Source organism: Salvelinus fontinalis, chromosome 36 (genome assembly GCF_029448725.1).
Source record: "Salvelinus fontinalis isolate EN_2023a chromosome 36, ASM2944872v1, whole genome shotgun sequence".
NCBI lineage: Eukaryota > Metazoa > Chordata > Actinopteri > Salmoniformes > Salmonidae > Salvelinus > Salvelinus fontinalis.
Window position 1 is genome coordinate 20,613,305 of NC_074700.1, and position 58,407 is coordinate 20,671,711.

Below are 58,407 nucleotides of genomic sequence, written 5' to 3' on the forward strand. Positions count from 1 at the left end.
ATTGTAAATCAAAGATACATTTTTTTGCTAAAAGTAATTTTAGATTATTGATTGATTGACTATGGAGTTGTTTTGTGTATCAGTTCATAAATCATGTGCCACGGAATCAGTACGTAGAAAATCTATTCCCAACTATTTTGCAATCTATATGGCACAGTTGTAACTTTTGTAGTCGTTAAAGGTTCTTCACAGAACCCCTCAACTAACCGAATGTGCAAATGTGAACTATTTACTAGCAGTAAATCAGGAGGAGAATGCCTGTAGAAAATTCAGTGACAACATTTACAAGATCGCATTTATTGACCAGATAGGTATGTACATGTTGAAATTATTATCTAATACAGCACTTGGGTAAAACTAAGACAAGTAGCCTATATGTTAAAATGTTTTCCTGTCATCTGAAGCTGCACGTTTCACTTTCACATAATTTACATGCATGCACACACATACACTCAAGGCCATTGGCCTAGCTGATTGTTGAGTTGCGGCAGTCAGTGAAAAGCATATAAAATGTAGATATCGAAATTCTTACCTCCCAAAATGGGGAGAACAGTAGGCCTAGCCTAGGCCTATATTTACACAAGCAGAGAGCTTCGTACATATTCTCGGCGAGTGCTCTTTCACAGTCTTTATCATTGGGTGAGTCAGCGCCACTGGAAAATAGATTTTTCCTCCTCCAGGCCAGATTGACATATTGTACAGTAGGTGTCTCCCCTTTTCATAGGCCTAGACTAGATTGTTGCATTCAGATGAGGTCGTTTCTATTGGTATTTGTCAGTGTCAGCAGAGGATTATTTGTGTGATGTTGAAGTAACTTTCCATTGAAAACTCACTTTTAAAAGTTAATATAACTAACCCAAAGCCAAATAATGTTGTTGACTCATCCTATACTCATGTGGCATGCGTCAACAGGATGTGATTGCCTCCAGATGTGTCTCATTGTTGGGGGGTGGGGTTTGCCTTTTAAAATGACAATGTTTCCGTGTGCCAGCAGATATATTTAGACGTGTACAGGTTGGCGTACCTGGGGGGGATGAGACTGGTGGATGTGTCTTCAGTCCAAATTCCAGTGTGGCAACCTGGTTGCCTAATCTTAAGTATGTGCTGTTCAGCTGATCGGCTCTCCTTCTACCTACGACACACCTCCCGCAACAATGCACTTTGTTAGTATGCTCTTGTTATATAAAGCTAATAATGACTCTGCTAGTGACAGAGCTGAAGATTGTGTTATATTTATATGCAGACCATACAATTCTATTGAATCTACGAACTGAAACTATGCTTCTGCAGTTAAAAAGGGTGTTTATTTACAACTTTCTTCTCTATTTCCTATTTTACACTTTCTACCCCTTTTGGTAAAGAACCTGTGATATTATAAATTGTTGATATAGTGTTTGGTATGTATTAGAGGACCTCACCTCTATAAAACCGTTAGTATAGATCGGCTACTTACTCAGTGCTACACTCGTATTTTGTGGCCAAAGCATAAATTAGAGAAAAACACATCGAACTCCACCACATACTTGTATCGTGAACAGACCGTTCTATAGTATATTAACAATCTGAAATAAGGAAACATGTAGATTTAATATATTTAAAAATTAATTAACCACTTTACAGTTGTACATAGTTTACTTTATATATTACTACCACTCCACTGGCCTCTCTATGCCTGCAACCTTTCCAGTCCAGGAGAGGGTAGTTCAGAACCACAATCATGTATTTCTCTGAGAGGCAGCCTGGATTCTCCACCACAACAACCTCCACAGTCAGCAGTGAGCCCAGAATACACAGACACAACTTTACATTTAGCTCTTGTCCAGAGCAACTAGGGTTTAACTGCCTTGCTCAAAAGCACATTCACAGACTGATCACCTAGTCGGCTCAGGGATTCAAACACGTTACTGGCCCAATGCGCTTAACCACTAAGATACCTGCCGCTATTGTGAATTTTTCAGTAGATATGTGGCAATTATTTATTTCAGAAGGAGCCAGAAAAACTAGTGTATGTGTATGTGCTCTTGGTAATTAGACACCATTAGACATGCACGTGGTTATTCTTGTAACTGTTATGGCCAACTATGGTTAGACCTCTTGGGGTTTTTCCAGAACAGGGGTTCCCCTTTCAGTGGAGCCAGCAGGATGACATGTATTGGTTATTCCTGTAGAGTGCCAAGGTCTGTTGCTATGGTCCTACATGCATGAAACTACTTCTGTGACTCTACAGGTTGCATGTCCTAATATGAAGGCAATATGATAATGGTGGCTAAAAGCCAGAGGTGATGAGTCATTAAGAGGAGTTACTATGACGTAAGGAGGACAAATATATAAGTAGTCTGTGCCAAGACTGGAAGGAAGTTGTATTCATGATCCAGCTCGGCTTTTATTATGAAGTAATAAATAGTCTATTTGAACTCACATGTTCCTGTATTTGTGAAATATGATTGATCAAATATTTCCACGACACCGCCTATAAACTATCCTGAACAAAAATATAAACACAACATGCGACAATTTCAACGATTTTGCTGAGTTGCAGTTCATATAAGAATATCAGTCAACAGGGATGTAGACACATTTCTGCACAAAACTTGAGATAACAAGCTTTTTGTGCGTATCGAAACTTCTCTGGGATCTTTATTTCAGCTCATGAAACATGGGATCAACACTTTACATGTTGCGTTTATATTTTTGTTTCGTGTACATGCTGAGTCACAGTTCATGCAGTACATGCTGAGTCACATAACCTGTTAGATAAGACATTTATTTTCCATAACATGAGGTCTAATTGTTGATGATCAGTTACTTGAGAATGAGACCAAGTCAAGACGCTGGACCAGGGTGGACTTAGATTTAGTAAAGGCAGTTTATTCAGAGTTAAAGATATCTTGCAAAGCGTCCACGGGCTCGTTCATTTGGGTCAGAGGGAACCAGCAGAAGAGACCCCTAAACATAGTGTGCATTACATTTTATACATTGAATGACGTAGGTTGATTCTTGTGGTTCTGTTCTCCTGACTGGTCCTGAAGAGTTGGAGGCGGGTCTGCTCTGGCCAGAACAGGGGCCCCATTGGTGCACAGCAGAGTCCTCAAACGCATCCATCCAGGAGAGAGGGGAGAAAATGTGTGTGTGTGTTTGGGTTTATGCGATGTAACTCTTTGTGTGTCCAGAAGTCATGAGATGGGCTAGGGGGTTTCCTGAGTTGTAGGGATGTGAGCAATTGCTTAAGTCAGGCGGTTTAGTTTGGCGCTTCATAACTGTTCAGTGCGGTCAGCAGTTTTGTGACAATGGGGTATCCTGTTCGGTGCCTCAGCAGTCTTGTGTTTTTAGTCATGGGGTGTGTTGTACAAGTTTTTAATCCTATGGTCACACACAGTCTCTAGCGCAGCCAGATGACACTAAAACAGGAGTTATCTAAAGGTTAACTAGTCTGACCATTGAGTTAGCTAACCCAATGGTACTGTATGCACAAGCTATATGTATGTTCATTTATATGTAGATATGGTTATGTATGTATGCATAAGCTAGATGTATATTTATTATATATAACAAATCCCCCTCTTCACGTCTAAAAGACGTGACAATGATAAAATAAAAGACGTGACAATGATGAGGACATCAATTTGCCGGGAGGCAAATTTTGATCCCCCCTCTTCACGTCTCATAAGAGACGTGACAAATATAAGCAGTTCAATATAAGCAGTTCATAGACATACATACATACATTTGCTACAAGGCAAATTTTAATTCCCCCTCTTCACGACTCACAGGAGACGTGACAAATGTAAAAGCTAAAATTCATCAAAAAGAAGATCTGGATCTGGTTCGTCTGCCGCAAGCAAAGAAAAAATAAGGATAATGAAAACAAGAAGCCCCCTTAAGTATGCAATGAAGCAATGAGCAAGGACAAAAAGGAGACTACTCCAAGTGCTACACCTGGAATGGCCAATCACACATTAGTATCCAAAAAACGAGAAAATGTTAAACCCTCAGGTCCATCCCTCTATACAACCTGTACCAGGTGGGCTCGTCTCCACCCGGGAACTTCAAACCTTCATAACAGGGAGGACAAACATCACTTTTTATTCATTCGACAACATCAACTACAGCAAACCAAGGGTCCTCCTCTGTCAGGCACACTTTCCTGCGAAAGCTTGATTCCGTGTCAGCCTCTCCAACTGGAGCATCAAGCAACGGTATCATACCAGAGGCCCTTGCCACATCTGTAACAGACTTCTTCAAACAAGGTATGATACAGGCAGCACAGCACATGAGCATACGAAAAACAACAACAACTAGGGTCAGAAATCCAGTAGTCATCATTGCAGTGTACTTACCAAACCAACCACCCATCCATGGGAACAGTCCACTCTCCTCCACACCTGCAAGACAAAATAGACTAGCACTGGACATGATTCTGGCCAACCAGGGAGGTGTATGTAAAATGTTTGGAGAACAGTGTTGGACGTTTGTCCCTAACAATACTAGTCCGGATGGGAGCATTTCAAAAGCTCTGAGTGGGTTGGCCACTCAGAGCTTTTGAAATGCTCCCATCCGGACTAGTATTGTTAGGGACAAACGTCCAACACTGTTCTCCAAACATTTTACATACACCTCCCTGGTTGGCCAGAATCATGTCCAGTGCTAGTCTATTTTGTCTACTGGTTTGAGAGGTAGCATCCAATTGTTCAGCCATCCCCGTAAGTGCTGTGTGGGTGTAGTTAACAAATCGCTGTTAATTATAATAAATATAATTGATCCAGGCATTTTGTTTAGCATCAACAATAGCTGGGCCAATGATGGGCATCAGATGCCACAGACCATCTCTCCTGTTTAATGTCTGGAATTCGTGGGGGACCCCTATTGGGACCCCCAACAGGTTGGTGTGGATGTTATCTGTACCCTCGGACCAAGGAGCGTCACGTTTCTGCCGTCTACTGGGTTGGTCCCAAGCCTCTGTGTCATGTGCAGCTCCCAGAAGTTGGTTAGCTGTAACCTCAATAATAGGCAATGGTGTTTATCAGACTGGCCAAAGCACATGTGCCCTGACAATCTCCTTTCAAAATTGGGTCAACTGCCTGGCAGGTCCACACATCCACCATGCATCAGCAACACCTCTAGTTAATAGTGACATTAGTGATGCAGGCAGTAGTAGGGAGCCTCCCATAGTCTATACCTCTACCTGTACCAGTGATACAGCTGTAATATCCCCCATATGCCTTAACTCCCCACGGTACCATCTGGGGAGGGACTTCTGGGAACACAAGACTCAGAGTTTTACACAGGGTTGAATTTGGCTTAAACTTTCCAATATGCACATCCAACCTTCCCCATTACTTAGGGCAAATGGGTGAGCAGCCAGAATAGGTCTGGCATGTCCACAAACGACTCAGTCCTTTCTATTAAGTGTTTTGGCTGTGTATCTCATATAGGCCAACCACATATTCTCCCTTCCCTCATAACCAGTTTCAGTCCCCAATTGGTCACTATCTGAGATGTCTTTTACATTTATTACCTGTACCAGAATGGAGAGCTTAGGTGATGGCGTGGGACTTGGTCTTGAAGTGGTGGAGGAGGCCGGCTGAACCCTGGTCCGTTGGAACTGGTGGTGGTTCTGGCAGTACTGTGATGGTAACATCCCCATCGTATCCTAATCAGACAGCTCAGGACTACAAACAGTCCTGTAAAGCCCCATCCTCTCCCAGAGAACACATCATCAGCCAGAGATCAAGCAACACTTTCACTTCTATGAACGTACACAGTGATGAAAGGTCGGGGTCAGGGATTTCTTCATTAAGGAGTTGATCCCCGAACTCTATTAGCAACGGTTCTTCTCCTTAACTCTGTGATCATTCGGCAGTGTCAGTGTGTCTCACCCTCCAAGTGCGATATGCCCCCAGGTCGAGTGAATCACCTTCTCCTTTAATTCACCTGCAATGCATAAAATCCTGGACATACAGGTTTGGTTAACAAACAGTTTCTCATTTGTTCTATCTGATTATATATTTAACTTCTATGCCTATTTGTTAGCTAGAAATTTTTAATTTTTAATTAGTTTATTATCCAATAGGCCCCATCCTATCCTAGACCACAATGTACCCCTCCCCCGTTTGATACCTGGCTCTGGCCAGGTATCAACCTTACCTACTCTAAATAATGACTTAGGTAAGATTAGTAAAATATTCTGATGTTCTACATTATAATATAGGAACGCACCTTTCATTTTCCACATGTCCAATTCTCCCTTGGGCTTGGGCGTCCATTCATATCTATCTTTTATCAATTATCTGTCAAGTGACTTATCTACTTTAAAATGTATCTGTGCTGCTTATATATGTTAAACCCTTTCTCTCCTATCTTATTTCACAGCCTACCTTGCTCATTTCCTGGTCCACCCTCCCCATTCAGCTCTCAAACCTTCAAGGTCTCAACAGTGCGGGGTAGACCCCTCTGTCTGCCTTTTTCTAATAATAGTCAATAACAACTATGTGTTCCTTTGCAATATTAACTAAGTGTCTCACTGTTTTGACTTAATCTAAAATCATGGATTTAAAAATAACAACATGTCTTATAGTGTCAATCTCTAAAGTCCTTACATAACCTTAATAAACCTATCTCTATCCTATCTGTTATACTACCAAATCAATAACAGCCCATTCAAAACCGTCATAGCCAATGTTTAAAAAACAGAATCCCGACTCCTCTGTGGTTAAAACTACAATTATGGTCAATTTATTTATTTACCAGGTAAGTTGACTGAGAACACGTTCTTATTTGCAGCAACGACCTGGGGAATAGTTACAGGGGAGAGGAGGGGGATGAATGAACCAATTGTAAACTGGGGATTATTAGGTGACCATGATGGTTTGAGGGCCAGATTGGGAATTTAGCCAGGACACCGGGGTTAACACCCCTACTCTTACGATAAGTGCCATGGGATCTTTAATGACCTCAGAGAGTCAGGACACCCGTTTAACGTCCCATCCGAAAGACGGCACCCTACACAGGGCAGTGTCCCCAATCACTGCCCTGGGGCATTGGGATATTTTTTAGACCAGAGGAAAGAGTGCCTCCTACTGGCCCTCCAACACCACTTCCAGCAGCATCTGGTCTCCCATCCAGGGACTGACCAGGACCAACCCTGCTTAGCTTCAGAAGCAAGCCAGTAGTGGTATGCAGGGTGGTATGCTGCTGGCTAGAGTCAAGAGTTATAAACTCTATTATAATCAATTTACCTCAAAACTAGTATCCCAAATGACCACAAATTCATTATCCTCACTACATTCCCCCGTGGGTGATCAATCCACAGGAAAAATGCAATGAAAATAGGTCAAAAGGTTACACCACCCTTTTACCCTCGTGTTCCATACCATGTCTAGACATACCAAAAGAACCCTTTATCTTAAAAACAAATCCCTTGTCTAAATAAAACTCAGAAAATAATCCTCCTAATATATATTGTCTCTCGGAACACGGAAAACCCCTTAACCCAAACGTTTACTACAAAAACAAAACCTAATAATTATGATAATACCCTCCAATCATTCGTTTTAAATTTCCCCGATGTTTCATGTACTAATCATACAACTGTGATAAACGTGTACTGTCCCTTTAAAAACTCCCAGGCCGCCATACCAGGTTGCGAGTCGTTCATTGTTCCCCATAATGAAAACAGATCACGTTTAGAATACGTTTACTTATTGTTCGAATTCTCTGGTGTTACCTAAACAAAAACCAATAACTTTTAGCAACTTTTGAAAAGTAACTCAAATCTATAATGCACACATTTTCCCTCTATATGACACAACCAATTTTCTCTAGCATAATTTAATACGGCCACACCCGGTTGGGAAAGTACAAATTGTATCCCGTTTCTCCTATAATACCCAATGCTAAATTCAAAGTTGTGGTTAAATATATGGATTTGCCAATCATTATCAAATGTTAAATATACTGGTTAAGTAATTTTATCAAATAGATTAGTATAATTCAAATAAAGATATGCGTTTACTAGCGCTCAACCTGGATTCAGAACGCAGCAACTAGCCAATACAATACCAAAAATAACTGTCCTATTTATGCATCTAGGCAAAACATCTAGTTACTCCAACTGAGTTTAGCAGCAAAACTATCGTATAAGTAAAATCAACTTCTCAACTTTCTCCACTCCAAAGTGTAAACTTGCCATATACTTCGCTAAATTTATATAGTATGTCAGCCAATCCATAACAATAATAAAATTAGTCTTTAAATTTAACCTAAATAAGTTATTAACTGTATTCTCTCTACTCCGAATTGGTTTTAAGTTTTCTGTTATGTGACCAGCATTCAATCTGGCTCCCCGTCGGCTGGGAGACCGTTGAGTGCTGCAATACTGCCATCTTCTGTCCATTCTCTGCACAGCTCTCCTCTATCTCCCATGTCCCTATCTTTAGCTCTGCCTCAGCTCTCTCTCGATGTTTAGTTCCCTCTTTCTTAATAAGTGCATCTTGTTCTTCTCCGTCTCGCTCTCTGTTGCCTCTTTTACCGCTTCCTCTAATTCTTTCTGCATAGACTGGAGTTGTCCCTTAGATGGGGGACCTCCGCTAAGGTAACCTGCCTGTGTCCATTTAAGTCTTACTCCCTCCCATACTTTCTTTACTGTTTTATACTGTTCTTTCCCCCCCCGCTCTATCTTGCATTCTTTGGTCTAAAAATTCATTAAACTTAAGTTTGGGCATTGTGATTGTGGCCATCCTGCCCCTCTCGGTCTTATAAATTACGTACTATGTGTGTGTAATTATCCACTATCTTTGTATACTTAGCCCGTCCCTGGTCATAAACCTGGGATGTATTCACGGTGCTGACACAGACTTAACTCTTGTGTTTTCACCCTTGTATGCAAAGAATTTGAGAGAGTGAGATACTAACAAAGGCAGGGAAATGAGTCAGCACGGCGGCCAATCAATTTATCAAGCAACAAACACAATGGTTTGCAGAATTTTGCTCTCGACTCGGCGGTCGCTTATTTTATGGTTTCAACTTAGACCATCAGTGAATGGTTGTAATTGGTCTCGTGGGACGTCCAACATTTGGCTACAATTACACCCGGATCTTAACGAAACACTCTAATAAAACCAGACTTTGTTGGTGCACAGACCTTGAAAAACAAACAACACTTGAGTTCCTTAAAACAGACAGATTTTACTGACGCACTTAATTACGAACAAACTACCACCCATCAAGCCCAGATTTACTGAATGCACTTAATTAAAACTAACATTTAATTAAGCCCAGTTTTTCCGAATGCACTTGATTCAAGACCAGATTTACTGAATGCACTCAATATAGGATTGAGCCCAGTTTTTCTGAATGCACTTGATTAACAAACTAGTACTTATCAAGCCCGGACTTACTGAATGCACTTAATTAGAACTAAAAATGTGTGTGTGTGTTTGGGTTTATGCCATGTAACTCTTTGTGTGTCCAGAAGTCATGAGATGGGCTAGGGGGTTTCCATAATACACAGACATCAATGCACTGTTGTTGTAGTTACATCCCAGTAAACATAAAGCTTAGTCATATATCATGGCTCTGTCTGTCAGGTAATAACTTTATTATCCCTTCAAATGACGTCAAAATATTCAGATTTTATTGTATGTTTAATTTTAAGTGATAATGTAATAAGTATCCTAACATAAAAATGTACTATATGAGGAATGACAAGAACAGAAATTCTAATTAAAAACAGCTGTACTGAAGAAAATAGACAAATGCTAAATGCCAGGTAGCCTAGTGGTTAGAGCGTTGGGCCAATAACTGAAAGGTTGCTGGATCGAATCCCCGAGCTGACAAGGTGAGCATCTGTTGTTCTGCCCCTGAACAAGGCAGTTAACCCACTGTTCACAGGCTGTCATTGTAAATAAGACTTTGTTCTTAACTGACTTGCCTAGTTAAATAAAGGTCAATAAAAATACTAGATTTTTTCAGATAATCCAGACGCAGCTATATGGTCGACCTGCAATAATAAACGTAGATAAGGTGTTTTCTAGTGACATTTGTTTGGACTCATCCATATGGAGCTGATGAGGCGCGATTTCGCCTGTCATAGAAAATGTGCTCTCTCATCAGGACATGGTTGTTCAGAGGAGCTAGCCAACAACACAGCTAACACAATCACTTCAAACTGAAGCTGGAAAGACTGCTAACTAGCTGCACTTAGTTTCGTTTTACCTTTTTTTCAATTTACATTTCTTTGTATATATCCATAAAAATGATACCAGCCAATGCATGACTTCAACTGGCTGAGACACACTGCATGCCTGTCTCATCCCGACTCCCGACATATTCACTACTATTGGACAGCTGGAGATCGAATTTGAATATTGAAACAATGTTACAAATGTCGGAGATACAGACAGCATCAGGGAGGTTTTCCAATGCTTCGCAAAGATGGGTACCTATAGGTACAGTGAGGGAAAAAAGTATTTGATCCCCTGCTGGTTTTGTACGTTTGCCCACTGACAAAGAAATGATCAGTCTATAATTTTAATGGTAGATTTATTTGAACAGTGAGAGACAGAATAACAACAAAATATCCAGAAAAACGCATGTCAAAAATGTTATAAATTGATTTGCATTTTAATGAGGGAAATAAGTATTTGACCCCCTCTAAATCAGAAAGATTTCTGGCTCCCAGGTGTCTTTCATACAGGTAACGAGCTGAGATTAGGAGCACACTCTTAAAGGGAGTGCTCCTAATCTCAGTTTGTTACCTGTATAAAAGACACCTGTCCACAGAAGCAATCAATCAATCAGATTCCAAACTCTCCACCAAGGCCAAGACCAAAGAGCTCTCCAAGGATGTCAGGGACAAGATTGTAGATCTACACAAGGCTGGAATGGGCTACAAGACCATTGCCAAGCAGCTTGGTGAGAAGGTGACAACAGTTGGTGCGATTATTTGCAAATGGAAGAAACACAAAAGAACTGTCAAACTCCCTCGGCCTGGGACTCCATGCAAGATCTCACCTCGTGGAGTTGCAATGATCATGAGAACGGTGAGGAATAAGCCCAGAACTACACAGGAGGATCTTGTCAATGATCTCAAGGCAGCTGGGACCATAGTCACCAAGAAAATAATTGGTAATACACTACGCCGTGAAGGACTGAAATCCTGCAGCGTCCGCAAGGTCCCCCTGCTCAAGAAAGCACATATACATGCCCGTCTGAAGTTTGCCAATGAACATCTGAATGATTCAGAGGACAACTGGGTGAACGTGTTGTGGTCAGATGAGACCAAAATGGAGCTCTTTGGCATCAACTCAACTTGCCGTGTTTGGAGGAGGAGGAATGCTGCATATTACCCCAAGAAACCATCCCCACCGTCAAACATGGAGGTGGAAACATTATGCTTTGGGAGTGTTTTTCTGCTAAGGGGACAGGACAACACCGCATCAAAGGGACGATGGACTGGGCCATGTACCGTCAAATCTTGGGTGAGAACCTCCTTCCCTCAGCCAGGGCATTGAAAATGGGTCGTGGATGGGTATTCCAGCATGACAATGACCCAAAACACACGGCCAAGGCAACAAAGGAGTGGCTCAAGAAAAAGCACATTAAGGTCCTGGAGTGGCCTAGCCAGTCTCCAGACCTTAATCCCATAGAAAATCTGTGGAGGGAGCTGAAGGTTCGAGTTGCCAAACGTCAGCCTCGAAACCTTAATAACTTGAAGAAGATCTGCAAAGAGGAGTGGGACAAAATCCCTCCTGAGATGTTTGCAAACCTGGTGGCCAACTACAAGAAACATCTGACCTCTGTAATTGCCAACAAGGGTTTTGCCACCAAGTACTAAGTCATGTTTTGCAGAGGGGTCAAATACTTATTTTCCTCATTAAAATGCAAATCAGGGATTTCATCATGAGGCTAATGGGGACTTTAAAACAGTTACAGAATTTAATGGCTGTGATATGAGGCAACTGAGAATGGATCAACAACGTTGTAGTTACTCCACAACATTAACATAAATGACAGAGTGAAAAGAAGGATGCCTGTACAGAATACAAATATGCATCCTGCTTGCTATAAGGCACTGAAGTAATACTGCAAAAATTTTGGCAAAGCAATCAACTTTTTGTCCTGAATAGAAATTGTTATGTTTGGGGCAAATCCAATTCAACATAAATTATTACTGAGTACCACTCTCCATATTTTCATGTATAGTGGTGGCTGCATCATGTTATGGGCATGGATGCAATTGAAATGGACTGGGGAGTTTTTCAGGATAAAAAATAAATAGGAATGGAGCCAAGCACATGCAAAATCCTAAAGGAAAACCTGGTTCAGTTTGCTTTCCACCAGACACTGGGAGATGAATTAACCTTTCAGCAGGACAATAACTTAAAACACACGACCACATTTTCCCTGGAGTTGCTTGCCAAGAAGAAAGTGAATGTTCCTGAGTGGCTGAGTTACAGTTTTTACTTAAATCTTATTGAAAATCTATTTCAAGACCAGAAAATTGTTGTCTAGCAATGATCAACAAACAATTTGACAGAGTTTTAAGAATTTTTCAAATAATAATGGGCAAATGATGCACAATCTGCATGTGAAAAGCTCTTAGAGACTTACCCAGAAAGACTCACAGCTGTAATCGCAGCAAAAGGTGCTTCTGCAAAGTATTGACTCCGGGATGTGAATACTTATGTAAATGAGATATTTCTGTATTGAATTTTCAATAAATTTGCAAACATTTCTAAAAACATGTAATTATGTGGTATTGTGTGTAGATGGGTGAATAAAAACATATATTTAATAAATTTTGAATTCAGGCAGTAACAACAAAATGTGGAATAAGTCAAGGGGTATGAATACTTTCTGAAGGCACTGTATATGACATCTTCTAGCACTGAACTTGACTTTAAAGTTATTTTTTTTTAAATGTATACCTTTATTTCAACAAAGAACGCAGACTGAGACCAAGGTCTCTTTTACAGCTTGCCCTGCGTATACATGTTTACACATACAGTTAGGTTCAATGAATTGACGCTTGGGCCGACATCACAGGGTTTAGCATGGATGTGATCTCCATGAATGTCAGGGAAATTGTGTTAAAAGCTGCATTGACGACAGTGCAGTGTGGTTGTAGCTCATACACCTTTGATTGAATTCCAGCCATATACACTTTATTCAGAGTTTTGCAGACAATGTGGTGCTTCACAGAGTTAGTATCATAATGGACATGGCTATTTGAATAGTCATGGCTGTTATGTTGATCCAAGATATCACTGCCTTCAATCAGGACCGTATCAGAATCATTTATTGTGTTACCTCTAAACCATTGAACCTTTTCATTTGGAAAAAGCACTTGATATGATAATACATGCATATTACAGAGATCATATTATAGAGATCATACGTTTCCTGATCATACGTTTCCTGTAGTTTTTGACCAGGTTTGCACACACTGCAGCAGGGATTTTGTCCCACTCCTCCATGCAGACCTTCTCCAGATCCTTCAGGTTTCGGGGCTGTCGCTGGGCAATACGGACTTTCAGCTCCCTCCAAAGATTTTCTATTGGGTTCAGGTCTGGAGACTGGCTAGGCCACTCCAGGACCTTGAGATGCTTCTTACGGAGCCACTCCTTAGTTGCCCTGGCTGTGTGTTTCGGGTCGTTGTCATGCTGGAAGACCCAGCCACGACCCATCTTCAATGCTCTTACTGAGGGAAGGAGGTTGTTGGCAGAGATCTCGCGATACATGGCCCCATCCATCCTCCCCTCAATACGGTGCAGTCGTCCTGTCCCCTTTGCAAAAAAGCATCCCCAAAGAATGATCACCTCCATGCTTCACGGTTGGGATGGTGTTTTTGGGGTTGCACTCATACTTCTTCTTCCAAACACGGCGAGTGGAGTTTAGACCAAAAAGCTCTATTTTTCTCTCATCAGACCACATGACCTTCTCACATTCCTCCTCTGGATCATCCAGATGGTCATTGGCAAACTTCAGACGGGCCTGGACATGCGCTGGCTTGAGCGTGCGCTGCAGGATTTTAATCCATGACGACGTAGTGTGTTACTAATGGTTTTCTTTGAGAATGTGGTCCCAGCTCTCTTCAGGTCATTGACCAGGTCCTGCCGTGTAGTTCTGGGCTGATCCCTCACCTTCCTCATGATCATTGATGCCCCACGAGGTGAGATCTTGCATGGAGCCCCAGATCGAGGGTGATTGACCGTCATCTTGAACTTCTTCCATTTTCTAATAATTGCTCCAACAGTTGTTGCCTTCTCACCAAGCTGCTTGCCTATTGTCCTGTAGCCCATCCCAGCCTTGTGCAGCTCTACAATTTTATCCCTGATGTCCTTACACAGCTCTCTGGTCTTGGCCATTGTGGAGAGGTTGGAGTCTGTTTGATTGTTGTGTGTGGACAGGTGTCTTTTATACAGGTAACGAGTTCAAACAGGTGCAGTTAATACAGGTAATGAGTGGAGAACAGGAGGGCTTCTTAAAGAAAAACTAACAGGTCTGTGAGAGTTGGAATTCTTACTGGTTGGTAGGTGATCAAATACTTATGTCATGCAATAAAATGCAAATGAATTACTTAAAAATCATACAATGTGATTTTCTAGATTTTTGTTTTAGATTCCGTCTCTCACAGTTGAAGTGTACCTATGATACAAATTACAGACCTCTACATGCTTTGTAAGTAGGAAAACCTGCAAAATCGGCAGTGTTTCAAATACTTGTTCTCCCCACTGTATGTACATATAACTAAGAATAACGAGACTAAACAGTAGCAGCAGAGTCAAAGTAGCAAAAAAGGGTCGCTGCAGATAGTAGCTATTTGGTTAACCATTTAACTAACTATTGATCAGTCTTATGGCTTGGGGGGGTAGAAGGTGTTCAGGGTCCTGTTGGTTCCAGACTTGGTGCATCTGTACCCCTTGCGGTAGCAGAGAGAACAGTCTATGACTTTCTGTAGTGACTGTAGTGACTGGAATTTAAATGGAATTGTTTACAATGACAACCAATGTTGCTTTCCTTTCCTTTCTCATATCCCCCACACTCCACCACAACATTCAGAGAACAACTGATCTTTGTGGTTGAATTTGTTTGAAATTCACTTCTCGACTGAGGGACCTTACAGATAAACGTATATGTGGGGTACAGAGGTGAGGTAGTCATTCAAAAATAATGTTAAACAATATTATTGCACACAGAGTGAGACCATGCAACTTATTATGTGACTTGTTAAGCAACATTTTTACTGCTGAACTTATTTAGGTTTTCCTTTCGGGGCTGTTGGTAGCCTAGTGGCCAGTAACTGAAAGGTTGTTAGATCAAATCCCTGTGCTGACATTTTTATTAATGATAAAAAAAGACAAAAAAATATACCTGGACTTTGAGATTGTGGGGTATTGTGTGTAGTCCAGTGAAAATAAATCTCAATTTAATACATTTTCAATTCAGGCTGTTACAACAAAATCTGGAATAAGTGAACCGGTGTGATTACTTTCTGAAAGTATTCAAAATGTGTATCTAAATGTACGCTTCTCAACAAATGTGCCGTTGATGAAGTCTCGACCTATGTAATAAGATGTCATATACAGTGCATTCGGAAAGTATTCAGACCCATTCCACACTTTGTTACATTACCTACTTATTCTAAAATGTATTAAAGCAAAAATGTCCTCATCAATCTACACACAATACCCATCATGAAAAAGCAGAAACAGGTTTTTAGAAATGTTTGCTAATTATTAAAAAAAATAAAACAGAAATACCTTATTTACATAAGTATTCAGACCCTTTGCTATGAGACTCAAAATTGAGCAGAGATGCATCCTGTTTCTATTGATCATCTTTGAGATGTTTCTACAACTTGATTGGAGTCCACCTGTGGTAAGTTAAATTGATTGGACATGATTTGGAAAGGCACACACCTGTCTATATAAGGTCCCACAGTTGACAGTACATGTCATAGCAAAAACCAAGCCATGAGGTCGAAGGAATTATCCGTAGACCTTCGAGACAGGATTGTGTCGAGGCACAGATCTGAAAAAGGGTACCAGAAAATGTCTGCAGCATTGAAGGTCCCTAAGAACACAGTGGCCTCCATCATTCTTAAATGGAAGTTTGGAACCACCAAGACTCTTCCTAGAGCTGGCCGCCCAGCCAAACTGAGCAATTGGGGTAGAAAGGCCTTGGTCAGGGAGGTAACCAAGAACCCAATGGTCACTCTCACAGAGCTCCAGATCCTCTGTGGAGATGGGAGAACCTTCCAGAAGGACAACCATCTCTGCAGCACTCCACCAATCAGGCCTTTATGGTAGAGTGGCCAGACGGAAGCTACTCCTCAGTAAAAGGCACATGAATTCCCGCTTGGAGTTTGCCAAAAGGCACCTAAAGACCATGAAAAACAAGATTATCTGGTCTGATGAAACCAAGATTGAACTCTTTGGACTGAATGCCAAGCATCACGTCTGAAGGAAACCTGGCACCATCCCAACGGTGAAGCATGGTGGTGGCAGTATGCTTTGGGGATGTTTTTCAACGGCATGGACTGGGAGACTAGTCAGGATCGAGGGAAAGATGAACGGAGCAAAGTACAGAGAGATCCTTGATGAAAACCTGCTCCAGAGTGCTCAGGACCTCAGACTGGGGTGAGGGTTCACCTTCCAACAAGACAATGCAGGAGTGGCTTCAGGACAAGTCTCTGAATATCCTTGAGTGGACCAGCCAGAGCCTGGCCTTGAACATGTCAAACATCTCTGGAGAGACCTGCAAGTAGGTGTGCTACGCTGCCCATCCAACCTGACAGAGCTTGAGAGGATCTGCAGAGAACAATGGGAGAAACTCCCCAAATACAGGTGTGCCAACCTTGTAGCCTCATACCCAAGAAGGCTCAAGGCTGTAATTGTTGCCAAAGGTGCTTCAAAAAAGTACTGAGTAAAGGGTCTGAATACTTATGTAAAGGTGATATTTCAGTTTTGTATTTTGAATAAATGTGCAAACATTTCTAAAAAACAGTTTTTGCTTTGTTATTATGGAGTATTGTGTGTAGATGGATGAGGGGAAAACACTATTTAATCAATTTTAGAATAAGGCTGTAATGTAACAAAATGTGGAAAAAGTCAAGGGGTCTGAATACTTTACGGAGGCACTGTACATGTGTATCTTAATGTGTGTGATCTGATACACGACACCTCAGTGCAGTGCTTCTCAAACCACCTCCAGATATTTTGTTGTAGCACTGAACTATTGATTTGAAACTGAATTAAATGAAGATTGCATTCCATTTTAAAATTAAATTGCTATTTAATGAAAAACATTCAATATTTATATATTCAACCATCTGTTGTTTACCTATATGCATAAGCCCGCTCCCCATGCCTTACCAGAGACTGCTGTTCTATCCTGCTGATACAGTGTATAACCCGCCAGCTGTATGTTGTAAAAGGTTGCGTCAATCTAATCTGGTATCAGGATAAAATGTGATTCAGAGTCACCGAATATACTTTAATTATTTTTATTTAACAGAAGCGATAAATGGTAAATGCAATTTTCGTATATACGGGTTCACTGTATCACCACGCAGGGTAAAGCAGAGAACTGACTGAAATAGTACAGACACCTTCTTTTATACTGTGACAGATGTAGTTCCAACTTTAGAGTTGGCCTGTCACAGTAGAGGCTGAGCGTGGTTTAAACTTGCTAGCCTATCGGTGGTGCCCAGGCTGGTCCCAGCCTCACAGCAAACAGGATCCAGATATCCGGAAGTGTTTGTTGTGAAGTTTGAGCTGAGTTGTCGGTGGCTACACTGCTCAGTTCCTGTTTTCTTGTTACTCAGCCTTTTTCCATCTTGTCTCAACCTTCTGGTTAGCACAGTCGACACCCTAGATTAACAACAGCTTTTCTGCCGTCACGCTATGTTTTGTGATTAACATGTCCTATTTCTATAAGGCATATATTTTTGTTAAAAAGAGAACAAAACCATCCTTCACAATGTTCTTAATGTCGTCGTTCAGCCACGACTCGGTGAAGCATAAGATATTACAATTTTTAATGTCCCGTTGGTAGGATATGTGTGCTTTCAGTTTGTCCCATTTATTTTCCAGCGATTGAACTAGCAGGACGGAAAGCAAAGGCATATTAGCCACTCGTCGCCTGATCCTCACAAGGTACCCGATCTCTTTACGCAAAACCTATGTTTCCTTCTCCAGCGAAGGACGGGGATCTGGGCCTTGTCGGATGTCTGTGGTATATCCCTTCCGTCCGACTCATTAAAGAAAAACTCTTCGTCTAATCTGAGGTCAGTAATCACAGTTATCATGTCCAGAAGCTCTTTTCGGTCATAAGAGACGGTAGCAGCAACATTATCTTCAAAAGTTCCAAACAACGCAAAAAAACGAACAAAATAGCACAGTTGGTTAGGAGCCGATAAGACAGCAGCCATGAGAACATCTTAGTGACATTCTAACATCATCCTCACCCTTGCAGAAAAAAACACATGAATTTCACATGATCACATGTGATCTGATGTGAAGTTTGTGAAAATATGTGTCAACATGTAAAGCAACATGATAACATGGAAGTACACGTGACAACATTTTAGCATGTAAAAACGTGTTTTTGGAACACTTCACGTGGAATTTCTCATGTGAAAACGTGTTTTTGGAACACTTCACGTGAAATTTGTTCTACCAGTCGTCAGGACATCACAAATGTTTTACCTTTAAACCTTTAAACTCGGACAAAACAGAGAGATACTAGTTCTAGGTCTCAAGAAACAAAGAGATCTTCTGTTGGATCTGACAATTAATCTTGATGGTTGTACAGTCGTCTCAAATAAAACTGTGAAGGACCTCTGCGTTACTTTGGACTCTGATCTCTCTTTTTGACGAACATCTCAAGAATATTTCAAGGACAGCTTTTTTCCATCTTCGTAACATTGCAAAAATCTGAAAACTTTGTCCAAAAATGATGCAGAAAGTTCATCCATGCTTTTGTCACTTCTAGATTAGACTACTGCAATGCTCTACTTTCCGGCTACCCGGATAAAGCACCAAATAAACTTCAGCTGGAGCTAAACACGGCTACTAGAATCTTGCCGAAAACCCAAAAATCTGATCATATTACTCCAGTGCTAGCCTCTCTACACTGGCTTCCTGTTAAGGCTAGGGCTGATTTCAAGATTTTACTGCTAACCTACAAAGCATTACATGGGCTTGCTCTTACCTATCTTTCCGATTTGGTCCTGCCATACATACCTACACGTACGCGATGGTCACAAGACGCAGGGCTCCTTATTGTGCCTAGAATTTCTAAGCAAACAGCTGGAGGCAAGGCTTTCTCCTATAGAGCAACATTTTTATGGAATGGTCTGCCTCTCCATGTGAGAGATGCAGACTCGGTCTCAACCTTTAAGTCTTTATTGAAGACTCATCTCTTGAGTAGCTCTGTAGCTATGATTGTGTGTAATCTGGCCCAGGGGTGGGAAGGTGAACGGAAACGCACTGGAATGACAAACCGCCCTTGCTGTCTCTGCCTGGCCGGCTCCCCTCTCTCCACTGGGTTCTCTGCCTCTAACCCTATTACGGGGGCTGAGTCACTGGCTTACTGGTGCTCTTCCATGCCTTCCTAAGGAGGGGTGTGTCACTTGAGTGGGTTGCGTCCGGGTTGGCGCCCCCCTCGGGTTCGTGCTGTGGGGGAGATCTTCGTGGGCTATACTCAGCCTTCTCAGGGTAGTACATTGGTGGTCTGTTGATATCCCTCTAGTGGTGTGGGGGCTGTGCTTTGGCAAAGTGGGTGGGGTTATATCCTGCCTGGTTGGCCCTGTCCGGGAGTATTGTCGGACGGGGCCACAGTGTCTCCCGACCCTTCCAGTCTCAGCCTCCAGTATTTATGCTGCAATAGTTTATGTGTCAGGAGGCTAGGGTCCGTTTTTTATATCTAGGGTATTTCTACCTGGTCTGGTGACTCCTTGCTGTCCCCAGTCCACCTGGGTTGTTCTTCTTCTCCAGTTTCAACTGTTCTGCCTGCGGCTATGGAACCCTGACCTGTTCACCAGACGTGCTACCTTGTCCCGGACCTGCTGTTTTCAACTATCTATTCAACTATTTCAGCCAACTGACATTTACTCCTGAGGTGCTGACTTGCTACACCCTCGACAACTACTGTGATTATTATTATTTGACCCTGCTCGTAATCTATGAATGTTTTAACATCTTGCCACGTACCTTTATAATCTCCACCCGGAACAGCCAGAAGAAGACTGGCCACCCCTCAGAGCCTGGTTCCTCTCAAGGTTTCTTCCTAGGTTCCTGCCTTTCTAGGGAGTTTGTCCTAGCCACCGTGCTTCTACATCTGCATTGCTTGCTGTTTGGGGTTTTAGGCTTCGAACACACTGACTGCTTCATTGCATCACTGCTGTTTAACAGTTTGCGCAACTAGGCAACTATACTGATGCAGGTATCTTTTGCAAATGGTCGCATGCGGTTGGACACATGGAGGAGAGAATCATTTTCGCAGTATCCTCAAAACCGTGTCTTTTTGACACAACTGCTGACAGCTACAGGGACATAAACACAAAAAATGCTGCTTGGAGACAAGTGTCCACAATAGTAGGATTGCCAGGTCAGTTTAGTAGTGAGCTTGTGCTAGATGTGGCTAGTTAAAGTTAGCTAGCTAACCTAGCCATTGAGGTGTGTGTGTGTGTGTGTGTGTGTGTGTGTGTGTGTGTGTGTGTGTGTGTGTGTGTGTGTGTGTGTGTGTGTGTGTGTGTGTGTGTGTGTGAAAGAAAGTCATATAAATTATGCTAGTTACTACCTCTGATAACTTTCCCAAATAATCATGTTTGAAAGAGTGCGAGTGTGTATGCTAGATAAATAGTAATAGAAATGGTAGATACTACTGTAACCCTGATAATTTGGTCAGATAACCGTGTGTGTGTGTGTGTCTGTGTGGACAGTAGCTGACATGTCCATGATAGCTAGCTAATAACTATAGTTATGCTAGGTAAAGGTTTGGCTTATCATGTTCATGTCTATGTAGAAGAAGACTGTAGGAGGAAGTGGAGAGGACTCAGGAACAGGTATCAGAGCGAGAGAAGGGCAGAGAAAGAGAAGAAGAGTTCTGGGTCAGCAGCTTCAGGCCAGCAGCCTTGGCGCTTCTGCCACATTCTTTCTTTTCTGGATCCATGTATTGTGCCTAGGGCAACGAGTGGCAATTTTACAGCCAGACCCTCTATTACGTCATCCACAAGTGTTGTCGCCACCGGTGCGTCAAGACCCTCAACGTCACCTACAAGTGCGAACATCGCCTCCACCGGTGCATTGAGACCCTCTACAACATCTACATCATCCACAAGTATGACCACCACCGATGCAGCCATGGAAGATGATGAAATGGAGGAAGCACCTCTGGATCTAGGACCACCTGAGATTATTATGAACCTCACGGAAGTGACCACTGAGGACCTCGTTGAACAGGATGTGGACGTGGAGAGAAACAAAGAGGAACAACGCCACACCAGGCGTCATCGGAGGTACCAGCCCCCTGATCCACTCAACTCATTTCAACAGAGGCTCCTCCAAGCTGTCGAGAGGGATGCAGCCCAACCTGATGCTCACAGGAAGGAGGATGACGAGACCCCATTTGCCATGTGCCTCAGCAAAGACAAGCAGCAGTCAAGGTTGAAATGTATCAGCAGCTTTTCGAAGCCGAGTTCAATGGTACATTTTCTTTTCTCCACATCACAGGTAGTGTCATAAGTGTTGCGACAGTGAAGTAAAGTAGGTCATTTTTACAGTATACTCATGTAGGTTAATTGGTATTTCAGATCAAAGTATTAATATGAGGAAAATGTATAGCTTTTGTTTCTGGGTTAGAAAATATCCTAAATCAACAGTTTGCTGTAGAATAATCTGCCTGTCATATTCATCTTTTGATCTGAAATACAAATTCCATGAGTAAACAGCAAGTATTACCAACTTTACCGCACTCTTCCAATATTTATGCCACTAACTACACTATAAGCAGTATTTAGTTAACATAAATCTCACCTTTTATGGTGTCATATTATGTTAAGCTTGTATGTGTTGTTTTTCTCTTCCCTTCCAGAGATGGAGTCAATTTAGCCGAGCAGCTCACAGGAAGGACAGGAAGAGGAGAGGAAGGACAGGAAGGACAGGAAGAGGAGAGGAAGGACAGGAAACCCGGGAAGAGGAGAGGAAGGACAGGAAGAGGAGAGGAAGGACAGGAAGAGGAGAGGAAGGACAGGAAGAGGAGAGGAAGGACAGGAAGGACAGGAAGAGGACAGGAAGGACAGGAAGAGGAGAGGAAGGACAGGAAGAGGACAGGAAAGACAGGAAGAGGACAGGAAGAGGACAGGAAAGACAGGAAGAGGAGAGGAAGGACAGGAAGGACAGGAAGAGGACAGGAAGGACAGGAAGAGGACAGGAAGAGGAGAGGAAGGACAGGAAGAGGAGAGGAAGGACAGGAAGAGGACAGGAAGGACAGGCAGAGGACAGGAAGAGGACAGGAAGGACAGGAAGAGGACAGGAAGAGGAGAGGAAGGACAGGAAGAGGAGAGGAAGGACAGGAAGAGAAGAGGAAGCACAGGAAGAGGACAGGAAGAGGAGAGGAAGGACAGGAAGAGGAGAGGAAGGACAGGAAGAGGAGAGGAAGGACAGGAAGAGGACAGGAAGAGGAGAGGAAGGACAGGAAGAGGAGAGGAAGGGCAGGAAGAGGACAGGAAGAGGACAGGAAAGAGAGGAAGAGGAGAGGAAGGACAGGAAGGACAGGAAAGAGAGGAAGAGGAGAGGAAGGACAGGAAGAGGAGAGGAAGGACAGGAAGAGGACAGGAAAGAGAGGAAGAGGACAGGAAGGACAGGAAGAGGAGAGGAAGGACAGGAAGAGGAGAGGAAGGACAGGAAGAGGAGTTGTCTGGTTGTTGTTTTGGCCTCCCTCATTGTACCTTTCTTTTCACACACGTCAGTTCTGTTTAAATTCAGGCAATTCATAAAGTCATTTGTTTATAAAGTCTTAGGATAGCATTCATTATTAGTGTTACATAGATTTCTGAATTGACAGAATTAAAACTCATACACCGGAGAATTCAGATGCTCTTTTTGGTCTCTTACGAGACTAAATGTGAATATTTATCTTTCATTTAAAACCACTTGAAAACCAGGGTGTTGAAACTTTTTGTGAAGTTGTGTTCCATCGACTGGTCCATGACGTCCAGGGGCCATTTGTTTGTTTAGCTGTGTTATGGCTACACATTATTTAAAAAAATTCAGAGACAGACACACACACACACCTCTCCTCTCTGTACCTCAGATCTCCAGTGCCCTGCCCTCTCTCTCTTAATGGCCATGTCTGAAGATCCCCTACTACGTCTAGGCTTTATGAGTAGTCCCTGTATCTGTCTGCAGTTGTGCCAAAAATACATGCTCTTGTTCTCTTACAGATTACAGGCTACATATAATTGTATTTTTATTTTTACACGCACACACACACCTCTTTCAATAGTTTCATTTTTGTAAAAAAAAAATTAACACACATAGCTGTCATGTTCTTTCCTGTAATTGAATACTTATTCAATTATGTTTTCATAGTCAGTTATTTCAGTTGTTTGTTAATATCTCATTTAGACTTAATCTGCTTATTTCTTCCCTACACCTTTGCTGATCTAAGACAAGATGAAAGTAAAAACACATTCTCTTCCTAATTTGTTTTTTTCCACCTGTATTTTGTCAGGCCAGTGAACATGGTGGTAAACTGTACTATTTGTATGGACCCTAGGTTACCCTTTCCCTTTGTTATCATACTAACTGTATGTCGTATGACCTTAATTAGTGCTCCTGCTCACCTGATGTACCATGCCAGGTGTGTATAATACTGACGTTAATGGGAGAGGGAAGGGGTTAACCACCTCTGGACCCACAGAGACCTGCGTTTTCGGCGGGGCTGGTCCCGGCCCAACAGCGCGATCAAGACCACCTTCCTCAACGTTGGTCGAATTATTGAAAGAGCCGACTCTGCTATCTTGACTATATATTATTGCATTTCGCTCCAAAACTGCATTTTGGGGGGAAATTATATTATGGGCTCTCACAATTAAATATGTGGATGTCATTGAATAATTAAAAAAATAATTCTACAGTCAAACTGTTTTTATTATGTAATCCCCACATTTTTTTTACTGGATTTGTGTGCAACAAATTCAACATTCACATTTTGCTGCTTTCTGTCAAGTCTATGCATACAATTCGATAAAACCAACGTATGCACCACACAGAACGCACTGCAACTGCCTCTGCAAGGCAATGCTGGAAGGCAAACGCAGCGTTCCATCAGAAATGAATGTACTTCTGGTGTGGTTTTCAAAACGAAAACACAGTCGGTGTGTTCGAAGCGTTAGGCTAGGTTTCTACACTTTGTGACATCGGCTGACGTAAAAAGGGCGTTATAAATACATTTGATTGCTTGATTGATGTTCTGAATTCTGTAGCTGTACATTTCAAAAGTGCTGAATTTTTTTTTTTATATTGACTACGTCCGTCCTAGTTCGCTCATTAATGTTTTAATCGAAATTACGGATTGCCTCTTATCCGCCTGTCGTTCCCTTATGCCATAGTTTGTACATCCCAATTGTCAGTAAAAACCACGTTTGTTTAAGCAAGTCAGCCATATCAGCTATGTTCAGCTGATAGCCAGGTGTAGTGTTAGTAAGGATTCACTGTAACGGCGTTCCTCTCTCTCTTCATAAGAAGAGGTGGAGTAGTGATCGAGCCAAGGCGCAGCGGGTTGTGAATACATGATGATTTATTAAATAAACAAAACAGACAAAGACGAAAACGAACTATACTTGATATAACTAACAAAATAACAAAACGATGTAGACAGACCTGAACAAACGAACTTACAAATACACGAAGCACGCTGACACAGGAACAGACTACATAAACGCACGAACAAACCGAAACATTCCCGTATGGTGTAACATCGACACAGACACGGAAGACAATCACCCACAAACAAACAGTGAGAACACCCTACCTAAATATGACTCTTAATTAGAGGAGAACGCAAAACACCTGCCTCTAATTAAGAGCCATACCAGGCAACCAAAACCAACATAGAAACAGATAACATAGACTGCCCACCCAAAACACATGCCCTGACCTAAACACATACAAAAACAACATAAAACAGGTCAGGACCGTTACAGAACCCCCCCCTCAAGGTGCGAACTCCGGGCGCACCAGCACAAAGTCCAGGGGAGGGTCTGGGTGGGCAGTTGACGACGGTGGTGGCTCCGGCTCTGGACGCTGTCCCCACACCACCATAGTCACTCCCCGTTTCTGTCTTCCCCTCCCAATGACCACCCTAAAACTCACATCCCCTAAATAAACGGCCAGCACCAGGAGAAGGGGCAGCACCGGGACAAGGGGCAGCACCGGGACAAGGGGCAGCACCGGGACAAGGGGCAGCACCGGGACAAGGGGCAGCACCGGGACAAGGGGCAGCACCGGGACAAGGGGCAGCACCGGGACAAGGGGCAGCACCGGGACAAGGGGCAGCACCGGGACAAGGGGCAGCACCGGGACAAGGGGCAGCACCGGGACAAGGGGCAGCACCGGGACAAGGGGCAGCACCGGGACAAGGGGCAGGTCCCGGCTGATATACTCTGGCAGATCCCGGCTGTGGGACTCTGGCAGGTCTATGCAGGCTGACGGCTCTCGACGCTCATGGCAGGCTGACGGCTCTCGACGCTCATGGCAGGCTGACGGCTCTCGACGCTCATGGCAGGCTGACGGCTCTCGACGCTCATGGCAGGCTGACGGCTCTCGACGCTCATGGCAGGCTGACGGCTCTCGACGCTCATGGCAGGCTGACGGCTCTCGACGCTCATGGCAGGCTGACGGCTCTCGACGCTCATGGCAGGCTGACGGCTCTGGCTGCTCATGGCTCGCTGGCGGCTCTGGCAGATCCTGTCTGGTTGGCGGCTCTGGCAGATCCTGTCTGGTTGGCGGCTCTGGCAGATCCTGTCTGGTTGGCGGCTCTGGCAGATCCTGTCTGGCTGGCGGCTCTGGCGGATCCTGTCTGGCGGACGGCTCTAGTGGCTCCTGTCTGGCGGACGGCTCTAGCGGCTCCTGTCTGGCGGACGGCTCTGTAGGCTCATGGCAGACGGGCGGCTTTGCAGGCTCATGGCAGACGGGCGGCTTTTCAGGCTCATGGCAGACGGATGACTCAGACGGCGCTGGGGAGACGGATGGCTCAGATGGCGCTGAGGAGACGGATGGCTCAGATGGCGCTGGGGAGACGGATGGCTCAGATGGCGCTGGGGAGACGGATGGCTCAGATGGCGCTGGGGAGACGGATGGCTCTGGCCGGATACGGCGCACTGTAGACCTGGTGCGTGGTGCCGGAACTGGAGGCACCGTGCTAAGGATAAGCACCTTCCTACTAGTGCGGGGAGCAGGGACAGGGCACACTGTACTCTCAAAGCCTACTCTATCCCTGATGCGAGGTACCGGCACTGGTGACACCGGGCTGAGGACAAGCACATCAGGATTAGTAGGGGGAGAAGATACAGTGTGTTCAGGGCTCTGGAGACGCACAGGAGGCTTAGTGCGTGGTGCCGGAACTGGAGGCACCGAACTGGATACACGCACTACAGAGAGAGTGCGTGGAAGAGGAACTGGGCTCAGGAGACGCACTGGTAGCCTAGTGCGTAGTGTAGGCACTGTAGGTACTAGGCTGGGGCGGGGAGGTGGCACCGGAAATACCGGACAGTGGAGGCGTACTGGCACTCTTGAGCATTGAGCCTGCCCAACCTTACCTGGTTGAATGCTCCCGGTCGCCCGACCAGTGCGGGGAGGTGGAATAACCCGCACCGGCCTATGTAGGCGAACCGGGGAAACCATGCGTAAGGCCGGTGCCATGTATGCCGGCCCGAGGAGACGCACTGGAGACCAGACGCGTTGAGCCGACCTCATGACACCTGGCTCAATACCCAATCTAGCCCTATAACCCGCACTGGGCTATGCACTCGTACAGGAGACACCGTGCGCTCTACTGCGTAACACGGCGCCTGCCCGTACTCCCGCTCTCCACGGTAAGCCTGGGAAGTGGGCGCAGGTCTCCTACCTGCCCTTGGCCCACTACCTCCTAGCCCCCCCCCAAGAAATTTTTGGGAATTACTTACGGGCTTTTTGGGCTTCCGTGCCAGGCGCGTTCCCTCATAGCTCCGGTTCCTCTCTCCGGTAGCCTCTGCTCTCCTCAGTGCCTCCAGCTGTTCCCATGGCTTTTCGGGCTTCCAGCCACGTCTCCTTGCTGCCTCCTCAAACCACCGCTCCTGGGCTTTAGCTGCCTCCCTCTCTTCCTGAGAGCGGCGATTCTCTCCTGCCTTAGCCCAGGGACCTTCTCCATTCAATATCTGCTTCCAAGTCCAGGAGTCCTTATTTTCCTGTCCCTTACTCCAATTACTCCGCTGCTTGGCTCTAGCGTGGTGGGTGATTCTGTAACGGCGTTCCTCTCTCTCTTCATAAGAAGAGGTGGAGTAGTGATCGAGCCAAGGCGCAGCGGGTTGTGAATACATGATGATTTATTAAATAAACAAAACAGACAAAGACGAAAACGAACTATACTTGATATAACTAACAAAATAACAAAACGATGTAGACAGACCTGAACAAACGAACTTACAAATACACGAAGCACGCTGACACAGGAACAGACTACATAAACGCACGAACAAACCGAAACATTCCCGTATGGTGTAACATCGACACAGACACGGAAGACAATCACCCACAAACAAACAGTGAGAACACCCTACCTAAATATGACTCTTAATTAGAGGAGAACGCAAAACACCTGCCTCTAATTAAGAGCCATACCAGGCAACCAAAACCAACATAGAAACAGATAACATAGACTGCCCACCCAAAACACATGCCCTGACCTAAACACATACAAAAACAACATAAAACAGGTCAGGACCGTTACAGAACCCCCCCCTCAAGGTGCGAACTCCGGGCGCACCAGCACAAAGTCCAGGGGAGGGTCTGGGTGGGCAGTTGACGACGGTGGTGGCTCCGGCTCTGGACGCTGTCCCCACACCACCATAGTCACTCCCCGTTTCTGTCTTCCCCTCCCAATGACCACCCTAAAACTCACATCCCCTAAATAAACGGCCAGCACCAGGAGAAGGGGCAGCACCGGGACAAGGGGCAGCACCGGGACAAGGGGCAGCACCGGGACAAGGGGCAGCACCGGGACAAGGGGCAGCACCGGGACAAGGGGCAGCACCGGGACAAGGGGCAGCACCGGGACAAGGGGCAGCACCGGGACAAGGGGCAGCACCGGGACAAGGGGCAGGTCCCGGCTGATATACTCTGGCAGATCCCGGCTGTGGGACTCTGGCAGGTCTATGCAGGCTGACGGCTCTCGACGCTCATGGCAGGCTGACGGCTCTCGACGCTCATGGCAGGCTGACGGCTCTCGACGCTCATGGCAGGCTGACGGCTCTCGACGCTCATGGCAGGCTGACGGCTCTCGACGCTCATGGCAGGCTGACGGCTCTCGACGCTCATGGCAGGCTGACGGCTCTCGACGCTCATGGCAGGCTGACGGCTCTCGACGCTCATGGCAGGCTGACGGCTCTGGCTGCTCATGGCTCGCTGGCGGCTCTGGCAGATCCTGTCTGGTTGGCGGCTCTGGCAGATCCTGTCTGGTTGGCGGCTCTGGCAGATCCTGTCTGGTTGGCGGCTCTGGCAGATCCTGTCTGGTTGGCGACTCTGGCAGATCCTGTCTGGCTGGCGGCTCTGGCGGATCCTGTCTGGCGGACGGCTCTAGCGGCTCCTGTCTGGCGGACGGCTCTAGCGGCTCCTGTCTGGCGGACGGCTCTGTAGGCTCATGGCAGACGGGCGGCTTTGCAGGCTCATGGCAGACGGGCGGCTTTTCAGGCTCATGGCAGACGGATGACTCAGACGGCGCTGGGGAGACGGATGGCTCAGATGGCGCTGAGGAGACGGATGGCTCAGATGGCGCTGGGGAGACGGATGGCTCAGATGGCGCTGGGGAGACGGATGGCTCAGATGGCGCTGGGGAGACGGATGGCTCTGGCCGGATACGGCGCACTGTAGACCTGGTGCGTGGTGCCGGAACTGGAGGCACCGTGCTAAGGATAAGCACCTTCCTACTAGTGCGGGGAGCAGGGACAGGGCACACTGTACTCTCAAAGCCTACTCTATCCCTGATGCGAGGTACCGGCACTGGTGACACCGGGCTGAGGACAAGCACATCAGGATTAGTAGGGGGAGAAGATACAGTGTGTTCAGGGCTCTGGAGACGCACAGGAGGCTTAGTGCGTGGTGCCGGAACTGGAGGCACCGAACTGGATACACGCACTACAGAGAGAGTGCGTGGAAGAGGAACTGGGCTCAGGAGACGCACTGGTAGCCTAGTGCGTAGTGTAGGCACTGTAGGTACTAGGCTGGGGCGGGGAGGTGGCACCGGAAATACCGGACAGTGGAGGCGTACTGGCACTCTTGAGCATTGAGCCTGCCCAACCTTACCTGGTTGAATGCTCCCGGTCGCCCGACCAGTGCGGGGAGGTGGAATAACCCGCACCGGCCTATGTAGGCGAACCGGGGAAACCATGCGTAAGGCCGGTGCCATGTATGCCGGCCCGAGGAGACGCACTGGAGACCAGACGCGTTGAGCCGACCTCATGACACCTGGCTCAATACCCAATCTAGCCCTATAACCCGCACTGGGCTATGCACTCGTACAGGAGACACCGTGCGCTCTACTGCGTAACACGGCGCCTGCCCGTACTCCCGCTCTCCACGGTAAGCCTGGGAAGTGGGCGCAGGTCTCCTACCTGCCCTTGGCCCACTACCTCCTAGCCCCCCCCCAAGAAATTTTTGGGAATTACTTACGGGCTTTTTGGGCTTCCGTGCCAGGCGCGTTCCCTCATAGCTCCGGTTCCTCTCTCCGGTAGCCTCTGCTCTCCTCAGTGCCTCCAGCTGTTCCCATGGCTTTTCGGGCTTCCAGCCACGTCTCCTTGCTGCCTCCTCAAACCACCGCTCCTGGGCTTTAGCTGCCTCCCTCTCTTCCTGAGAGCGGCGATTCTCTCCTGCCTTAGCCCAGGGACCTTCTCCATTCAATATCTGCTTCCAAGTCCAGGAGTCCTTATTTTCCTGTCCCTTACTCCAATTACTCCGCTGCTTGGCTCTAGCGTGGTGGGTGATTCTGTAACGGCGTTCCTCTCTCTCTTCATAAGAAGAGGTGGAGTAGTGATCGAGCCAAGGCGCAGCGGGTTGTGAATACATGATGATTTATTAAATAAACAAAACAGACAAAGACGAAAACGAACTATACTTGATATAACTAACAAAATAACAAAACGATGTAGACAGACCTGAACAAACGAACTTACAAATACACGAAGCACGCTGACACAGGAACAGACTACATAAACGCACGAACAAACCAAAACATTCCCGTATGGTGTAACATCGACACAGACACGGAAGACAATCACCCACAAACAAACAGTGAGAACACCCTACCTAAATATGACTCTTAATTAGAGGAGAACGCAAAACACCTGCCTCTAATTAAGAGCCATACCAGGCAACCAAAACCAACATAGAAACAGATAACATAGACTGCCCACCCAAAACACATGCCCTGACCTAAACACATACAAAAACAACATAAAACAGGTCAGGACCGTTACATTCACTCCGTGGTGCTGAAAAGAAAGCTCTGTAGTTGGGACAGCTTTATGTACCCCTCAACAGTTTGTGGGCACCTTTATAGTGCTATGAATGTATTGTTTAGTGTGGTGTTGTGTAGTGGCTTTGCTGACATGCATCTAAACATTTGTTGGTTTGTTTGCCCTACCAAGATTGCCATTCTAAAAACGGCACTGATTTAGAGAACTGAACTTGAAAATGGAATCTAAACGCATCTGTGAAGTTGAATATATTAAACTTTGATTAAATTGAAATGATGGTTTGTAAACTTGATACACAATGAATGCAATAATTACCAGATTGAAACTGAAAATATAAATATTGAACTTGAATGTTCAATTAATTGACATTTTGAACTGAATGACATATTTATTCAATACAGTTTCAAATCATTAAACACAGGTTCAAATTATGATTTCAATTATTCTATTTGTACATTAAACATTAAAAAAATATTCAAATTTAATATTTTAATATTCATTCAGTTTAACCATAACCCTGTCATCTGCTTTTAACAAAAGAGAAAGAAAAAGAAATGGAACAAAAAGCTATTCCACAGTTGAATTTAACTGACTGGTGTCTACATAGTCTGTCAGATGTTGAATCATACATTTCCATCATTTTATCCAATGATTCCAGGTTAATCTGTTACTGTTTTCTTCTTGCACATTCAGAACCTTAGTTTAAAGCCTTCAGTACTGTCTCTGCCTCCTCTGCTGCAGTAACTCCGACTGACCCTCCTCTAACTGCTCCTGTTGTTGTGGACGTCCCAAAGACAAGTCCTGCAGCTATGCCTACCAACACCTGTTAGTGTCCCTGAGAGTTTGATCAGGAGTTTCTTCCTCACTATTTCTTTAGCCTGTTTTCCCATCTCTTTCTCTGACATCTGGCCCGTTGACTCCTTCCTAAGACTCTTTATCTCTGCGTGTATTAATCTCTCTGCCTCTTGGAGCATCTCGTTGGTGTAGAACCCTCCTCCGTTATCTCTCACCATCTTCTCTATGGTGTTGAGTGACAGCGGCCTCCACATTTCTCCACAAGCTTGTTCAGTTCAAAATTATGCTGGTCACCATGAGTGAAGAGGACTGTGGCATATTTGAAGGCCTCTGGTGAAAAATATGTCTCGATTTTCGCTATAGCGTCATTCTTGTGGACTGTGTACCGTTCCACTTTCAGTACGATGAGAAAGGCATGTGGTCCTGGAGCACACTCTGTTATACATTTAACTATTTTAGGTTTCAGCTCTTCTTCAGGGATGTCAGTGTCAAAGAATCCAGGTGTGTCAATCAGGGTGATGTTTCTGCCTTCGATGTTCTTGTTATGAGCTTTACATATTTGTGTTGAGGAGGTGGAGGAACTGTCTGAGAGGAACACATCATCTTGTCCGAAGATGGTGTTTCCAGCACTGCTTTTACCTCCTCCGGTTATACCAAGCAGCACAATCCTGATGTCTATAGGGAGGGTTCATAATTAGAACTTGAAATAAATCAATCATATACTAATAATGTATTTGATTTAAAGGTGGGGGTGAAGTGTTGTAACTCACCTTGCTCTGGTCGAGCGCCATATATGAACCCTCTGAGATGCAAAGCATTCTGGGTAGTTTGAAAAGCTGCAATGTAATTGTTATTATTAAAAAATCTGTCATTGTGGATGTATTACACAGTATTATATTACGACTTCAGATAATCTGCAATGTGATTCGCTTAAACATATTGAAGTTAATGGACATTTTGTTTAACTTCTCTAGGGTAGGGGGCAGCATTCTGAATTTTGGATGAAAAGCATGCCCAAATTAAACTGCCTGCTACTTGGGCCCAGAAGAAAAAAATCTATAACTGGTAGATTTGGATGGAAAACACTCTAAAGTTTCCAAAACTGTTAAAATAGTGTCTGTGAGTATAACAGAACTGATTTGGCAGGCGAACACCTGAGAAAAATCCATTCAGGAAGTTTTTATTTTTTTGGTTTTCTATTCAATGCCATTACAGTATCCATTGACTTAGGACTCAAATTGCAGATCCTATGCCTTCCACTAGATGTCAACAGTCTTTAGAAATTGTTTCAGGCTTGTATTCTGAAAAATTAGGAAGTAAGAGCAGTCGGAATGAGTGGACCCTAAAGTGTCACAGAGCTCTTTCATGCGCACGACCGAGAGAGTACCTTTCTTGTTTACCTTTTATATTTACGACGTTATTGTCCTGTTGAAATATTATCGATTATTTAGGCTAAAAACAATCTGAGGATTGAATATAAACATCGTTTGACATGTTTCTATGAACTTTATGGATACAATTTGGATTTTTTGTCTGCCTGTTTTGACTGCGTTTGAGCCTGTAGATTACTGAAGAAAACGTGCGAACAAAACTGAGGTTTTTGGATATAAAGAGACAATCGAACAAAAGGAACATTTGTTGAGTAAATGAATGTCTGCTGAGTGCAACCATTTGAAGATCATCAAAGGTAAGGGATTCATTTTATCTCTATTTCTGACTTGTGTAACTCTTCTACTTGGCTGGTTACTGTTTGTAATGATTTGTCTGCTGGGCTATGTTCTCAAATAATCGTAAGTTATGCTTTCGCATTTTTTAAATCTGACACCGTGGTTGGATTCACAAGAAGTTCATCTTTAAACCTATGTAAAATTTGTTTTCTTTCTGAATTTTTATAATGAGTATTCTGTATTTGAATTTGGCGCCCTGCAGTTTCACTGGCTGTTGAAGAGGTGGGACGCTACCGTCTCACGTACCCTAGAGAAGTTAATTCTTTGAGACCTTTAAAAGTCTCTGCTCACCTTGGTAGAATCTCTGTCATTGGGATGGACGACAATGCGGACAAGGAAGGGGGTTCTGCTCGCTCGGTTCTGTTCATACCTACGGACCTCTTCTAGCAGAACCTGCGTTGCCACATTGTGAGGGAACTGGAGAACCTCACCAGTTCCAACTACAGGTAACGCAATGGAACAGAAGCCCCGGTTCTCACAAGAGGTCAGAATTTTCCTCACACCTTGCCTCAGAGCCTGAGAGAGGACCAGAGGTCAAGGGTTAATGGAGGTTCAAAGGTCATAACACAAACACACACATACAGATATACACACACACAAGGGGACACACCTGTACAGCTGGTCCTTGGGGGTTGTTGTCCCAGTGTGCACAGCTGAGGAAGAAGACACGGCCAGAGCTGAGACCAGACAGTCCCTCCACCAGAATGTTGTCACCAGGTGCAGTCCGTCCCCCTGATTTCCTCAGAAACACTGTCATCAGCGCCGGTCCAGCTGCCTCCGACAAGACATTACCAATACGGGAGGAGAGAGGGTCACTACCAACCATGGGGGACACCAGGGCATCCACCTTCAGAGAGACAGACACAGACAGATAGAAAAGACAGAGGGACAGACAGACAGACAGACAGACAGAAAGACAGAGGGACAGACAGACAGACAGACAGACAGACGGGGGGGAAATACAAATAAATAAAGTAAAAGGGGAGGAGAAAAAGGAAAAGAAAGTGTAAAAGAGAAAGGGAACATTAGGTCAGTTTGAAGTCAACATAATTCCCAGAATGTTGTTAAATAAAGGCTGTGGCCATGTCAGTGTGTCTCTCTCTCACCTGCTGCTTCTCTATGGTTCCATGGATGACCTCCACCTGGACACAGACCTCTGGAGCCACTGGTCCCCTGGCGGACGCAGCAGTGGTGTCTCTCTGAGGAGCATGTGTAGTGGTAGTGGTGGTGCTGGACACTCCCTCCCACCCAGGAAACTCCCTCTTCCCCTGTAACAGCCTATCACAGGCCTCCTGCATGGCTCTCACTGCCTCTCCACTCACATCAATCAGAGTGACCTTGGTAAGGATGCGCTGTTCCCTCCCAAAGTCCCTCACTGCAGAGACTATGGCCTCAGAACACACCTTCAGAGGAACACCGAATATCCCCGAGCTGATGCAGGGCATGGCCAAGGTCTGGAGTTCCATGGACTCTGCCAGATCCAGGGCTGCCTTTACTGTCTTCTCCAGCAGAGAGCGCTCATTCCCACCTACGCTGCCCCCTACTGGTCTCACTGCATGCAGCAACATCTTACAAGGCAGATTCCCTCCTGTGGTCTCTACCACTGTACCTGTGGGCACTCTCCCTATCTGCCTAACCAGATCCCTGCTGGCCTGCTGTACCTCAGGCCCCCCTGCCCGGCTCAGAGCTGCAGCCACGCCCCCAGCGTGATCCAGATACTCATTGGCTGCGTTCACCAGTGCGTCTGCCCGTTCCTTGGTGATGTCACCCTGACAAACAACTACATGCAGCCCCCCGTGGAGGTGATAGCTGGTGGCTGCGACCGTCTCGTTAGGTCTTGGTCCGGCGCCTGCTTCACCGACTGCGCCACCATGGTTCTGTTGAGGACGTCCCACAACTCTTACACTGGACTGGTCTTTCAAAAAGGCCCCAATTTCCTCCCTCAGCTCCTGAACCTGCTTCAGGTGGCCAAGCAGCTGCACTCTACACCCAGGACCAAACCTGGCTACCACCTGGCATCTGCTCTGGTTCATCTCCTTCACCTTTGTCTCAAGTTTGGACTTCAGTTCAGCCGAGAGAGCACCGTTGGGCATGTCAATCTTCTCCTCCCCAAACTCCACTAGGAGATCCTTCTCAGCTTGGTCCAGTTTCCCAGAGGAGAGGGAGAACAGACGGAGCTCTGTATCCCCCAGCTCTACCTCCACATGGTGTCCCAACCCCAGCAGACTGCTCAGGTTCCGAGGCCTCCCATACTGCTCTCTCAGGAAGGACAGGAGGTGGAGGGACACCTCAGGCACCACCCGCTCCAGCACCAGAGAGATCTTATCTGTAACCAACTTTCTGGCTGTCCAGACTTCACTTGCTGAACCCATCAGCTCCAGCTGGCCGGAGTCACCGCGTGTCACCTTCACCCCTGGAACAACCTCACCTAGATCCTTCTCTATCACTTTCCCTAGAAGACGGAGCTTGGACTGTCCAAGTTGACAGGTGGTGCTGGTCTTCTCCTGCTTCCAGGAGCTCAGACCCTGAGACTGGAAGGCCTCAAGCTCCTTCAGCTTGGCCTGGACCTCGGGCCCCTCCCCAACCACCACCGCAAACCCTTCCCCTGCCTCGCAGTAAACCTTCACATCCTCCAAACCCAGGGTACTTCTTTGCAGCAGAGACTGACGCTTACGTGGATCTACCTCATAGTGGCATTTGTACCGCTCCTGGAGCTGTTTGAACAGTCTCTCTACCTGTGCCTTCCATGGTCCCACCCCATCTCCACATGACCCAGCTTGGCCTGAGCCTCTGACCACTGCCCTCCCTTCCTCTGGGTAGAGGTGGACAGAGCAGCTCAGAGAGGACAGCTGCTGCTGCAGGTCTCTTCCAGCCCCAGGGCTCTCCTTCAGGTATCTCAGGAGGTAGGAGTCTAGATGGAGTTCATGCTCTAGGCCACCAGGTGGCGATGTCTGGACAGGGAGGGAGGGATGGAATGGGAGGGACTTGTGACTCTAGAGTCAGAGAAAAAAGGTGTAAGTCCTGGGCAATTCCACTCTTAATTATTATTATGTCTGTCTCTATCTACGTTTATTATTCATTTATTATTGTAGGTTGACTGTACAGCTGTGTCTGGATTATCTGATAAATCTAGCAACTGGTTTGGTATTGTCCATTTAGTTTAGTACAGATTCGTTTGGCTAAAATGTATGTTCTTGTCATTTGTCATATTGTAAATTAATTTTTTACTCATCATAACATCACATCAATCAAACATGCAATAAAATCAATGCAGACTATTTTGACCTCATTTGAAGGGATAATAAAGTCATTACCTGACAGACAGATCCACAATATGTGTTTACTGGGATGCAATTACAATGTGTGTTTTGACCTCATATAATGTAAGATAAATGTTTTATCTAACAAGTTATGTGACTAAGCATGCACTATATAGGTGCAGATGTACTGTATAGTCTGGCCTCACCTGACTGCTGACTGTGGAGATTGTTGTGTGTGGAGTCTCCAGGCTGTCTCTCAGAGTGAGGGAGAGAGGTCCTCCAGGCATCTCCAACACATGATTAGGTTTCTGAAGTACCCTCTCCTGGACTGGAAGAGTTACACAGTCATAATGAGTTGTTGTTGTCATGTAGTAGTAAAAACAATAACAGCAACAATAATAATAATAATATTTGGTAACTGTATTCATTAAGCCTTTTGAATTCACTCCGGGACTTGAGGAGTTAAATGATAAATAGGCTAGAGGAGTAAATTAATATAGAGTTACAGCATCATAATAAGTTATTGTTATTATAGTAGTAGTAGTGATAATAGAAATAACAACCTTAAAAGTGCCAACATATCTTTATCTTAAAAGCGCCAAATGCGGTCATTTTTTTTTACCACAAATGTGTAATCACTGTAAAGAGACACTGTCAAGCAGTAACATATTTCATTAAACTTTTGTAATTCAAGGAAATTGTTTTATTTCCCCAAAATAAGTATAACATTTTTTCCCCCACACATTTATAGTTAAATTTGATGTTCAAAAATATACGCTTTTGTATGTTTTTCACGTTTTGAACAGTTATTTTGATACATTTCATCCATAGCAACATGAACATTGTTCTATTATTCATATTAAAAAAGTGTGTCTGTGATACTCAACGGGCTGAGAAATTAGCGTTTGAGCTAATTTGATTTACGGGTACAACCTACAGTAAGAACGGCCGGCGATATGGGAAACGGTGCCATCAGACTTTTGGCTCTAACATTGTAATGCTAGGCTATCAACTCAATTCCAATTGAATCTGAAAGATGAGACTCAACTTGGTACAGAGACACTGACTGGAATCTAAATTTATCACAAAGTGCACTACAGAGTCAACATTTTCAGTTTGGCTGCACATTATTATTATTCCAAATAGATAATTTTTTCATGGCTCCACAATAACACAGACATCATAGTAAATAGTTTTTTTTGTTGGTAACTAGTTGCTTGACGAAGCCCCAAAATCTCAAAATGTTCAAAGGGTGAAAAGAATTTACCCTTTAATGAATAATCTTTTTTTCACTTTTGAATGCATTCATTTGTTTTGACAACACATCCTATTATTATTTCCAATAGACCCATGGAAAATGAATTATATACTGTATACAGCATGTGCAAATGAGGTAGGATAAGAGAGGTAAGGCAATAAATAGGCCATGGAGGAAAAGTAATTAGAATAGAGTAATTAAACACTGGAATGGTAGATGTGGAGAAGATGAATGTGCAAGTGGAGATACTGGGGTGCAAAGGAGCAAGATAAATCAATAAATACAGTATGAGGATGAGGTAGATTGGATGGGCTATTTACAGATGAGCTATGTACAGGTGCAGTGATCTGTGAGCTGCTCTGACAGCTGGTGCTTAAAGCTAGTGAGGGAGGTAAGAGTCTCCAGCTTCAGAGATTTTTGCAGTTCGTTCCAGTCATTGGCAGAAGAGAACTGGAAGGAGAGGCGGCCAAAGGAAGAATTATCTCACTGGGGGTGACCAGTGAGATATACCTGCTGGAGCTCGTGCTACGAGTGGGTGCTGCTATGGTTACCAGTGAGCTGAGATAAGGCAGGGCTTTACCTAGCAGAGATTTGTAGATTATCTGGAGCCAGTGGGTTTGGCGTTGAGTATGAAGCGAGGGCCAGCCAATGAGATCATACAGGTCGCAGTGGTGGGTAGTATATGGGGCTTTGTTGACAAAACGGATGGCACTGTGATAGACTGCATCCAATTTGTTGAGTAGAGTGTTGGAGGCTATTTTGTAAATGACATCGGCGAAGTCGAGGATCGGTAGGATGGTCAGTTTTACGAAGGTATGTTTGGCAGCATGAGTGAAGGAGGCTTTGTTGCGAAATAGGAAGCCGATTCTAGATTTAATTTTGGATTGGCGCTGCTTAATGTGAGTCTGGAAGGAGAGTTTACAGTCTAACCAGACAGCTAGGTATTTGTAGTTGTCCACATATTCTAAGTCAGAACCATCCAGAGTAGTGATGCTGGACGGGCGGGCAGGTGCAGGCAGCGATCGGTTGAAGAGCATGCATTTAGTTTTACTTGCATTTAAGAGCAGTTGGAGGCCACGGAAGGAGAGTTGTATGGCATTGAAGCTCGTCTGGAGGTTAGTTAACACAGTATCCAACGAAGGGCCAGAGGTATACAGAATGGTGTCGACTTCACTAATGCTTTTGTGGCTGAATGGAACAAAGTCCCTACAGCAAAGTTCCACCATCTGGTGGAAAACCTTCCCAGAAGAGTGGAGGCACCTCTATATTAATGCCCCTGGTTTTGGAATGAGATGTTTGACGAACAGTTGTCCACATACTTTTGGTCATGTAGTGTACCTTGTCCATACCCTGTTTCTTGGGTAAGGAAATCAATAAGTACATTTTTAATTTGGGTGAACTACCATTTAAATTCTATAAGTTATGTTCTCACAGAGACAAGGGTGAAGTGAGCCAGGTGTGTTATGTGCATGCACAGCATGCAGCCTAATTTAAAACGGCAATATGTAACGTTTTGGGGGACACAACCAAATTCACATAGAAATGTGAGTTATAGATTTATCATTGCGTTTGAAAGCAAGTTTAAGAAGAGGTTGATCTGTTCTATTTGTGCTATTTCTATGCGTCTCATTCTTTCGTGTAGTTTTTGCTTCTTTTACTTTCAGTTTTGTGCACCAGCTTCAAACAGATGAAAATAAAATATTTTTGCTTGTGGAAAACATATTTCACAGTGGTTTAGATGCTACAAAGATTCTCTACACTATTCATGTTTGTTTTGTCACAAACTGAAATTAGGCTAACTTTTAGAACTTTAACAAAAAAACGGTGGAGCGATTTCTGCATAGTCCAGCTTTAAATATGAAAGTGAAACTGTTACACAATTATCGACAGGAAAACATGTAAATATACTTTTTTACGTTTCACCTTTAGTTTCAAGTACAGTTCAAATAGTAAACTCAATATTTCTATACCTGTCCGGTCAATAAATGAGATCTTGTAAACGTTGTCACCAACATTGTGTATCGGTCCGCAGTCTCCACCACCAGATTTACGGCGAACCTGAAAGTACTTTTCTATCTTGTCTTTCTGTGCTGGATCCAGACTGTGAACCTCGAAGAAAACGGGGTATTTGTAAACTGCCATATTGTAATCCAAAGTAGCCTAATCGCTTTCTTATAATAGCTACTGTACAAGCGCTCAAATCAGTTTGATTCGAACAGCACAACTGCTGTGAACTTGTCGACCTACGCACCTGACAGATGACGCGCGCGACCACCCCTTCTTGCAAATGGAATATATTTTTTTTGTATTGTACTTGGGACCATAGACCTTGGACGCGATCAAGCGGATCACTTTGTCAATTCAGCGCCTTTCAAAGTGTCCCTTACAAAAAAAGATTGCAACTGCAGTAAAAGTGCATTAACAGTCGACTGAGGTATTTTGGACGCAGTAATTGCGGAATAACTGAAGTGTACTCCACTCGAACTGCAGTTATACTCCACATGCCACATCCGTTGTAATGAGGAGACCAAGGCACAGCGTAATATGCAAACATGCTTCTTTTAATGAAGAAAGAACACAAAACAAACTAGCAAAACGCACGTGAAGCTATATAAAACGAGTGCTGACAGGCAACTACACATAGACAAGAACCCACCAAATCGAAAGGGAAAATGACAACCTAAATAGGATCCCCAATCAGAGACAACGATAAACAGTTGCCTCTGATTGGGAACCAATTCAGATCACCATAGACCTACAATTACCTAGACTTACAAAAAACCCTAGATCTACAAAAACCCTAGACAAGACAAAAACAAGCACACCCACCCTCATCCCACCCTCGTCACACCCTGACCTGACCAAAATAATAAAGAAAACATAGATAACTAAGGTCAGGGTGTGACAGCGTAGCAGTCAGACGTCTGTTTGTCTTGTCCCGTCCCATGTATATATCGTTTTCTTTGTATTTATTTCATATATATTTTTTATATTTTTTACTCAATTTCTCTTTTTAATCTCAATCTACGGACTGAACATACTCTGCTGCAACCCGCCTCACCCAATGTGGTACGGATCTGTTATTTTTTACACTTTCAAACTGGAACCCCCATCAGAAGCTAGCCAGTTAACTAGCTACTAGCTAGTAGTCAGTTAGCCACTGCTAGCGGTCATCACCGTTAACTCGGACATCAGCCAGCCTTAGCCCGGTCAATTCCTGACAGTCTGCACAGCTTGATATAAACCCAGAGCATATCGGACTGCTTTCTCGACCAAATCTCCAGATTCCTACCGCAAGCTCTGAACCTTCACACTGGATCATCGCAGCTAGCTAGCTGCTATCCAAGTGGCTACTCCTGGCTAAAGTCTCTGTCCTGAAGCAAGCACCAGTTAGCCTGGAGCTAGCCTCGAGCTAGGCCCATCTCCCGGCTAGCCGAAGAGGTCCTTCAGCCAATTCTTGAGATACAATACCTATTTTGCCAATTGGCCTGGACCCTTTTACTGCCGACACAGAGCCCCGCCGATCCATCACGACTGGTCTACTGACGTAACCGTCCGAGGGGGTCTCCACAGGCTATTCTGGTACGATGTCGCCGAAGAACGATCTACCAGCCCCGGCCTGCTAGCTTTTCTGAACGCTGTGTCCCCTGCTCGCTTAGCATAGTAGTGACTTTCGAACGACACCCTGACTCATCTATTGCTGCTCTTTTGACCCTATGATCACTCGGCTACTCAGCTGATGCCCCCTGGACTGTTTCAATAACACAGTACCTCATTTTGTTTACCTGTCGGCCCCAGCCTTGAACTCAGGTCCTGTATGTACCTAACTAACCTGCTCTGCCCATTCATCGCCATTTACCCGTTGTTGTCTTAGCTCTCCTGATCAACACCTGTGTTTGCTTTATGCCTCTCTCCAATGTCAAAATGCCTTGTCTACTGCTGTCTTGGCTAGTTCTTACTGTTTTATTTCACTGTAGAGCCCTAAGTCCCGCTCAAAATTCCTTAGATAGCTCTTTTGTCTCACCCCACACACATGCGGAGACCTCACCTGGCTTAACTGGTGCCTCCAGAGACAAAACCTCTCTCATCGTCACTCAACGCAAGGGTTTTACTCCACTGTACTCACATCCTACCATACCATTGTCTGTACATTATGCTCTGAAACTATTCTACCATGCCCAGAAATCTGCTCCTTTTATTCTCTGTCCCCAACGCACTAGATGACCAGTTCTTATAGCGTTTTGCCGTACCGTTATCCTACTCCTCCTCTGATGATGTAGAGGTTAACCCAAGCCCTGTAGCTCGCAGTTTCATTCCTATTCCCCAGTCGCTATCTTTTGTTGACTTCTGAAACTGTAAATGCCTTGGTTTCAAAAAGGTTAACATCAGAAGCCTCCTCCCTAAGTTTGTTTTATTCACTGCTTTAGCACACTACGCCAACCCTGATGTCCTAGCCGTGTCTGAATCCTGGCTTAGGAAGGCCACCAAAAATTCTGAAATTTCCATCCCCAACTTCAAAATTTTCCGCCAAGATAGAACTGCCAAATGGGGTGGAGTTGAAATCTACTGCAGAGATAGCCTGCAGAATTCTGTCATGCTATCCAGGTCTGAGCCCAAACAGTTCGAGCTTCCACTTTTAAAAATCCACCTTTCCAGAAAATAAGTCTCTCATTGTTGTTGCTTGTTATAGACCACCGTCAGCCCTCAGCTGTGCCCTGGACACCATATGTGAATTCATTTCCCCCCATTTATCTTCAGAGTTTGTACTGTTAGGCGACCTAAACTAGGATATGCGTAACACCCCGGCCAATATAAGCTAGATGCCCTCAATCTGACACATATTATCAAGGAACCTATCAGGTACAACCCTAAATTCGTAAACATGGGCACCCTCATAGATATCATCCTGACCAACGTGCCCTCTAAATACACCTCTGCTGTCTTCAACCAGGATCTCAGCGATCACTGCCTCATTGCCTGCATCCGTAATGGGTCCGCGGTCAAACGACCACCCCTCATCTTTTTTAAAGGATCCCTAAAATACTTCAGCGAGCACGCCCGTCAGCAGCAACAATTATGTACACAAGAAGTTAAAAAATAAGGTACACAAAACGCAAAAAAATAACAAAATAGCACAATTGGTTGGGAGAATGTAAAACCATGTAAAAGCCATGTTCTTCGGCGCCATCTTTTAGAATTTGCTTTCCAACCTGTGTTTTCCCGCAATTGTATTTTAAGTATTGTGAAAGGCCTGTTATGTCTGCATGCTGGTAACTGACAAATTTACCACATGTTCCTGACTGCTGGCTAAGCTTACGGCCCATGTACACTAGGGGTTGCACCTCTAGGTGAAACACAGCTTCCCATTCATTATCAATGGAAGGAAAGCGGTGAGAAGGGGAGTGGGTGGGGTCGGTTGGGCTGCGTGAACATGGCGCGGGAGGTGGTGAAAAAGTTCAGCATTTCCAAATTTTATGCAAATCACCAGCTGCAAATACTGGGCATTTACCAATCATATTGAGTAGTTCCCATGACAAATTTGACGCTCTGCGACCCAATGCTGGAGACTTTCTTCAGCAAAGATGGCTGACAAAATTACTAGGATGGAAGCAAATGGAAGTAATTTTAACCCCATAGTGAATCATGCAAAAAAATGACAGTTAATAGGAATATGTTAGTTAATACAGAGACAAAAGATGATGCATATATATTTTTTTTTTACCATTTAGTAAGCTAGCTGACTATCTAACATTAGCCAGCTAGCTAGCTAGTTTATGGGTGTTGTGACATGAGTATGACATTTTAATTTGTGTTGTTTAATGTTTCAGGAACTTCTGAGAAAACCAGCAAACCAGGCTGTTGTTTTGTGAAACAGTGGATGTAAAGGATCTAGATAGCTAAAGCATTTACTGCAAATTGAATGTACAATTTTGTATGTTTGCCTTGATGATATTTTCCATGCAATGCAGCTGAAGGTAAGTAGCTAGCTAACTATCTTCTTGCTTATTGTGCAGTGGAGGATACAAATACCTGTATGCCTGTCACGCCCTGACCATAGATTGCTTTGAATGTTTCTATGTTTTGTTTGATCAGGGTGTGATGTGGGTGGGCATTCTATGTTGTATGTCTAGGTTGTCTATTTCTGTGTTTGGCCTAGTATGGTTCCCAATCAGAGGCAGGTGTCAGTCGTTGTCTCTGATTGGGAGCCATATTTAGGTAGCCTGTTTTCCTTTGTGTTTTGTGGGTGGTTATTTTCTGTGTCTGTGTTTCACCATACGGAAATGTCTCGGTCGTTTGTCAGTTTATTGTTTTTGTTCATTGTTCAAGTGTTCTTATTAAAATGAATACTTACCACGCTGCGCATTGGTCCTCCTCTTCTCATTCAAACGACGAGCGTTACAGAACCACCCACCAACCAAGGACCAAGCAGCGTGGTAGCGGGCAGCAGCGAGTTCTGGACTCATGGACATGGGAGGACATTCTAGATGGCAAGGGATCCTACACATGGGAGGAGATCCTGGCTGGTAGGGATCGCTTCCCATGGGAACAGGTGGAGGCAGCCAGGAGAGCGGAGGCAGCAGGAAAAGGGAACCGGCATTACGAGGGAACACGGCTGGCAAGGAAGCCCGAGAGGCAGCCCCAAAAATGTATGGGGGGGACACGGGGAGTGTGGCTAAGTCAGGTAGGAGACCTGAGCCAACTCCCCGTGCTTACCGTGGAGAGAGGTGGTCCGGGCAGGCACCGTGTTATGCGGAGAAGCGCACGGTGTCTCCAGTACGTGTGCTTAGCCCGGTACGTTACATTGCCGCTCCTCGTATTGGCCGGGCTAGAGTGGGCATCGAGCCAGGTGCGATGAAGCCTGCTCAGCGCATCTGGTCTCCAGTGCGTCTCCTCGGTCCGTGTTATATGGCACCAGCCCTACGCACTGTGTCTCTTGTTGGTCTGCACAGCCCAGTGCGTCCTGTGCCTGCGCCCGCAAGTGCCAGGCTAAAATCAACATCTATCCAGGACGGGTTGTGCAGGTCCTTAGTTCGAGACCTCCAGTGTGCCTCCACGGACCGGTCTATCCTGTGCCTCCTCCAAGGACCAGGCCTCCAGTAGATCTCTCCAACCTGGTGAGTACTGTGCCTGTTCTAAGAACCAAGTCTCCTGTGTGTCCTTCCAGTCTGGACGCTCCAGAGCCTCCCTCCAGTCCGGATCCTCCAGAGCCGCCCGTCTTTCCTGAGCCGCCCGTCTGTCCAGCGCCGCCCTCCTGTCCAGCGCCGCCTGAGCCGCCCTCCTGTCCAGCGCCGCCTGAGCCACCCGTCTTTCCTGAGCCGCCCGTCTGTCCTGAGCCGCCTGAGCGGCCCGTCTGTCCTGAGCTGCCTGAGCCGCCTGTCTGTCCTGAGCCGCCTGAGCCGCCCATCAGTCAGGAGCCGCCTGAGCCGCCCGTCAGTCAGGAGCCGCCTGAGTCTCCCTCCAGTCCGGATCTGCCAGAGTCTCCCTCCAGTCCGGATCTGCCAGTCTCCCTCTAGTCCGATTCTGCCAGAGTCTCCCTCCAGTCCGGATCTGCCAGAGTCTCCCTCCAGTCCGGATCTGCCAGAGTCTCCCTCCAGTCCGGATCTGCCAGAGTCTCCCTCCAGTCCGGATCTGCCAGAGTCTCCCTCCAGTCCGGATCTGCCCTCCAGTCCGGATCTGCCCTCCAGTCCGGATCTGCCCTCCAGTCCGGAGCTGCCCCTCAGTCCGGAGCTGCCCCTCAGTCCGGAGCTGCCCCTCAGTCCGGAGCTGCCCCTCAGTCCGGAGCTGCCCCTCAGTCAAGTGGTGCCCTTTATTAGGGTCCCCAGTCCAAGGTCGGCGGCGAGGGTCGCCGCGCCTAAGACGCCACTTAAGCGGGCTAAGACTATGGTGGAGGGGGGTCCGGAACTGTCTCGGTCGCTTGTCAGTTTATTGTTTTTGTTCATTGTTCAAGTATTCTTATTTAAAATGGATACTTACCACGTTGCGCATTGGTCCTCCTCTTCTCATTCCAACGACGAGCGTTACAATGCCTATGGATGCCAATCTGTGTATGGACCTTAAAAAGCATAGCATAAATATTAGTTAAGAACAGTGGTTTTAATTGCTTCCACTAGTTAAACATGAATCCATAGAAATAGCAGAAAATGACTGTTACACACATGACTGTACATATCAATATTATAATGTCAATATTAGCTAGCTATCTATGAACTTCAGCTATCATAGCTAGTTGTACTGACTTCAGACACTCTGAATATCATCAATGAATCCTATGGATTGAGTAGAATATAGTTAAAGGCTAATTTTGTAATTCATACAGGACAAGAATGAAAAACAGTACACTACACGTCCTATGCATCATGTAAATACTCTAAAACAGGTTCATCTCACCATCTCATTTTCTTCATCTGCACTGATCTGAGGACACAGGATAGGTGTAGTATTTCATCAAATTAAAGACTTCATTTCAACCAGTAGAGAATGTGAACCAATTATAGTAGAGAATAACATTATCCAAGTGTTATAAATACATAATACATGCATTAAGTATTATAATATTATAAATACAAGCTCAATCTGAACAACAATGCACATCTGGTGTGCATTATAATAACAGTGAGGAAGAAATAGGAGGTCCCAGAGAGTCTCAAAAGACAGGAAGGGAAAGATATAAGAACAGAGGAGCATGGAAGACAGCATATGAGTCATGATTTACTGTGCTACTAAACTTTGTATTCTCTCAGTTTATCACAATTACATAATAGGGTCTCTAGCGGTTTCTCCTAACCAGCCTTGGGCCCCCAGTGAGGTGGAGATAACGGGACAGGGTGTTGGCGTCTTCTCACACAACAAAACATACCTACAGACAGATGGAGAGAGAGATGGCATGATAAAGCCTGGTGTCTTTTTAATTCTGACACTATGGCAGTCATCATAGTGGTGAAATACAAAACTGACCTTGGATCATTAACTCTGGGACTACATCTCTATTTCAATGGAAAGCATCTCTTTAATAATATTTCATGCTGACCATACCAAGTCACCTCACCTCTGACCGTGCTGTGCACTCTGTGTCAGGCAGTTCAGAAGCGGGAGGGGTTCATAGACACAGCTGATATACAGTGCATTTGGAAAGTATTCAGACCCCTTGACTTTTTCAACATTTTCTTTACGTTACAGCCTTATTCAAAAATGAATTAAATTGTTTTTTCCCCCCTCATCAATCTACACACCATTCTCCATAATGACAAAGCAAAAACAGAGTTTTAGAGAAAAAAAAATGGAAATATCACATTTACATAAGATTTCAGACCTTTTACTCAGTACTTTGTTGAAGGACCTTTGGCAGCGATTACAGCCTCAAGTGTTCTTGGGTATGAAGTTACAAGCTTGGCACACCTGCATTTGGGGAGTTATCCCATTCTTCTCTGCAGATCCTCTCAAGCTCTGTCAGGTTGGATAGGGAACGCCGCTGCACAGCTATTTTCAGGTCTTTCCATGTTCGATTGGGTTCAAGTCCGGGCTCTGGCTGGACCACTGAAGGAGATTCAGAGTCTTGTCCCGAAGCCACTCCTGCGTTGTCTTGGCTTAGGGTCATTGGGTTCGCCATCATACTGAGGTCCTGAGCGCTCTGGAGCAGATTTTCATCAAGGATCTCTCTGTACTTTGCTCTGTTCATCTTTCCCTCGATCCTGACTAGTCTCCCAGTACCTGCTGCTGAAAAACATCCCCACACCACCATGCCACCACCATGCCACCGTACAGACACTATTGGCCAGGTGATGAGTGGTGCCTCGTTTCCTTCAGACGTGATGCTTGGCATTCAGGCCAAAAAGTTCAATCTTGGTTTCATCAATCCAGAGAATCTTGTTTCTCATGGTCTGAGACTCCTTTAGGTGCCCTTTGGCAAACTCCAAGTGGGCAGTCATGCCTTTTGCTGAGGAGTAGCATCCATCTGGCCACACTACCATAAAGGCATGATTGGTAGAGTGCTGCAGAGATGGTTGTCCTTCTGGAAGGTTCTCCTATCACCACAGAGGAACTCTGGAGCTCTGTCTGAGTGACCATCGGGTTCTTGGTCACCTCCCATACCAAGGCCTTACTCCCCCGATTGCTCAGTTTGGCTGGGTGGCTATATCTAGGAAGAGTATTGGTGGTTCTGTGCTTCTTCCATTTAAGAATGATGGAGGTAACTGTGTTCTTGGGGACCTTCAATGCTGCAGACATTTTTTGGTACCCTTCCCAAGATCTGAGCCTTGACACAATCCTGTCTCGGCGCTCCACGGATAATTCCTTGGACCTCATGGCTTGGTTTTTGACGTGGACTGTCAACTGTGGGACCTTATATAGACATGTGTGCCTTTCCAAATCATGTCCAATCAATTGAATTTACCACTGGTGGACTCCAATCAAGTTGGAAAAACATCTGAAGGATGATCAATGGAAACAAGGTGCACCTGAGCTCAATTTCGAGTCTCATAGCAAAGGGTCTCAATACGTATGTGAATAAAATACAGTTGAAGTCGGAAGTTTACATACACTTAGGTTCGAGTCATTAAAACTCGTTTTTCAACCACTCCACAAATTTCAAGTAAACAAACTATAGTTTTGCAAGTCGGTTAGGACATCTACTTTGTGCATGACACAAGTAATTTTTTCCAACAATTGTTTACAGACAGATTATTTCACTAATAATTCACTAGTGGGTTAGAAGTTTACATACACTAAGTTGACTGTGCCTTTAAACCGCTTGTAAAATTGGCTTTAGAAGCTTCTGATAGGCTAATTGACATAATTTGAGTCAATTGGAGGTGTACCTGTGGATGTATTCAACAACACAGTCTCACATTCAATTCGCGCATATATGTACAAAATGTATTTCAGCAGATTTCGTGCGTTTTTGTGCATTTTTGGGGTGTTTTGGGGTGGTTCAATTCGTTTGAAAATACACGAATTTCCGTGCTACTTAATTCGTGCGAAAATACACGAATTTCTGTGCTACTTAATTCGTGCGAAAAGAAGCCGTTGCAACAACCATGTAGACGCGATAATTTGTCTTTCATTTTTGTTCTTCTTAATGGCTAATTCAACGCCATGAATATACAGAAATGTTGTCTTTGTTTAACCATGTTTTAAAATGTGTCGTTGTATGCCTATATGTACTGTTTTAGACTTGCTGAACAGAATTTTTGAGAAAAGACGCACATTTAAGTGCGACTTAATTCGTGGGAAATATTGTTTTATTAATGCCAATGCTGTTTTCTGTGCTTGATTTCGCTTAATACTTTGGATACTGGTGCACTTGTAATCAGAACGCCTTTTTGTCATGTAGGCAACCATACACGATTTTCTTCATAACCCATTTCATATTTCGTGGAGCCTAAATTACACCATTTTCTTCATAATGCATGTATTACATGTGAATGTAAAATAATGAATTATGTTGGCTTACACTTATGGCCTTTCCAAGGCCTTTCCATACCTTAAGGGAACATTTTAGCACTCGCCATATGGTTAGTGAGAAAAGCCACTTGCAAATGTAAGGTCCCTTACTAGACGTCCTGCAACGTTTCTAAAATTCGTGGACGGCGTCGGGCCGTGCGCGGGGGAGAGATCTTTCAGGAAGTCATCAAACTAAATCTCTCAGACGTTCGGTTTCCGTTTTATAAAAATAACAAATTTTGGTCATTTTTCCGCAGTCTCGGAAATTCCCACCAGAGGGAAAATAAATAATATTGCAAATGCACAAGCACATTGCAAATGCATGTGGCCTTTTCTCCTAAACGGAAAATATTTCGAAGACGTAATGGACAGTTGGCCCCGAACAAGATGGCGTCGAGGCCTCAACGCTTTTTGAGTTATGGCCATTTTTCTGGGATTAAAGGTCAAAAACGCAAAGTAGGGTGCTAATTTGACCGCTTCACGTCAAAGTACATAAGCATACGGTGTCAGGAAAAAAAGAACCAGCCATTTATCTATCGTAATTTAAGATAAATCGTACATTGACAAATTGGTCATGTTCACAAAAAAAATTACAGATCCAGTTGCAGTGTGTTCAGACGAACATTTTTTAAGTGGGTCTCGAAGCTCTGCCAGATTTCTGTGATTTTATGTGATTTTATGAAATAACACACACTCATTTAACCCTCTGTAAATAAGTCAGTTCTTAACATAAAGACTTAAACCTCAACATTATATAAGAGCCTACCCCAAGGAGGATATGTGTTCACTTTCAGCTTCCTATGTCAACCGGAAGTACCTTCAAATGGTGCCATAGGGTCAGTTTCGAAGGGTTAAAAAGGTCAGATCTGCCTCCCGGGTGGCGCAGTGGTCTAGGGCACTGCATCGCAGTGCTAGCTGCGCCACCAGAGTCTCTGGGTTTGCGCCCAGGCTCTGCCGCAGCCGGCCGCGACCGGGAGGTCCGTTGGCCTAGCGTCGTCCGGGTTAGGGAGGGTTTGGCCGGTAGGGATATCCTTGTCTCATCGCGCTCCAGCGACTTTTGTGGCGGGCCGGGGGCAGTGCGCGCTAGCCAAGGGGGCCATGTGCACGGTGTTTCCTCCGACACATTGGTGCGGCTGGCTTCCGGGTTGGAGGCGCGCTGTGTTAAGAAGCAGTGGGGCTTGGTTGGGTTGTGCTTCGGAGGACGCGTGGCTTTCGACCTTCGTCTCTCCTGAGCCCATACGGGAGTTGTAGCGATGAGACAAGATAGTAAATACTAGCGATTGGATACCACGAAGAAAAGGGGATAAAAGGATGGAGTGAAAAAGTACGGTGCTTAAAGACACACATAGCCTGCAATGGCATTGCCATTATCTCCAGGCCGTGCCGAGTTCAACGAGATGCCCCGCTTAACCGTAGCTAGCTCGGTCTGAGTGCAGCGACAGGGACAAGAAGAAGGACCCAAATGACCCTTTGACCTCAATTTCATATTCTTTTGCTTTTGGGAGACAGAGAGAGAACCGTTAAGGTTAGAAGCACAATTTGACCTCAGGAACGTTCCTAAGGTCCTCCCGATCTGTGCAAGCCTAACATTGACCGTGTGGCATTAACCCTTAATAGTTAAAAGAAGGTGTTTACATCAAACAGTTTACAATGACATGTCTCCACATAGGAGACATGCCTGCTCCCCTAAATTCAACCTGAAGCCTATGTGGGTTAATAATGCCTTATGAACCTGTCTTCGATGACAATCCATCAAGCCACTATGAGGTCTACCTGTGTTGATTCTAAGCTTCCTGGAGCAACCGGAAGTGGTTAAATCACCCTAAAAGTGTTTGCCATACCCAACCTGCAGTTTGAGAGAAATAGTGCATTCAACCCTATGTAAATCAGTGAGTTATTAACGTATAGACTTAAAACTCAGGATTCTGTAAAAGCCCACTCCAATGAGGATATGTGTTTACTTTCAGCTTCCTGTGCCAACCGGAAGTGCCATAATTGGTGTCAAAAGGGCTGTTTCGAAGGGTTAAAAAAGTCAAATCTTTCCAAAACTTAATATATGTGAATAGGAAACCCTCATGAACTGTAAATCAGTCATTCATCCCATCAGATTTCAAGGAAAAATTTACACACCCACACAGAAAGGATGGAGTGACACACTGAGGGGCTTAGAGGCAGACAGTGCCTGCAATAGTTACTTTTGTTTGAACTTTTAAAGAACCGTCAGACCTAGAGTTCTGAAACTTTACAAACCTGTTCTAGAGCTCAGGTCGATTAAGCACGGTGAGTTATGTGGCTCTAGAAGGTTCTTGGACCGATAAAAAGCCTCGGTGCATTTGCATTGACTTCAATTCATTTTGAGCATTACAAAATGGTGACATTTAGAAAAGTCCCAGAGTTGCACGACTAGGTGCATTGAAACCGGCTCGGCCCATAGAGACGGACCCCGACATTTCTGTCCGATAGCTCATTCAAGGACCCCGTAGCAAGGCATGGAAAAAAGTGGAATTTCAGCACCAATTAAGGTTTTGCTCGGGCACCGAATGACCTATCGAGCCGAAACTTGGGATTCGAGGTCACCTCACATAGGGCTAAACATAATGTGAGAACTGGACCCGCAGCTAGAACATAACTACCTATTATTTGTTTTATTATGGTTTAAATGGAAGGCGCTGTGAATTTTGGGCCTGCTCTGAAATATGTGATAGTTGGCTTCTAAACGAGTTGGAAAAAGTGAGTTTGGAGTCAGATGGTATCAGTTTGGTGTCTGAAAATATCTAATTGGCTGATGGACACTGACTTGCTAGTTGACTTTTGTGCATTTGCAATATGTTTCAACAGTGAAAAAACACCAAAATAGCATTCTGAAATTACCACGAAAAATGACATCACCATAGCCGTGCCGAGTTCAACGAGATGCCCCGCTTGACCGTAGCTTGCTCGGTCTGAGCGCAGCGACAGTGACAAGAAGATGACCCTTGACCTACATTTCAAGTCTTTTTGCTTTTGGGAGACAGAGAGAGAACTGTTAAGGAACGTTCCTAAGGTCTCTGTGCAAGCCTAACCTTGACCGTGTGGCATTAGCCCTTAACAGTTAAAAGAAGGTGTTTACATCAAACAGTTTACAATGACATCTCACCCCATAGGAACACATTGCCTGCACCCCTAAATTCAACCTGAAGCCTATGTGGGTTATGAATGTCTTATGAACCTGTCTTCAATGACAATCCATCAAGCCACTATGAGGTCTACCTGTGTTGATTCTAAGCTTCCTGGAGCAACCGGAAGTGATAAAATCACCCTAAAAGTGTTTTGCCATACCCAACCAGCAGTTTGTGATATATAGTGCATTCAACCCTGTGTAAATCAGTCAGTTCTTAACGTATAGACTTAAAACTCAGGATTCTGTACAAGCATACCCCGATCAGGATATGTATTTACTTATAGCTTCCTGTGCCAACCGGAAGTGCCTTAAAATGGGGTCATAGGTGCTGTTTCGAAGGTTTAAAAAGGTCAGATCTTTCCAAAACTAAATGTGTGAATCGGTCAACCGTCATGAACTGTAAATCAGTAATTTCGCTAAACAGATGTCAAAGAAAAGCTCTCTCTCTCTCTCACACACACACACACACACACACACACACACACACACACACACACACACACACACACACACACACACACACACACACACACACACACACACACACAAACACACACACACACACACACACACACACACACACACAGCAAGGACGGAGTGAAAAAGTATGGTGCTTAAAGACACACAGAGCCTTAAATGCTTTTAGGGGGGATCCAGACTTCCATACCCGCTCTGGGAGCGCTATACTACCGCCCCAAATCAATGGGTGCTGGCCTGAGTGATTTATGGAGGTTTTCAAAAAATATTCTGTTTTTTCTTCTGGAAAATATTTTATGTTTTTTCTTCTCGAGTCAATGGCCTGAGTGATTTATGGAGGTTTTCAAAAAATATTCTAAGTCCAAACTTTTCGTGCACCTGGTATTTTTTTGGGGTTACCAGGCGTCATTTTTCAAAACGGTTGAAATTGCTTTTAGGGGGCATCCAGAGTGTCACATGACCGGATGAGGTAACTATTCTTGTTCTTCTTGTAACTTTCCGGTAGGCTAGAAGCTTTCCGGTGTTTTGCTGCTCGACACAGGTCGACGCAGGTATTGCACTTGATTTATCGTTATCGTAACCGTAGGTGCAGCCAAGTGGAAATACGAAAGGTTTCTAGCTATTTCGCACTGACGGTAATTTGAACACAAGAACGTTTCTAGTGAAAAGGTGCTACACTCAGAGCCATGTATTTACACTCAGCCACCCTAGCCTTATTACGGGTTAACGTTTTGGTAATTTTGGTTGGCCAACAAAATGTAAGACTACAATGACTGCATACGTTTCCCCAAATGTTATACGAAAAAAAAATGTTTTGTTATTGATGGACAATGGCAAGGCTGCCATTGTATTTTCAGTTACATTCTGTTAAATAAAAATGGTTTACACGTTTATTTTTTAAGAAATACATGGAACTACAACCGAATAAAACACCATTAACCATCATGCATTGCTTACATTCATTCTATACTGAAAAGTCTGTTCAGAAAAATGGAAAACAGTACATATAGGCATAAAACCACAATGTTTTAATAGGGATTAAATAAAGACAATATATATATAACCTCTTATGGTTATATGGTTAAAAAAAGACAAAATATCTATATATTCATAACGTAAAATAAATAAATACAGGCGATCGCGTCTATGGCTTATGTCGCCTACTGGTTAAATTCGTGTCTTCTCGCACGAATTAAGTAGCACAGAAATTCGTGTATTTTCAAACGAATTGAACCACCCCAAAACACCACAAAAATGCACAAAAACGCACGAAATCTGCTGAAATACATTTTGTACATATATGCGCGAATTGAATGTGAGACTGGGCTGGATATTCTGTAGCTAATCGTAATGCGTAAACCTATTAACTTCTTGTTATGAAGAAAGAAAAAAAACGATTTCTAGGATATTCAAAATCCTGTACACATTCCCTTTAATTGTTGGCTAACTCTGAATTCGAATAGGATAGTACCAAAGACATATTATTACTGTTTTAAAATGTTATTCTGCCATGCATAATGTGGTAGGCTATGTATAACGGCACAATCATTATTTTAATTCAGTTTTTTTTTTTCAGGCTTGGGCTCAGATATAGGCTTTTATGTATGCATAAGCTCTAATAGCACAAGGTTATTTTAAATTAATCATTACCTTAGCGCTGTCCATTTCATTGTGTTAGGCTTTGAAACAACATCCATGTTTTCCATTCAGTTTGAACCTGTCGTTGAACCTCTTTCGTCAAAGTGATCAATCACAGTGAGATGAGTTTTAAAAGCACATACTGTTTTGATGATGTGTTTGGTGTGATTTTTTAAATTGTATTTGCATTGATGTCAGAGTAATTAGAGGAACAGTAGAGCATCTGATGATTGTTAGCGAGTTGGGAATTTTACTGCGGTCATGACTCATGATATGGTAACATGGTCACTTCAACAGCACTAGAAGATGATTGTGATTAAACTGCATAGTATTTATTTCTGGGCCATGACAATCCATAGGCTTATGGTTTAAACAGCTGGAGCAGAGACACATGGGTTTTATACTCTTTGACTTCATTGTAATGATTATTACACCAAAGCAAATCAAATATGACCCATTCATTGGACACAGAGAGTAAATGTTCTGAACATTTAATTTAATTTGCAGTAATGCATTTTCTGTAGATCATGCATATTTCAATTAGATATATTGATTCTTTGAACTGAAACGATGTAATGTTCTGAATGTGAGAGCTTCTGCAAATAATGCCAGTTCATGTCATCTATATTTTGAATCTTGAGCTTTGAAAATACTAAAGGGGGGGGAAATGTGCTTATAACCAACTGGAAAGCAGTGAGTGAGTGAGTGAGTGTGTGTGTGTATATATATAAGCAACATGGTCTCATTACAATATGTCAAAATAGTAACAGTTAACAGTTGTTGTTACATTGTAGTATCACCTATGCTTAATGTACATGTATGTCAGGAGGGAGAGAACTTAGGGTTGTTTAGTCATTGATTTTATATTTTAAAAAGTGAAATATTACATGAAAGTATTTAGAAATAATTCTCTCAATATTTTCTAAACATGACTATTTGTAGTAATTATTAAAAACGGGAAACATGCATATTAACCATAAATATGTCATTAGGATTTTCACATTTTGTTTAAATGAAATAATCCAAATGTAAATAAGGTTGAGTGAGATTTCATTGGTATGACATACACATTTAGAGTTTTAAATATACTTAAACTGTTTAATTACACCTATCATTTCTAGAAAATATTTATGTAATGCCTGTGTTAGTTATTGGATTGACCAAATCTGTAACAAAAAGTCAACAACCATAATTATCAATACCCATGAAGTATTACTTATTAAAATCCAAATATTATAATACAACAAAAACATAATTGTAATTATAGAAACACCACACTTAAAAATCGACCCAATAAATTACAAAAATATAACTCTTAAGTTCTCAATAATATTTCTCAAACATATGACTGTAATTTAATGTAAGTGATCAGTAATATTTAATCAAACATAATTACTATAATTTACCACCTGAAAATGATTAAACATATTTATCAAATATACTGTAATTTACAATATGTGTATATGATAAAAAATATTTATCAAATAAACTGTAGCCTGTATCATTGCTGTAATTGACATAATGAAAATATTCAAATCCGTTCTGGAAATCATCAATTACAACAGACTAAAATGTTTGGATTTTAAAAGTACAGTAAGACTTACTTGAAGGGGTCTATACATATACTACTACTTAAACTCAGAGACTGTTGTACCCGTATGATGACAAGATGGTACAGTCCAGAGCCATGCATTTAGAAAGGTGGGACATTGAGGGTCTGCATTATGAGCATTTAAATGACACTACAACATTCTATGGAAGCCATGTTAACGCCCCTTTTAGGAATATTACCGTTGAAAAGTTTGGGGTCACTTAGAAATGGCCCTGTTTTCCATACAAACATACATGACATGAGTTGCTAAATTAATAGGCAATATAGTCAAGACATTGACAAGGTTATAAATAATGATTTTTAATTGAAATAATAATTGTGTTCTTCAAACTTTGCTTTCGTCAAAGAATCCTCCATTTGCAGCAATTACAGCCTTGCAGACCTTTGGCATTCTAGTTGTCAACTTGCTGAGGTAATCTGAAGAGATTTCACCCCATGCTTCCTGAAGCACCTCCCATAAAATGGATTGGCTTGATGGGCACTTCTTACGTACCACACGGTCAAGCTGCTCCCACAACAGCTCAATAGGGTTGAGATCCGGTGACTGTGCTGGCCACTCCATTATAGACAGAATACCAGCTGACTGCTTCTTCCCTAAATAGTTATTGCATAGTTTGGAGCTGTGCTTTGGGTCATTGTCCTGTTGTAGGAGGAAATTGGCTCCAATTAAACGCCGTCCACAGGGTATGGCATGGCGTTGCAAAATGGAGTGATAGCCTTCCTTCTTCAAGATCCCTTTTACCCTGTACAAATCTCCCCTTTACCACCACCAAAGCACCCCCAGGCCATCATATTGCCTCCACCATGCTTGACAGATGGTGTCATTTTTTCTGCGTATCACGAATGGTCTTCTTTGTGATCTGAACTCCTCAAACTTAGATTTGTCTGTCCATAACACTTTTTTCCAATCTTCCTCTGTCCAGTGTCTGTATTCTTTTGCCCATCGTAATCTTTGATTTATTGGCCAGTCTGAGATATGGCTTTTTATTTTCAACTCTGCCTAGAAGGCCAGCATCCCTGAGTCGCCTCTTAACTGTTGATGTTGAGACGGGTGTTTTGCGAGTACTATTTAATGAAGCTGCCAGTTGAGGACTAGTGAGGCATCTGTTTCTCAAACTAGACACTCTAATGTACTTGTCCTCTTGCGCAGTTGTGCACTGGGGCCTCCCACTCCTCTTTCTATTCTGGTTAGGGGCATTTTGCAGTGTTCTTTGAAGGGAGTAGTACACAGTGTTGTACGAGATATTCAGTTTCTTGGCAATTTCTCGCATGGAATAGCCTTCATTTCTCAGAACAAGAATAGACTGATGAGTTTCAGAAGAAAGTTATTTGTTTCTGGCCATTTTGAGCCTGTAATCAAACCCACAAATGCTGATGCTCCAGATACTCAACAATTCTAAAGAAGGCAGGTTTTATTGCTTCTTTAATCAGAACAACAGTTATCAGCTGTGCTAACATAATTGCAAAAGGGTTTTCTAATGATCAATTAGCTTTTTAAAATGATGAACTTGGATTAGCTAACACAACGTGCCATTGGAACACAGGAGTGATTGTTGCTGATAATGGGCCTCTGTACTCCTATGTACCAATTCCATAAAAAATCTGCCGTTTCCAGTGACAATAGTCATGTACAACATTAACAATGTCTACACTGTATTTCTGATCAATTTCGTGTTATTTTAATGGACAAAAAAATTGCTTTTCTTTCAAAAACCAGGACATTTCTAAGTGACCCCAAACTTTTGAACAGTAGTGTATATGAAACTGAATGCCTAGAATCAGACATATATTTGAAATTCATCAGGATGGTACGTTCCAGGGGCCTCATTTATCAATCATGTGTACACTTTGAAAAGAAAATGTTCCGGGAGTATCCTTTAGGGGTTCTTCAAATTGAAACTGTTGGGGAACCCCTATAAGCTTTTCAAATAATTCCTTTTAATGGATCCTCGAATAACCTTTTGAAGAACCTATAAGCCGAAATCTGTATGTAAACCATACATGGGATCATTTCCACCTAAAGTGTGAGATTTATCGATATGAACGTTTGCTTGAGAGTGTGCGTAAATGTCCGCATAATCACAGTGCCAAGTGGTGGAATAGGAAACAGCTTGTCAAGTGTAGGATGGGGAAAATATACACTGAGTGTATAAAACATTAGGAACACCTTCCTAATATTGAGTTGCATCCCCTTTTGCCCTCAGAACAGTCTTAATTGGTCGGGGCATGGACTCTACAAGGTGTCCCAAGCGTTCCACAGGGATGCTGGCCTATGTTGACTCCAATGTTTAACACAGTTGTGTCA

At 44.0% G+C, this 58,407-nt stretch overlaps 1 protein-coding gene across 2 annotated transcripts; it reads right to left on the reverse strand.

Moving 5' to 3' along the window:
- Positions 1–32,078: 32,078 nt before the first annotated feature.
- LOC129835684 (protein mono-ADP-ribosyltransferase PARP14) lies at positions 32,079–46,702 on the reverse strand. 2 transcript variants are annotated; one of them, XM_055901415.1, is made up of 9 exons: positions 46,532–46,702; positions 46,165–46,191; positions 45,751–45,829; positions 36,725–36,846; positions 34,365–36,251; positions 33,869–34,105; positions 33,550–33,774; positions 32,302–32,367; positions 32,079–32,206 (listed from the first exon to the last, which is right to left on the reverse strand). In XM_055901415.1, the coding sequence occupies exons 2-9, from the start codon at positions 46,165–46,167 to the stop codon at positions 32,180–32,182; spliced, it is 2,646 nt and encodes an 881-aa protein (XP_055757390.1). In that variant the 5' UTR covers positions 46,168–46,191; positions 46,532–46,702; the 3' UTR covers positions 32,079–32,179. The 2 variants fall into 2 exon arrangements, with proteins under 2 accessions (XP_055757390.1, XP_055757389.1); XM_055901414.1 differs by lacking the exons at positions 45,751–45,829; positions 46,165–46,191; positions 46,532–46,702 and adding an exon at positions 39,747–40,288.
- Positions 46,703–58,407: the final 11,705 nt, after the last annotated feature.

Coding starts and splice junctions, on each gene's coding strand:
- LOC129835684 (XM_055901414.1), bottom strand. CDS start 39,918: ATGGCAGTTTACAAATACCCCGTTTTCTTCGAGGTTCACAGTCTGGAT. Junction 36,847..39,746: donor CTCATTTATTGACCGGACAG/GTATAGAAATAT, acceptor TAACTCTTCCAG/TCCAGGAGAGGGTACTTCAG. Junction 36,252..36,724: donor TCTCCACAGTCAGCAGTCAG/GTGAGGCCAGAC, acceptor CTCTGACTCTAG/AGTCACAAGTCCCTCCCATT.